Source organism: Trachemys scripta, chromosome 1 (genome assembly GCF_013100865.1).
Source record: "Trachemys scripta elegans isolate TJP31775 chromosome 1, CAS_Tse_1.0, whole genome shotgun sequence".
Classification (NCBI taxonomy): Eukaryota; Metazoa; Chordata; order Testudines; family Emydidae; genus Trachemys; species Trachemys scripta.
The window spans coordinates 215,890,431-215,951,609 of NC_048298.1; the positions used below are offsets into that span (position 1 = coordinate 215,890,431).

The 61,179-nt window shown below is 41.9% G+C and overlaps 1 protein-coding gene across 5 annotated transcripts; it reads right to left on the reverse strand.

Moving 5' to 3' along the window:
* Positions 1 to 22,942: 22,942 nt before the first annotated feature.
* On the reverse strand, positions 22,943 to 60,292 carry MSL3 (MSL complex subunit 3). 5 transcript variants are annotated; one of them, XM_034757037.1, is made up of 14 exons: positions 60,126 to 60,292; positions 57,004 to 57,086; positions 54,393 to 54,488; positions 53,839 to 53,939; positions 52,267 to 52,355; positions 51,260 to 51,382; positions 50,638 to 50,798; positions 49,370 to 49,507; positions 47,756 to 47,914; positions 47,143 to 47,222; positions 43,644 to 43,753; positions 42,781 to 42,880; positions 42,084 to 42,168; positions 22,943 to 25,523 (listed from the first exon to the last, which is right to left on the reverse strand). In XM_034757037.1, the coding sequence occupies exons 1-14, from the start codon at positions 60,222 to 60,224 to the stop codon at positions 25,424 to 25,426; spliced, it is 1,524 nt and encodes a 507-aa protein (XP_034612928.1). In that variant the 5' UTR covers positions 60,225 to 60,292; the 3' UTR covers positions 22,943 to 25,423. The 5 variants fall into 5 exon arrangements, with proteins under 5 accessions (XP_034612928.1, XP_034612916.1, XP_034612934.1 ...); XM_034757025.1 differs by having other exon boundaries at positions 46,960 to 47,222; XM_034757043.1 differs by lacking the exon at positions 60,126 to 60,292 and adding an exon at positions 59,292 to 59,581 and having other exon boundaries at positions 46,960 to 47,222.
* Between the last annotated feature and the right edge of the window lie 887 nt (positions 60,293 to 61,179).

The window sequence follows — 61,179 nt, forward strand, 5'->3', positions numbered from 1 at the left end:
CTGCAGGGCTCTGCTCTGGCCCTTTCCATCAGCTTCTCTGCTGGCTACTTGCCATGCCTCTCCACAAGCTGTCTACTCACCAAGATGTCTTCAGGGCCTCCCCACACACTTAACACAGCTCTCAGTGATTTCAGCTGTTAGTGGGAGAGCCTTACTACTAGTGCACATTCTCTTGCAGTAGAAACACTATCCTAAAGTAGGTCTAATACTTAGACAGAAGCATCAGTGATTGCAGCTCCACAGCATGTAACAAGACTCTTAACTAAGTCTAAATTAACTCTTTTATTAGACCATGAAAATGGGAAGAGTCAAATAGCATCTAGCACAAATACCTGTCCTCACCCTCTCTCCACTCATTGGGATTTGGAACCCATGTCCCCTGCCTAGAGAGTGCTATTCAGTTGAGGGAGAATACCTCTATTGGGGTATGACAGTACAGTTCTGCTGGCCTCGGTTCACACAACAAGGATAACAATCCTTTATTACTCTTGCCCCAATAACAAGGAGACTGGGGATCCAACACCAGCCACAAGTGATCATTTGGGCAAGCAATCCCATCATGCTGAGCACCTAGGCAGGGTGGGTGTGCCCATGCAAACAAGATCAGCCTCTGAAGTCTTTTTCCACAGCTCACCATTAGATGTCAGGGGAGAACTCATTCAGACTCTGCTTACATCAGGTATCTATGGGAAGCTCACAACTTGTCAAGATGCATAATCATTGTAAGATGCATGTATGGGTAGCATTTAAGGAATAATGTGTTTATACTGAAAGTATGTTTTATGGATGAGGAGTAAAGATTAGTCACTAGGGGATAATGTGTCTTGGTAATAGCTCATTGAGGCAGGAGCAAGTTGTCCTCTCACCCTGTTTAGCAAGTGATACAATGCAGGGCTCAATTGTTTAGCCTTGCACAATACTAAGATTTCCAATGGAAACTGCAAACAAATGAAACCACTTCAAGGGAAGAAAGGAACATAGACAGGTTTCCCTGCTATATAAATAGGCACAAAAGACTCTTTCAGTATAACACAGAGAAGAGGTCCTCTGAATCCATTCACTGAGGAATCCCTTGTGGAGCAGAGATCTTTTCATAAAGATTTGGATCCTGTTTTTTGTGAAGCCAGACAACCATGTAACAGACTGAACTGGGGGACCTACTTTATTAGCTAGGAAAGGCAATTATTCATAAGCGAAGACCCAGGTTTGTGTTTTGTAATTTTGGTTTGTATTGTAACTCTTTATTTCCACCAGTTTCTCTCATTTCTAGTTATACCTTTAACTTTTCTTAAATGAATCTATTTTTGTTTTATTATAAGTGCTCGCAGGTACTGTGCGATTTACAGGTGTGGTGATTTAACATAAAACTGGTAAACTGGGTCACACTGCTTCTTTGGGAGCAGAGGATCTGGGATTTCTGAGAAGCCAGTGTCAGGGGCTGGGCTGGCATAGCCCAGAGGAGAGTACTTGAGTGTCTGAAAGGCTGGTGGTGTGAGGGAGCTGACACCCTCCAGGCACAGGCAAGACTCCCTCATATTGGAGGCAGGTGGTAACAAGGTGTCTCACGATTCTGGGAACCCTGAGAGCCATCACCTAGGCCTGTGAGGCTGCCACTACACTGACATACTCCAGGAAATCTCCCACCATTGCATTACCACTTATACAGCTCCACTAGCAGCAGCAAGAGCAGGCGCATTAGTGTGGACAGGAGTCAGATATTATTACTGTATTGTCTGACCCTAATCAAAGCCAGACTCATAGATCCAGTGGCAAGAATGCCCAAACCCTATCTACAATAGTGTTCCCAACATTCTAATCACCGGGGTAGCTGCACTGATATAGGGCAACAATGGGAGATTTCACCAAAATAGTCAATGTATACACAGCCCAAGACTTGGAGTCAGATCACAAAGGAAATAAAAATGTGGTGATAAAGCTTGTTCCTGGTTGTTGTTTTTTTAATAAAGGCAGGCAAGAGAGCTTCAAACCACTTTGTAGGTCACACACACAAATACAACAGGATGAAACAAAACACAACATTTAAAATTAAAATCTGAAGCTCTCAACTTGTCATGAATTTAATTGCAAAACACAGGCCTTGGAAATGTATGACCAAGCAAAGGAAACAGACAGAAGGATCAGAGAAGGATCTTGCTGTGATGCTGAGATAATTTCTTTCTAGCTTATCTTTCATGATGTGGCATTTTCTGAGGTGCAAATATTACATAAATAAAAATGGAATGACAACAGGATGCAACAATACATAGAATATTATTGTGATGGTTCACTCCATATGCTTTATGAAAATATGCTTATGAATGTGAATATGATGTAACTGGAATATGCTTTATGCAAAAGGTCTCTTGTCAGGTATCATTACAAAGTTTATAATCTAATGAGTTTGTTCATCCTATTGGTTTTGCATGTATTATTTCTATGTCTGGAGTTAGGAGAATAAGATATAAACTTGTATCTCTGATGTAAACATATTAAGTGGAGGCTATTAAGGGTGCTCCAGAAACAATCAGTTGTAAATGGCCTTAGTTACTTGAAAGCCTTCCTGTGTACATGTGGGCCAGTCCATGGGGAATGGAGACTAGGGGTCTTACAGTGACATGTGACCATGCCACCTGATAATGAAATCCATCTTAAATCTGGTACTTTTCCATTTAGAAGGAGGGGTGGAGACCCAGAGAGACAAAAGATTCCCGCCTTGTGCCAAAGCTAGAAAAGGTGGGGGGGGGGAGCACGACAAAAGGGGCTGCCAGTCATGAGAAAATCCCTGCTTACCAGCTGAGATGTCTGCTGAGACTAACAAGGACTGTACCAGGAGAAAGGATTGGACCCAAACTAGGAAGGAGTTTAGTCTGTGAAAGAAGCTTATTGGAACATCTCTGAAGGTGAGACATTACCTCTAATCAGTTTCTTAATGTATTAGGCTTATTTGTATTGCATGTTTTGTTTTATTTTGCTTTGTGACTTACTTCGTTCTGTCTGTTATTACTTGAAACCACTTAAATCCTACTTTTTATACTTAATAAAATCATTTGTTTATTAATAAACCCAGAGTAAGTGATTAATATGTGGGGAAGCAAACAACTGTGCATATCTCTCTATCAGTGTTATAGAGGGCAGACAATTTCTGAATTTACCCTATATAAGTTTTATACAGAGTAAAACAAATTTATTAGGGGTTCTGGCTTCCAGAAAGGCTGAACACTGGGCGCTGGGAAAGTCCCTGTTAACTGAGAAGCCCCTGGGCTGAGTGAATTTCAGTTTCAGTGAACTGCAGAGAGGTGTGGCCCAACCTCTGGGTCTATGCTGGAGCTGACTGGAGTGTCTAACTCAGCAAAACAGGAGTGGAGGGACACCTGTTCTGGCAGGAGGGGTGTTCTCAGTGGTATCCCAGCTCACTGAGTGACAGCCTTGAGGGGAGTCTCCGTGACCAAACCCATCACAATTATATTATGCAAATGTGGGTCTAAAATAAAAGCTTTTTCTTGCAGTAAAGATGTCTGAGAGAACGTAGATAAACTCTCACAAATACAACTCCCCTTTCTTGTAGCTAAACTAAACTCTGACCCTGCATAACTTCCTTTTGCAAAACCATGTATGTACAAAATGATTTCCCAGGGACACAAGTGTGTAAGCCAAGTTCTGCAAACAAGACAAATTCTTTTCACTTCTTAGGAGTCACCATAGCATCTGGGGAAAGCACTTAACATGTGGTATTAAACACTTTAAAATTATGGGGAAGTGAAAAGCAAAGCTACTGCCCACAGGACTTAAAAAAACAGAGGTAAAGTGGGCATTAAATATCTGGTTGCTCACTCTCTGTTTTGAGTGGCAGTTCTTATTCATTATGGCACTTTACAGAACAGTTCTGCCAATTCCCATCTTTCAAATCAATTTCTTCCTGTCTTATGTATCTTGTTCTTATAAATAAGTATTTATGGATTTAAATTTAGCAGCACATCTTTGCGTATGACTGCATTGTTTGGGATTATCTTTTTGTTCAGCATTTGCAGTTACTGGAAGCTGGAAATCTGTGCCTACAGTTCCATCAAAAGAGAAAATGTTTACTGTGCCTCCATGGTATGGAAGTTTGTTAAAAACTTGTTGGTTTTGTGCCAAAGATACCACTTGGGCACCATCCCATTTTCCCACACATTTTAATGGCAAACTATTCTACTACAAGAAAGAGACAATGTCAACCCACTGTGTTCTTCTGGCCAACCTTTTATATCTCTCTGTAATAGATCATCTCGCAGTCTCAGATGAGCTGGTGGCATCTACAGATCGTTAGGCTGTTCATCTTTAAATATAATAAGTCATAGAACTAAAATTCCCAGTTAAACACATACAGGATCAAAAAGGGGCATGTGTTTAGATTAAAAGTGAGGTACCCAATAAGGCTATTTTCCCTACATGAGTCTAATGGTTATGATCTTAATGTGCAACTATATTCAGCACAATTGCAGTAGCATTAAAGGAGACACTAATGCCTTAAGAGCTGAGTCCTCTCTCATGAAAATGTACATAGAGGCTGGATCTTTAATCGCTCTCTGACCTTATGACAAAACACATTGTACAAGGTTAGTTTATGCAGCAATACAATTGTATTTACATTTGTTTTAGTCACCTCTATGATGCCCTCAATATAGTATCCAAGTGAAGTTTATTGTTTGAATTGTTACTGTGCTATTACCATCCAGTCAAATCTTGACACATGCAATACCATCCGAACATCAAAACTCCCAAACATACTAACACACTTTACAGCTCCGAAACAAACACACTGTCACTTCTGAAGTAGAACTGTTTCCAAACATGTGCATTTTTTTTTAATCACACTAAGACACATTTCCTTATGGCTGAGAACCTGAAGTACCAAAATATTGGACACCACCTCGTATACATATTTTCAGCCCAACTAAAACGAGGAAGTATTTGAAAGAAACCTGATCATGTGAGATTTCCAGACCAAAGAGACATATACATTTGGATAAGTAGCCAAATCTTTGGATGCTGAAACAGACAGAACCTCCAAGCCTTCTGAGGTTCGCCCCTCACTCCCAAAAGCCAGCAAGAATGCGACATAGGAAGGTATAAAACTGGTCTTCACTGCAAAGTTAACAAGTTATAATTCAAGTGTTGCCACTAAGTCAACTCCCATCCACACACAAAATCCCTTAACTCAAGTGCACTAGTGCTTTTAGCTAAAGTTGACTAGCCCGTCAGGGGGCATAGGCTAAAACTTTAATGAGCACAACTTGTTGCTCGTTAGCTGCTAAACTAGCTGCTAACACGACCATTCTGTAGTGTGGATGTAGGCTAGCACCATTAAAGTGCTGGTAGTACTTTCATCCCTTCCCACAACTTCCTCCACCCCTGCCCAATAGAAGTTCTTCCACAATACACAGCAAGAGAATTCGTAGAGTAGCTCAGTTTCTGCAGAATATGCCTCCAGAAGTCTTAGCAATGCACAAACGACTGAAAACAGAGCCAGAGTGGACACACCAACAAGTGTTGTTTCACAGTGTGGCTGTGGCTGCTCTGTGCTCTCACTCATGCTAGGCTAATTCAAGAAGAGTAACCTGAGTGTAGATAACTAGAGTTAAGTCTACAGTAAAGACATATCCATATACTCGATCTTTCAAGGAGAGAGAAAAACAAATATATGGCATCTTGATGACTTTAAGGAAGATGAAGAGTCAATGTGCTATCAGTATAGCAAAAGAAGAAGAAAGGCCAATAACCACCATAGAATAGAAAACAATGGTGATTAACAAATCTTATTGTGTTTGTTATGAAAGCAAACAGACGAAGCAGGGTGTCTTGACAGGACATCTGTGACTGTGTTTAGTCCAAGAGAATGATGCTAACAGTGCTGTTGTGTAACTTTCATCTTGCTGGGGCTAAAAGGATGAAGATGAGATAGGACAGACTACATTGGCTTGTATTTTTTATGGCACGCTATTGGTGTTTCATTTCTGATCATAGATTCTTGTTAGTAGTTTTTGTGAGATAATTCAAAAGTGGAAGAATTTTTCTGAAATGGAAGGGGGCTTGTACTTGGGAAATCGTGACTGTAAGGCCTTGCCTACACTACATAGTTTTGTCGACAAAAGTCAGGTTTCATCGACAAAACAGTGGAAGTGTACATACAACAATGCTCCTCCTGCCATTTTAACACTCCTGCTCAGCCGACATAATAAAACTACCTTGATGAACAGCATAGAGCTTTTTGCAACGAAGTTAGAGCAACGCAGTGTCAGCATAAACAGTGTGATTGCTTTATGTCGTCCTAAGTGGCCTCCAGAATGTGCCCCACAATGCCCATTTTGACCGCTCTGGTCAGCAGTTTCTACTCCGCTGTCCTGCAGCCAGGTACACAGATATGAGCCCTTCCCACTTTAAAGCCCCAGAATTTTTGAAATTCCACTTCCCGTTTGCTTGGCATGGACAGTTCACATCGTATCTTCCCAGGTGACCATGCCGGCTTTCCACAGCAAACATGTTCCACCTGGAGTACACTGGAGTTGATAGATCTCTGGGGAGAGGAGGCAGATTGCATGTGTCATCAATCAGAAGGAGCACAAAAGAGATACACAGCAGTGCTGTGCTAAGATCAAGGAGCCGAGGCAGGCAGCCATACCAGAAGGCAAGGGAGGCCAACTGTCACTCTGGTGCGGTGCTGAAAACATACTGCTTGCCATCCTTGGTGGCGACTCCACCTCCACTGTCAAGAGCCCCATGAGTCAACCCAGAGGATGAAATGGTGGACACAGAGGTAGAGTTGGAGGAGGATATGGGACAGGCGAGAGGCTCATCCAGTGGCGCGGTGAGCCAGGGCCTCTTTTGGACCCCAGAGTGGTTTAGCAAGTCCCAGCATTGTGGCTATAGTGTGCCTAAAGCAGAAGCAGGGGGCTCTGATAAGTACTTTTTTTGCTTTGATCCTGAACTGCTATGTGAGGTAGAGGTGTCCTTTATTTGGTTACATGGTGCACATGGGAAAAGGGACTGAAACATTAGGTAATGTTTGCATTGGTTTCTCATTCCCCTGTGCAGCTATGCAGTGAAGGCCTAGGAAACTTTCCTGGAGATACTCTGCAATTCTTTGCTGAAGGTTCCCTGGCAAAGCTACTTTGTTTCTTCCCCCAATGTAGGAAACTTTGCTGCGTCAATTGGCAATTACTTCTGCATGTCTCAAACAAGCACACAGGCCAGCAGCATATGCACCCAGTCTGAAACCACACACATGCAGGAGATGCACCCTTGCATCCTCGGTTACCCTCAGTAGTGCGATATCAGCTTAGATCACCCCCTCCTGTAGAAAACCATGCCAGGATTCAGAATAGTGCCCCTAAGCGCTTGTACTGATGCTCTTCTGAAGTCACCCAGACCCTTTGTCCCATCTTGCACCTCTCTCCCACAACCCTCGGGCCAAACTCACCATGTTTAGTGCTCCGGATGTGCTCCATGCTTGCCAAGGGAAAGTGAGAAAGAGGTGTATGTAACTTATGATTCAAGACTGTGAATGCACACACAATACTGACTTTGTCTATTATTTTTTTTGCCTCTCTAGATGAGCCCTTGAGGACCAGCTCCTACACACCAGCGGAGCACCTCTGGCAGAGAAGGAGGCGAATGAGGAGGAGCAAGGAGGACATGTTTTGAGAAGTGCAGCAACCGTCTAATCATCACTTCAGCGTGGAGAGAGACAATAAATGAAAAACTAGAAATGGATAGCCAGGGGAGGAGACAGGGGCAGGAGTGAATAATAGAGGGTCAGAAGCGGATGATAAAGCTCATGAAAGACCAATCAGAGATGCTCTGGTCGGAACACATCCGTGCTCAACTCCTCCTGCATTCCATGCCCTCGCTAAACTCCCCACAGACATTCCCCGAACGTTCCCAGCCCATCACAGTACCCCAGAGACATTTTCCATAACGACAGTTGATCTCACAGCTGTGTGTAAATCCCTCATTTCAGAGAGTGCTGCTCAAAGTCATAGCCCTTGTAAGAAATGTTACTCTGTGTATTGCTGTTTAATAAAAATTTAGTCTTACAAAGATGATGATTCTTTATTTGTGACCTATATACAGTGGTTGCAGCAAAAATTCACACACAATGGCAATCAGCACATTTGCATACTACAATTAACATTCAGGCAGGAATCATTACAAGTGTCATTCAAAGTGGCAACACACTTGCCTGAATGCATTACAGAAAGACATTACAGTGGCTCATTGTCAACATGCTGTTTCAAAGCCTCCCTGATTCAAATAGCGCCCTAATAGCCCTGGTATCTGCCTTCTCAAAATCAGCTGCCAGGCGAGCCACCTCAGTGCTCCACCCCTGGGGAAACTTTTCCTGCTTGGCTTCACAAATGTTATGCAGAGCACAGCGGGCTGCTACAACCATGGGAATCCTTTCCTCATTGAGGTCTAACCTGTCAAAAAGGCAGCACCACCAATCCTTTAATCTGTCAAATGCATATTCTATGGTCATTCTGCACCTGCTGAGCCTGTGGTTGAAGTGCTCCTTGCTGCTGTCAAGGTTTCTGGTACAAGGCTTCATGAGCCATGGGAGTAAGCGGTAGGCTGGGTCTCCCAGGATCACTACGGGCATTTACACATCCCCTATTGGAATTTTCTGGTCTGGAAAGAAAGTCCCTGCAGGCTGCTTTCTATACAGGCCAGTGTTCCTAAAGATGTGTGCCTCATGCACCTTCCCTGACACCCCGCATTGATGTCAGTGAAATGATCCCAGTGATCCACCAGCTCCTGCAATACCATAGAGAAATAGTTAGGGAATCCCATTGCCTGCACTTTGCCCAGAGTCACAGTCCTTCATAGCAGGAAGCGATTAATGGCCCTGCACACTTACATCACTGCAACCCCCACAATGGACTTCCCAACTCCAAACTGATTCACAATTGACCGGTAGCAGTCTGGAGTTGCGAGCATTCACACAGCAATGACCACTTGCTTTTCCACTGTGAGGGTAGCTCTCATGTTGGTGTCCTTGCACCGCAGGACAGGGGTGAGTTCCACACACAGTTCAAGGAAGGTGGCTTCGTGCATATGAAAGTTCTGTAGCTATTGCTCATCATCCTATACCTGCATCACAATCCAGTCCCATCACTCAGTGCTTGTTTTCTGAGCCCAATAGCAATGGTCCACCATGTGCAGCTGCGAATGCCAACATCAATCTTGAATTGTTTCTTTCCATGGTGCACAGCAGGGCAGGCACCATGGATTCCTGTTCAGATTCCCAGCTCATGAAATACTGCAGGATCATCCACATTGTATTCATAACGCTTATCGCAAGGCTGGTGAGCAGTGCAGGATCCATGCTTTCAGACAGAGATGGCGTGCGCAATCAGGAGCAGTTAAAAAATGTAGTTGGAAGCCCTTGGAATTATAGGACGGAGAAAACTGCATCCTGGGGTTGTGATCCCACCCCTATGATACACTGCAATCCATTCCCAGAACTCCTAGCAGGAGAAGGTGGCAATTTGCACAGTGGGATAGCTACCCACAGTGCACTGGTCTCTCTATCAGTGCTAGAGCACCAACTGTGGATGCGCTCTGCGACACAAGGAGCAGGAGCAGCGCCAGGGTTTTTGGCGCCCTAGGCGGGGGTCCTTCCGCGCTCCCGGTCATCAGCAGCAATTCTGCAGCGGAGGGGTCTTTGGGGCACTTCGGTGGTGGGTCTTCCTGGTCTTTGGGGCACTTCGGTGGCGGGTCCCGGAGTGAGTGAAGGACCCGCCGCAGAATTGCCGCTTAAGACCCGGAGCGCGGAAGGACCCCCTGCCACCGAATTGCCGCCCCCCCCCCCAACTCCTGGTGCCCTAGGCGACCGCCTAGATCGCCTAAATGGAAGTGCCGGCCCTGACAAGGAGTGTTGTGTAGACATGCATAAGCAATGTAATTACAGCAGTTTATGATCGTCAACATAACTTACATCAACTTAACTCTGTAGTGTAGACATGGCCTATGTCTAAATTATACATAGTTTTTGGTTACAAGTGGTTTAATGCAGCAATGTAATTAGAAACTAAAACACCAATGCCGTCTATGTGAAAAATCGAAGGCCCACTTTCACAATCTGGATCAAGAGTTATGGCAAGATGGGAGGGCTTGGAATGGAAGGATGTGGTTGTCTGAAGATTAAGCCACAATTTATAATTTAAAAAAATATAACATTGTAGTTCTTTTGAAGAATACAGATCATATTAACTAAAATATATTAAGCATTCATCTGGTCATCATCCCATTTTAACTGCTATTTTAGATGAAAATCCAATAAGTTAGCAAAATGATTTACAAAATGTGAAGTACATTTCACAGTGCTGATAAAGTAATTGGACACTTATAGTTTCCTTATTCACACAATAAACTTTTAAGTCAGCCATTTAAAACGTGTCTTAAATGTGAAAAGCCTGTCATTTCAGCTTAAAGAAATCTGATTTTTCACAGCAAGTGTATGAATTAAGCTTCTTTGTTGTATTGTAAGACTCCTATAGGTTAGGAAACCATGTTGCCCTGCCAAACCCAGACACTTAATTAAATTTAAAGCAGACTTAGATTTGATACGATCAGTACAGAGAAGCGAAATATGAAAAATGAAACTGCAATAAAAATGGCTCAAGGCTGAATTATTTATCAAACTGGTGATCTTGAAGTCCATTAACAGCTGCAGGCCTTAAAAGCACGTGAAATTACTCAAACTGACAGTCCCAGCAGCAATCTTTTATAACTAGAGATGAAACTGCAATTCAAGCAAGAAACCAGAAGTTGCGTTAAAAGACCCTTATTGACTGCAGTTAGTCAGCATCAAAGCTTTTCTATAACATTAACAAGATATCTTAAACATAGTTCACTCAACCCTAAATATTAAAAAACAAAAAACAAACAAACAAAAAACCCACCACCAAACAAACCAGCTTTGTTCTGAGAGGTTTGTGAAAACAATATACATGGTCCTGTTGCACATACTTTTAAGAAATATATAGATGGGGTGCAAACTGTTAATATATTTTGTGGCAGGCGAAAAATACAGTGATTACTTTGGATTCCTCTTTTAAACAGGCTGTAAAACAATACACACCACATAGAACCAGTGGTGTAGCGAGGAATGGAACCTTGGGTGGGCCCTAACATATGGTGGATGGTAAATGACAGACTCGCACTAACCCTGCTCAAACTAGCACACTAAAAATAGTGGTGTGGATGCGGCAGCACAGACTAGCCACCTGATCCAAGCCCACCCAACTCCCTGGGTCTAAGGTAGGGAAGAAGCAAGAGAAACTTATCTGACTGGAGGAGATACCTGCCCCTGGTGCATACAGCTATGGCCTTTGGGAGTGCAAAATAAGGCGTGGGCCCCATGAGGCGGAGGAGCTGCCCCAACACCCGCACAGGGAGGGGGGGGGTCTGTGTTGGCTCTCTATGAGGGTGGTTCTGTAGCTCTCTGGCTCCGGTGTGCTGGATGTGGGGCTTCACTTGCCAAACGAGGCACATGCACAAGGTGGCTCAAAATGACACGGCAGAGCTGCTGAAGCATAGCTTTCTGATGTGCCAAAAAGTGTCAATGCATCCTGGATTTCAGGTGCCTGAGTAATGCTCAGGAGTACCTGGCAGTACTACAGCAGCAGCATATTCACGTGGCTACAACGTAGCCGGGGTGGCATGTAGAATTGACTATCAGTTTGAACAATCCCTTGAAAGTTTTCTTCCTTCAGCAAGAGTCAGTATGGGAGGATTTAGGCTTCTTAAATCCCTCAAAATTGCATCTTCCAACCTCATTTGAGGTTGGCTCGTACTCTACTTCCGTTAATTTCAGCTCTATAAGCCTTCTGTCAAAGCGTACCTTCTTCTGCACATTGGACATGACCCCATCCTCGCAGTCATCTTATTCTCAGCTGATGCAAGACTGCAACTTGCTGGAAGTGTCTAAGAAGCTCTTCATTTGTGAGGAAATCAAACCAATGGATGTTAAAAAATACACTGTAACTTTGGACAGTGAAAACTGTTTAGTTTTTTCTCCTCAGCTATTTTTAACAGCTACGTTTCTGCTCCATGTAACAGAGCTGTCATTACTACCATGTTGAATACTTATATCTTAGTTGTCACACAGATATCCCACCATCTAAACAGAGGCCTTTGAAGATGCTGAAATGCCACTGATGCAAGACCAATCTGACATGATTACTTCCGTTGCAGAACCTCCTGCTGTCAACTGACTACCCAGATAGATACACCTATTCACCCATTCAATGTCATTACCATCCATATGCAGTGCTGGCAGGTCATTGATTTCTGTTTTATGGAAGACGGGTTTTATCACCACTGATTTTAAGACCCATAGATTCTGCAATTTTTCACTGCTCTTTCAGCATTAGCTGTAGTTGGTCAGTAGCCTCTCAGAATCGGGTAATATCATCCACATACTTGAGATCCTCTATGACAAATCTCAAAATTTCATACCTCCTACTTTGGCCTCAATCAGCCTTGTCATCAGATAGTCTATTAGAATATTAAATAAGGTAGGTGAGAGAAACATCCCTGGCACACTCCTGCTTATACTGAAAACCAGCCTAATTCATCCATTGGCCTGCCTACAACTAAATGCACTGTGGTACCTTTCCTGCACTAGGCACACTAAGTGCTCAGACACCCCATACTGGTGTAGAAGTATCCATGGTACTGTTTGACGCACTGAGTAAAAAGTAGCTGCAAAGTCTATAAACAAAGTCTATTAACTCCCTTTTGTTACTATACTTGTGTTTCAGTAACATTCCACACAGCATAAGATCAACTTGTGCAGAAACCACACTGGTTGTCTCTAATTTTTGGATTGAGACAATATTTCAGTTGGCTCAATGGTATGATCATAAACACCTTCCCTGGGATTGTCATCAAAAAAGGGAAGACGCAGCCCCCACTTTCCCAATCTTCTAAAATGTGACCAGTTTCTCAAACTTTTAAGACAACTCTATGAAGCCATTGAACTAAGTCCAGATCTACACTCTTAAGCAGTTCAGATGAAATACTGTCAAGACCGGGTGGGTTATCATTTCAGAAAATGTTTTAGAGGAAGTGATGCTGTGGACAGTGACACTAAACGGCTTTCTGCAGGGTTCATTTTGGATGAAGCTGTAGTTTACATTCTGGTGGGTATCCATTCATTACTTTACAAAAATGCTTACACCAATGCCTAAGTTGTGCATCAATATCCTGGCAGTGTTCTCCATTTTTGTCCTTAACTGGCAGAAGCCATGAGAACGGATGTCCAATTAAGGCCTTCAAAGTCTCATTTCTGGTCATGTCTTTCAGAGGTTTCCTCAATGCACTGTGCCATATTATTTCACCATTGATTATGATCATTTTAACAAGCCTTCTTGACTCTTTTTCAAGAAGCTTCTTTTCCTCTACTACCCATTTCCTCCTCCCCTCACTGACTTGCCTCTGATCTTCCCATCAGCACTGCACCTTTTTTTTCTCCCCCATAATTTGAAGTTATCATCTGTAATCCAGCATTGGTTTTTTACTCTCTTTAGTCCCAGTTGTTCTCCAGGAATCTCTATGATAGAATCCCAAAATAAAGTCCACTCTTTCTCTATGGTAGCCAGCTGGCCATCCACTTTGTTGAAAATCACTCCTGCTTAACGATTAGCAATAGCTTTAGGACTATACCTAGCAGTACTACACCCTGCTCTGATTTAGGTAGTCGTGAGTGCTCACAGCCAACCCAGGCCCACCCATGGCTATGCTCCTGCATAGAACAAAGAGAACAATTACAACCGCACACGCCAATGTAACATTTTCCATCTAACATTTTTCTTTAATTTTTACAGGCTATTGATTAAAGAGTATTCTACCATTATATTGTGGGTTGTGCATTCAATCATAAACAAAACTACATATAAGTTTATTGGCAGATATTTTCAAAAATGGGAAGGGGAGCTAGCTAAATTTGGCATCTAACTCTGCATTTAGAAACCTTAAATAAAGAGCCTGATTTTCAGAAGTTTTGCGTACCCAGCAAACTGCTCCTTCCCCAGGGATCCTGACTGTACAAGTCACTTCCCCACCCCAGGTGCAGCATGGCTCATTTGCATGCCACATTCACCAATAGTCTTAAACAGAAAACAGCTCAATCATTTTGAAAACTTACAGGGACTTCTAAAGTGATGTAGCTTTCTTCTAATCCTAATGATTTGAAAGCCATGGGGAAAACATGTAAAAAATGGCCATAACATACAAACAGGAAGTGGAAAAGAAAATATTGTGCTAATGAGAGACAGACTAAAATCTCCCCAAAACAGTGCTTTGCATAAAAATAAAGAGAGATCATGTTTTAATAGTTTGGGTTGAAGGTGTTTAAGGAGAACCTTTTGAATTTGTGTCCATGCCACATTACGTAAAAGCACCCCAACCCACATAATGCAACTGCTGTGTCAGCTAGAGCAGCAGTGTGTGCACTCACCTTTTTCCGCCTCCAAAAACAGAAGTGTGTGTTGCAGGAACAATTTTTATTTCGTATTATTACACCTTCTATTTCTTTAAAGAAAAATACTGCAAGCTCCCTTGTCTCATCCATCCATATGCTCCCACCCCTGCACTGAAAGGGATCGCTTTTAGGGTGTAACTCATTCTGTGCCAATTCAGTTCTTGGCCTCCATGCTTGTCAAGTAGGGTTGGGGGGTGCTTTTTCTTTTTTGTCTTAATGCCTTGCCACACTTTTGTACATGCACTTCAGTTCTTTCACTGCTTGCCTCCCATTTCATTTGGAAAAGTATCTAAATATCTATTGTATCCATGTCTCCCAACACACACCCACATCATAGTGACCAAGCACTTCAGAATCTTTAGAAATACCCCTGTGGGGTAGGGAAGTGTAGTTATCTGCATTTTACAGATGGACTGAGGCCCAGAAAGATTAAGTGACTTGCCCAAGGTCACAAATAATGGTCAGTGGTTTCCCCGTCAGCTGGTTTCTTGTAAAGTAATATTTCATGGATCACAATAATCTCAAAAGCTTTGGATGGCTTTGTTTAGCAGCCTGGTCTACTCTTTGTGCACAATCTATTGTACATTCCTAAGCCCCTAACATCTGCCACATACATCAATGTGGAGGATTTCTTCTTCTCATATTTATCTGTAATATCACTTGTTTTCAGAAAATTTGGAAGCACAGCAACCTTCTCCTCCAGTTTTGTGCAAAGTCCTTTTCCACAATGAGGGATTCAGGTTGTTCCATCTTTTTGCCGGACTTGCATCAAGTTGGATGAAGTTTTCAATGGGAAGGTTTGAGGTACAGGGTGGACTCCTTGGTCACTTCCAGGGAGAGACAGAGGAACGCCAAGACACAAATTGAAAACCTGCCCTGACCATATGAAAATGGACATTTCAACACAATTCTGTTTTGTGAAAATATTGAAAAGATTTGTCTTTTACTCCAATGTAGCATGGAAACAAATTACAAAAGTTGTTGCTTACTTTAATTGTTGTCCTCCAGCAAGCTCTATTTCTGAGCAAAAGAGCGTGACACACAAGATTGCTGTTAAAGCCTGAGCTGAATTGCCTGGCCTATTACATGACATGAGGCAGAGTTATAGAAAACTTATTCTTGTCAGTTGGCAAAAGCAGTACTCTATTGACTCCAGCGGCTACTAACATTAGTGTTACCTTAGCTTACAAAATTGCCTTGCATTTCTCAAAAATCTCTGTGTTTCTCATTTCTCTAAATTGGATTAACACATTCCGCAGTTTGTCTCTAACAAGCACTTTCTTTGAAAGCACTTGTTATATGGTAGCATCTGTGAATCTGATTTTTACTTCTGTTATTATTCCAGATCACTTAAGAAATGTAACAATACTAGTTCCAATCTGCTGCTCCTGCTGAGTCCCACTTTACTATTTTACCATTTATAATTGTTCTCTATTGATTGTTGTTCAGCCAATTTTGTATTAACACCAAAATTATTATGTTTATTCAAACAATATCATTTCAACTTAATTAGACTCCCATGTGGTAACCCATTGAACCTTTACAGAAATCTAGCTAGGTTATATCCTTTATCTATTGAAATTATAATTGAATCAAAGAAAGCAATTAAGTTTGGCACATACTGTTTATGAACTCATGTTGCCTACAACTCATCAACTTACGTGCCTCCAAGTACCTATACCATGACTACCTTACTACTTATTTAAGCATTTTAAATTAAATTAAATTAAATTAAATTAATGGAGATGTCCTATCTCCTAGAACTGGAAGGGACCTTGAAAGATCATTGAGTCCAGCCCCCTGCCTTCACTAGCAGGACCAAGTACTGGTTTTGCCCCAGATCCCTAAGTGGCCCCCTCATGGATTGAACTCACAACCCTGGGTTTAGCAGGCCAATGCTCAAACCACTGAGCTATCCCTCCCCCCTATACATTGTAATGAGAGTCTCATTGGTTGGAAATATTTTTGAGCTCCTAAATTAGTCTTCTAAATAAATGTTTTAATTAAAAACAATGACACAGAACTCAGGTACAGCATGACATGTGTTAATTATTGAGTCACTATAATGACAACTGCATGCTTTTACATATTTAAACAGATATGCACACAGATCAATTTTACTAACAGGAGAAATCTTGTACTTCATTTCTCATCTTATCTGTTTCCAAATTAGGAAGGAGAGAGAAATGTCAACACCTGCGTGTTCATGTTATATTATAAAAGCTTGAAACAGAAGTAGTAACTTATCAACAGCTCTTAAGAGTAAGTAATAAAAAATAAATTCACTTCACCTCAAAGCTTCTGGCCACACATCCGCCCTCAGTTATTCTAAACATAAAAAGTATTCCTATCATAGCATTGAAAGACATCAAGATATCAACATTAAGCTATACACCATAGGTTGACCAGATATATCTTTTTTCCATTTGAATATTATTATACCAAAATAGAACTTTGGTCTCTGTCGAGGTGCAGGGATGCTGTATAATTATTAATGCATGACTGCACAAATCAATTAGACAATATCTTACAATACAACTAGTTGATTGGTGTCCCGTTTGCATCACCATTATGCTGTTATTTCTTAGTAACCACACAGTATGTCAAGTGTCAGGGGGGTAGCCGTGTTAGTCTGGATCTGTAAAAGCAGCAGAGTCCTGTGGCACCTTCTAGACTTACAGACGTATTGGAGCATGAGCTTTCGTGGGTGAATACCCACTTCGTCGGTATTCACAAAAGCTCATGCTCCAATACGTCTGTTAGTCTATAAGGTGCCACAGGACTCTTTGCTGCTCACACAGTATGTAAATCTCTGTACTGTAACTGGATAACCATAACAGCCAGAATACTTGGATTTGCACATTTTGCAAGTCTTTCTATTCTGATTGGCTACTGCATTTTCTCTTGTCCAAATTACTCCTGTACTCATAACTGTCAAGCTACTTGCCAGCAACAAAAACACTGCCAGCTGTAGTGCTTCAGTACAGACTCTCCCTACAGCGCAGGGAGAGGTTCTCCCATCACTGTCATTAAAGTACTTCCCTAGCAGGTGGTAGCTAGGCTGACAGAATTCTTCTGTCGACGTACACCAGGGGTTAGATCAGCTTAACTATGTCAGTCAGCGGTGTGGATATAGCACAGCCCTCAGCGACACAGCTAAGCCAACCTATGTTTTTAATGTGGGCTTGGCCTAATCAACTTCATATTATCATAGAAGATCAGGGTTAGAAGAGACCTCAGGAGGTCATCTAGTCCAATCCCCTGCTCAAAGCAGGACCAACACCAACTAAATCAGCCCATCCAGGGCTTTGTCAAACCGGTCCTTAAAAATCTCTATGGATGGAGATTCCACCACCTCCCTAAGTAATGCATTCCAGTGCTTCACCACCCTCCTAGTGAAATAGTGTTTCCTAATATCCAACCTAGACCTCCCCCACTGCAACTTGAGACCATTGCTTCTTGTTCTGTCATCTGCCACCACTGAGAACAGCCTAGATCCATCTTCTTTGGAACCCCCTTCAGGTAGTTGAAGGCTGCTATAAAAAAACCCTCACTCTTCTCTTCTGCAGACTAAATAACCCCAGTTCCCTCAGCCTCTTCTCGTAAGTCATGTGCTCCAGCCCCCTGATCATTTTTGTTGCCCTCTGCTGGACTCTCTCCAATTTGTCCACATCCTTTCTGTACTGGATGGCCCAAAACTGGATGCAATACTCCAGATGTGGCCTCACCAGGGTCGAACAGAGGGGAATAATCACTTCCCTTGATCTGCAGGTAAGGCTCCTACTAATGCAGCCCAATATGCCATTAGTCTTCTTGTCAACAAGGGCACACTTTTGATTCATATCCAGCTTCTTGTCCACTGTAATCCCCAGGTCCTTTTCTGCAGAACTGCCGCTTAGACAGTCTGTCCCCAACCTGTAGCGATGCATGAGATTCTTCCGTCCTAAATGCAGGACTCTGCACTTATCCTTGTTGAACCTCATCAGATTTCTTTTGGCTCAATCCTCCAATTTGTCTAAGTCACTCTGGACCCTATCCCTACCATCCAGCGTATCTACCTCTCCCCCCAGCTTAGAGTCATCTGCAAATTTGCTGAGGATGCAATCCATCCCAACATCCAGATCATTAATAAAGATGTTGACCAAAACCGGCCCCAGGAGCGACCCTTGGGGTAATCCACTTGATACCAGCTGCCAACTAGACATTGAGCAGTTGATCACTACACACTTACATTCTTCAACTAAAGCAGAAAAAAAAAACACTCCCTGCTATGTGACTTGAAAAAAAACCCTATCCTAAAATTCATGAAAATGGGGTTCTCACACTGATGAGAGGGAAATTGTTTTATAACCTTGACCAGATTTCCAGCCTCTCTCTCATGCTTTCCATTCTAGAAATTATCAAGGCTTGTGGCGTTGCAATACATATGGAGAATCTGAGCTGCCTCCCACTTCTGCCATAAAACAAGGACAAGGAAATAAGAGAGGTCCAAAAGTTGTTTTGGTTTTCAGATCTTTTTACGCAGTGGTTCTCAAACAGTGGGTCACAACCCCATTTTAATGGGGTCGCCAGGGCCAGCACTAGACTTGCTGAGACCTGGGGCTGAAGCTGAAGCCTGAGCTTCACCCCCACCTGGGGCTCGGGCTCCAGCCCCCTTTCCCCCAACCCGGGCTCATGTGGTAATTTTGTCACAAGGGGGTTGCGATGCCAGGAAGTTTGAGAATCCCGATGTTAAACTATTATTGTTTAAAAAACTAGGTTAAACCATTTCCTTTTCAGCACTTGAACAGCCCCTTTGGAAACAAGCTTCCTCCATTTACAGTTTGAATCCTTCATCTCCATTTTCACAGCAATAAAAACATCCATCAGTTTGAGGGGACTTGGAATTCACTTTCCTTTACTGAACCTCAAACTGATTATTACCTATGAAAGAGGAAGCACTCTTTAATTATTGACACAAGCACACATTGCACACAGATTGCACACTATTTGGTGTTCAATTTAATCCTCTACTGAGGAGCCCAAATCTCAGGTGGAAACTCTAATCTCCCTTTGCACTTTGGTTAGAATAACAGCAGTTTTCCCATCCCAGAAAAATATCTTGTTCTAATGGGTGATTCTTACATTTTGTCAGAAGCAGCAGGGATGCCTCCAGCATCTCCACATGGAAATCATCTTTTACGTGTGGGGTTTGCAGATGCGGTCACTGCATTTCTGAACAGTGAAGGGCCCCTTCCCCAGCATTTTCACAGGCATAGTTAGTGAAGTCTTCATCAATCTTTCTTCCCCCGCACATGTAGATATAATTTACACTTCCTTTTGACTCACTTGTTCAGTTTCCTCATCCTGGCTGCCATCATTTCCTCATCTTCTCCAGCTGACACACAAGCCCTGAATGAAACTGGCCTCTAAGGGAATGTCTATACTGCATCCAGAAGGAAGCCCCCCCAGCCCAGATTTGTGCTAGCACTCTAAAAATAGCTGTGTAAATGGTGCTTCAATGTTGCAGCTCGAGCCAGAGTTTGGGCTCCCAAGCCCACCTCTTCCACAGGCTTCAGAGCCCAAGCCATAATGTCCACATTGCTATTTTTAAGCATGCCAGCTTGAACTCTGCTCGTGCAAGTCAACCTCCCTGGGCTGGGAGGCTTCTCCCAGCTGCAGTGTAGACATACCCTGAGAAAGCTGTACTGGAGTTTTGACATTTGCTCGCACTGACTACTTCTTACTGTTACTTGTAACAGTTTCAAACCCAATTTAAAAACAGCTTTAAACAGTTGGAAAGCATTATTTAGCCAGCAACCAGGGACCATCTTAAAAAAAGGGGGAGTGAAGATCTTTGGTACAAGTGTGAATTTCAGCACAATATGTATGTGGTGATGAGTCCCTTTTCACCTTCATAAAGACTGGAACTACATTTGCCCTTCCCCAAATCACTGCTGTTATTATAGTTAATAATAAAAATGCCCCATTAGTTGTACAGCAGTCTTCAATAGTTTTTGAATCATACGAACCCTTGGCTTTATCTTCTATCCCAGATGATAATAAAATAGTAGTCTTGGTATTTTTCTTTCACTAGCATCTTAACCCTTTCCACTACACACTGATTAGCATTTAATACATTATTTGTTTGAAGTTGGGTGCTGTTGGCCATATGGGGTCCAAGAGTTGGCTTTCATCCCTTTTGTGCTAAAATTAGGGCCACTCTATTATTGATGCATAGGGGCATGTGAGTAAAAAGAGACAGCAGAGTAGCCCCTTTCCCATCCTCCACTGTTTTTGTGTAGAAGGCAATGTGGCTGTGTGAGCTCCCTAAGCACAAGGGGATACCACTGCCACTGTTTAGCAGTGCCACCGAAAGTGGATCTTGATAGGCTGGAGATATATAATCTCCCGCATTGGCAAGAACAATGAAACTGGTTCTGGGGACAGAACCACCATCTACATCTTTCCTAATGGTTTGGAAGGAGCTGCCATACAGCATGCTCCTCAACCCAGCATCTTTGAAGACATTTATACTCCAGTCACCATCATCTGCATCTTACACCTCATTGTCAGGAATTGCAGTTGAATCTGTAGGACTGTTCTTATTCCCCCCGCCCCAGCCCCAAGTTTTCCTTTACAGTCCTTCTAAATATTTATGTACATTTACAATAAATTACCTAGAGATAAGGTGGGCAAGGTAATCTTTAATTTGACCAACTTCCGTTGGTGAAAGAGACAAGCTTTCAAGCTACACAGAGCTGCTTCTTCCTGTGAACAATAAATTACCCAGTTATTTGCATAGACAAAATTGGCAAATAATAATGCTTCTTCCATCTTCTGGGCATTTTTTTGTTTTAGCCTTTGTTCTCTATTTAGAGACACAGTCTTTTTAGTTCTTGTTTAATAATATGGTGATGCAAATGGACATCTGTAATAACAAGTTTGGTGCAAGGCCAGAGGAGGGATTTATGAGTAATGGGGCTCTGTAACTAACAGGATCCAAATACCATTAGCCACAAGCAACTACAGGGCCTCAAGTCAGCCTGAACTGTTGATATACATAGTGTGTGCTTGGTCAGTGATAGAAAGAACAAGTTTGTTCCTGTCTCTTCTGGGTTCAGTAATAAGAGGATTAAGATAATACCACTAGGTAACTTATTTCCCCCTTACTCTTATGATAAGCAAAAGAAATTGAAATATTCAGGAGGGGGTAAGGAGCAATATGAACAACAATATCACCACTATATCAGTGATTCAAGAGTGTCAAGTCATCTTGTTTCCTTCTTTCTAAAGAAGTGTAATTTTGTGCTGATACAGTATTTACCTATACATTTTCCTCTAGATATTAATATTCACTGCAAGCAACTTTAAATCATAAAAATGTATTATTTGCTCCATAAACTACAGCTATATCCTTTTGGCATAGGTAGACCAGTTTATACAGTATAATTTTGTTTAAGCAACTACTTCTTACCTGAAAAACACTCCTATTGAAAGCTGAGTTATGTCTCACATCTGTTTGCATCAGAAAAACTGCAAAGTGTGTTTGTTGAATTTAATGGCATCCTGCAACAATGCAGTGTTGACAACTCACAATTTTATTGCCAATCTTGTGATACTTTCCTAAAGTCCCAGCTCTTGGAGGCCTGTGATTAGCTGAAAATCTCAGCTATTTAAAAAACAAAAAAGGTTCTAACACTCATAGTTACAGAGAAAAGCATGAAAACTTGACCCATGTATGCCTCAGAGACTCCAAAAACCAGAAGGTAAACATCATGATTTGTAAGCCAATTTCACGCCTTTTTGGGGAATAACTCATGATTTCAGAATGATTGGGGTTGGCAATACTGCATATATATTGTGTGTGTCATATCATCCATCTGTCACTGAGTAAAATCCTTATGAAATATCCAATTAGTTGCTGTTTATATCAATTGTACATTTCAAAAATTATTTTTTTTATTAAAAACAGCAGATATCTAATTACTCTGGCATTAAATAACTGTGCACTAGTCACTTACCCACAGTAAAAAGTATAAAATCCATATTAAACTTTGATTAAAAAACAAACAATTAGTAAAACTACCTCCTACTCAGCCACACATGTGAGATCTAAACATAACCAAAGTGTTTCTGTTGGGAGGATTTTCTTTTTAAAAACAAGCAGCCTACAAAACATATCATAAGTAACCAAAATGCTCACTAACCTTCACCTATAGCAGCTTCTTCAGTACCAGTATAATTAAACCATAGGTATAAAAAGATAGCCTGCAAGTCTCTCTGCTCCACTTGAGGAATCTGGTAATGTGGCAAATAGTCCTCATAAATGGACAAGTCATATATTGCTCCAGATGAAGAAATTTTGTAGGAAGATTTGCAGGTTGCCTTTAGTGTTATACTCAAGACAAATCAATGAATACTTCGACCAGGCTCACACATGTTGCAGCAGATTTATAGGATGCAAGAGTCTATTTTTATACCTAATGGTGTAGAGATAGAAAGACGGGGGGAAATTGGTTACTCATGAAAATGAGTTCATACAACTGGTTTGAACCAGGCACAATGCATGCAGGTATTACCTAAACTGCTTCTCAAATCACTGAGCAAACTGAATACAGACATTAATAAATAATTATGGCATGCACAAAATGTCACTGTTACAGTTAAAACATAACCATGCAATAAGGTTTAAATTCTACTCTCAACCTGCCCTCTTATTCTTAGGCATTGATAGGGGAAAAAGATTTGACCTACCATATGCACTGCAACACTCTGCCACAATGGAGAGGATTAAGGATGGAGTTTCAGCGATATTCTAAGTTTAATATCTTGTTAGACATTCATTAATATTCAAATGTTTTTTTTTACCTGCTGTATCAAGTTTATGTCAGGAGTGTCCCATATTAAAGAGGATTGTGAACTACTCAACTTGTACTGTAGATTCAGAAGCTCTACAGTTTTGGAATGGAGACTATAGCCTCGGAAACTTGGTACTACAGGAATACAATTTAAAAAATAGCACCACTAAATGAATCTTTAGAAATAAGGGTCTCCAAATCTCACTTTGGTATGGATCCAAAATGAGTGTAGCTACCCTGACGTTAAGACTCTGTAGAAGCTTTTCCTTTTGCAGAGTCTCATTCACTAAAACCAAGGTCATTTCATCTCTACCTTTTCAGTTCAAGGCTCGAACATGCCATTCCACTCGACAAGTGACATTAACTGGTAAAAAGAACAGGAGTACTTGTGGCACCTTAGAGACTAACAAATTTATTAGAGCATTAACTGGTAATGCAGTGCTGTTGTAGCTGTGTTCATCCCAGGATATTAGAGACACGAGGTGGGGGAGGTAATATCTTTCTCACCCTAACAGAAGTTGGGCCAATTAAAGAAGTTTTCAAGCTTACACCGAGCTCTTTCTTCAGATCTGGGTTACTTCTTACAGAATATATTTGTGATTTACATAGAAAGAGATGGTTTTACTAACTCCAAGACCTGCAAGCTCAAGTGGGTTCTTTTTGGCTCCAGAATCACAGGCAATCGTTCTATAATTGGAGTGCTTCAAGGGAATAAGGACTGACCAGTGATTGGGACACTAGCCCAGGACTTGGGAGACCTAGGTTCAATTTTCTGCTCAGGTTTCTTATGTTTTTGGGCAAGTCACTTTCCTCTCTGTGCTTCAGATTCCCCATCTGCAAATGGGGATAACAGCACTTCTCTACCTCACAGGAGTGTTGTAAGGATAAATACATTAATGATTGCGAGGCACTCACAGTAATGGAAGTACCCAAGATAAACAGTTAATTCTGCCAAGTAGGTATTGTCAGAGGGATGAGGGATAACAGAATCCAGCTCATTCTCACACAGCTGCATGAGTTTTACAGTGCTAAAGAGAGTAAAATTTGCCAGTGTAAATCTAAGAGATGTGCCTCTGCTTTCGGACAGAAATTGAACAATAAAAAGGTGCCATTTTTACAGTCACTACTCCCACTCCCCATTCTCTACATAGTAATATTTAGTGAAAATATACAATGAAAGTCCAAACAAAACCCCATTTTTGAGATCATCCACCCAAATATCACACCTTCAATTACCAACCAGTTTCTTTATTAAGAAAAAAGTTTGCCAAAGTAAATGCTGTCACTTTATTCACTCTATGCTTACTCTGAGAACCTGTTAGAACATCCTGTTCTTTAATGCCTTTAGGAATCATTCACAGACATGGATAAGATGAATCACTGGTGAGGTCTGCACTTGTAACTGTGGCAACCTACTATGGGAAAGACAGATGCCTTTTAAAAAGAAAAAGCAAGCAACATTTTTCATTTAAGCCACAGAAAACTACTTCCTTGAGTCAGAGACCATGACAATAAAATTGCTATGCAATTCTTCCTCTACATGCAGCACTCTTTCCTGCCATGACCGTTTCACAAAATGAAGTGTGCGTTCTGTGTGTGAAACGAAATCCACAGGATGCCAGTGATGCATTCTCCTTACACGAGAGTGAAGCCAGTTTAACTTTTCATGCTGAAAACAGTTCATGTTAAAATGAAAGACAGCATGAGGTATCTGTTTTCATGAAAGCGTCCCACTGCTAATGCACCTGCTTCCCCCCCACACACACTTCTTAATAAGAACTATATGCAGTCCTATGCATTAGAAGTCAGTGCAGGGCTTCTTCTAGAAGTGCAGCTTACATGCAACACTTGGAGAAAATTCAGAATGCAATCTTTGCATGGCTCTAAAACAAGAAGTGGTCCATCTCTGCTAACGAATCCAGTAGTCATAGAAGCGACTCCCTTTTTCCTATCTGAAAAAGGCCATACAAATTCCAGTTCATCTTCATCTCGTAGCTATGTGGCAAAGCAGCAACAACCACGGGCTATGTACAGCAAGATTTATTGTTCACTAAAAGCTTCAGTAGATTGCCCGAGGATTCTTGGTGCTATAGTAAGCCTCACATGCAGCTACATAAGCAGACTCTGGGAAGAAGTCATCATGGTATTCTGCTAGAAACCTGAGAAGAAAGCACACGATAGATTAAAATCAGACAAAGAACAAACAGACTGAGGTTTAAAGATGCAGTAAAATAGGCCGTGCAATTCTCAAAGCGTTTAAGATTAGCAAAGCATATGCTGATGTACATAGTCCTTCATGCACAACTTTCAGAGTTTAAAAGGTGCTAAAGTCTTACACACACAGTGAAGAACATAGCCTTTCCTTTCAAATCTAAAGGAGATGGAAGGAGTTTGCTCAAGCATCACCAGAAAAAAAGCTGGGATAGAGGCTATGTATGGAAAATTTCAGTGCAAAACAAAAGTTTGAGGAAATAAGCATATGAAAACAAGGGGATACTATAGAAATGTTTTCACAACTTTACCTGTAGCAGACACCACCTGTGCCAACTATGTACTTCACCCATATTTATTTTAAATGGAATCTGTAGCTCTACACAGATAGCTTTTATTGGATATCCAATAAAAGCTGTCGGCTTATACCCTTGAAAGTAAGCATAATCCCATTTTCTGTCGTCCTGCGAGCATTCAGTGCCCTCCTTCTTTCATGGATTCTTAATTCACACACACACTGCCTCACCACTCCCACACAGGAATGGATTTAGGGCCAGGAAAGCCAGGCAATCCCTGGGTGCTGGGCTCAGGGTGCTCTTTTTGCTGTTAGCGACAAAAGGGAAAAGAGAATTTTTGAAGTAAAATGTTTCAGGTATTCCATATGTGGATTCATTTTTCACTAATCTTCTACAATATTCTGGACCTTTGTAGAATCTCATGGAAGCTTCCAGACATTCTGAGAACTACATTTTCCTTAAACCTCCTACAGTCATCACCCATCCCCTTATGAGTATATAAGGGTTGGGGATTCGCCAGTCAGTCAGCGAGATATAAAGAATGAACTGAAGTGAAGTGAGAGCCCAACTGCAATATTGTGAACCTTATTTTGTTGTGTAATTGTGAAAGTATACTTGTGTTTTAAGACTGTAAAGAGTGTAAGTAGCGATTAATAAAGAACATATTTAATGAGATGACAGATATCTATCAAACCCCTATCTATGCAACAATATAACAGAAATACTGTTACTTCTTTTGCCATGCTTAACACAATGTTTGATGACTTTCTAAGACTGAGGAACATAGACTTTTGCTCACCCTAACATTGTCTCTTTTCCCTTGTAAAAAATAAAAGATGCCTCCCGACGAAGCCTTGAGGAGCTCAGTATAGGAAATGAAAAGCTCAACTGCAATCCAGTTTGCAGCAAGGGGCAAATTTGATGGGAAAACATCTGAAGTAGAACATAGACCAGGCTTTAGGCAATACCAATTGTCCCAGTGCAGAAGAAATTAAGGAGCGAAGTGTGGAAGTCCTATTACTACGGAATTAACAGATTTACCTGAAGATAAGTAATGAAATGTGAGGAAAGTGATGGAGAATCATCCAGTTTTCCTAGCATTGTAAAGGAGAGTGATGACAAAGAAGAATCTGGTTTACATGAAAAGGAGAGAAGCAATAAAGAATTAGCCCCATATGATGACAAACAGCAGTGAGAAAAACCTGCACACCACAAATCAATATATTAGATTCTGCTTTATGGCCAGTGATCCTAAACTCTGCTGATAATCGAGAATATAACATTTCCAGCAAATGAGTAGAAGCGACACTTCTCTAAGTCGCACTGCAAAAGAGTGCTTGAGAATGGTGAGAAACTGAATTGGTGTTAGCTACTCAATATCAATGGACAAAACGTTCAGGTTTTGTTATAAAATAATTGACAAAAATGACAAGTCACTGCTTGCACTTTCCGGTTACAATCACTGGCATAATTTAGCTGATTCTCTGAAGCAACATGAAAAGTCACCCGACCATTTTACAGCTTACTCCAAATGGATGTTGGTCGAGTCCAGACTCAAGCTGAATAAATGCACAGATGCAGAAAACCAGCGCAACATTAATGCAGAAACCCAGCATTGGAGGAATGTGCCCGAGTGTCTGATCTCAATTATCCTTTTCCTGGCAAAGAATAATTTGGCTTTCCAGGGCTCGCCAGATAAGTTGTTCACGGAGTATAATGGTAATTTCCTCAGTTTGGTAGAGCTCCTGGGGAAATACGATGATGTCATGCGTGAGCACCTACGTAGAGTAGTTTGTAAAGAAGCTATGGACCATTACTGCAGCAAAATTATTCAAAACAAATTGATTGACCTTATGGCAAGGAAGATGTTTGATAACATATTGATGCAGCTCAGCAAAATGAAGTACTACGCCGAAATAATGGACTGCATTCCTGATATTAGACACAATGAAAAGATGTTTACAGTAACATTTGTTGATGATGAGGAAGGCTGTAGCCAAGTAAACGAATGCTTTATCAGTTTCCGGTCTGTGGATGACTACTGGAAAAGACCTAGCAGAACTGTTTATGAATGTTTTGAATGAGAATAAAATAAAGCTTCAGGACTGCTGTGGCCAAGGCTACAACAATGGCATGAACATGAAGGGAAGAAACAGTGGTGTCCAGGCAAAGGTCCTTGTGCTGAATCCAAGAGCTTTCGTGCCTTGTTGCTGCCATTCTCTCAACCTGGTTGTGTCAGATGCAGCGTTGTCATCTTTAGATTCAGTATCTCTCTTCAGAATACTGCAAAGGATAAACATCCTGTTTTCAGCATCAACTATCAGGTGAAAGAACCTCACAGACAATGTTACAAATCTGACCATGAAGCTGATAAGTGGCTGTTGCTGGGAAAGACACATTGACAGCGTAAGACCAATGAGGTACCAAGTGACTGAGGTTTACAATGCCTAGATGGAACTGGTGCAGTCGAGTAAAGCAGAGGCCAGAATTCAACAAGGCACAAAGCTAGCCAAACCAGATCACTGACTTCAAATTTCTGGTCTCAATTGTGGTTTGGATGATATCCTGTTCCAAGTAAACGTTCTAAGCAAGGCATTACAAACTCAGTCAATGGACATGACAACCGCTACTATTTTGGTGAGAAGTTGCCTTGATTTTGTTGTGGCCTACAGAGACAATGGATTTGAAGATGCCATCACTGCTGCCAAAGAAATGGTGGAAAAAACTTAGAGGAGTTCAGCCGGTCTTCAAGAAAACTCATTCATTGAAAGAAGAGACTGTTTGGTTACGAGGGAAAAGATGAGGTAATGGGAAACTCAGAAGAAAAATTCAAGAGGGAGTTTTTTTGCTTGCTCATTGACACTGCTCAAGTGTCCACTGAAGAAAGGTTCAGATAAATGAAGCACCACAAAAAGACCTGGGAGGTTTTGTATGACCTTAGTAAGCTCCAGTAGACTGTAAAACACTCTTGAACAATTGTATGGACCTTCACCAGACGCTGACACATGGGGAATATTCGGATGTCAATGATAAAGACCTCTATGTCAAACTGGACAACATCCGTCACATTTTGCCACACAGGAAGCACTCTCCACTCCAAGTTCTCCAATTCATTCAAGACGCAGAGCTGAAGAAAACTATTCCTAATGTGTGAATAGCTTTGAGGATTCTGCTCATGCTGCCAGTCAGAGTCGCAAGTGGTGAGCGCAGCTTTTCAAAACTCATGCTCATTAAAACATATCTTTGACTGACGATTGCCGACGAGAGACTGACATCGCTTGCTATTTTACCGCTTGAAAATGCCACTGGCAAATCTTTGGGTCTCTCTAATGCTGTGATTCAGTTTGCGAGGGCATAGGCGAGAAAACGACCTTCTGAACTAAAGGACTAGGGTTAACATTCTAAGGCCCACTGTAACATTATTTAATATTGGGGTCCACCCAAAGTTGGTGCACTGTTCAATTTCTTGATGTTAGTACATTTCAGTTATTCTTAAAATTAAAAAGTTTCTATAAGCTTAGAGGAAATTAAATTTTTTTATTTGCTTGTACATTGCATGATAAATACAGATTTACAGATCCTAGAGTGCAAATTTATCATCTTATATGATAGGGATAAATCATGCATGCAAATAGTGCATCAAAGTCATGAAATGGACTACAACTGCAATAACAAATAAGATACTCAAAAGTTTAACGGGGGGAAGGGGGGCACCGAAGACATTCCTTGCCTGGGGTGCCATTTGGTCTAGGGCTGGCCCTGATTCCACACACACTTGAACTGCAGTGTCTACAAAGGAACCACAGCCACATAATTTGGCATTTTTCCAAGATGCCACAAAATGCATCATTTTGTTGCAGCAGAGTGATATTTTGTTGTCTTCTTGTTCTGCTGCGACCTGCCTCTTGTTCTCCAGCTTTCCCCATAAGGGGAAGTTAACTGGCTTAACAGTGCACATTCCCTTCACTCTTCCATGAAGCCATGCAAAAAAGGGGGTTGGAAGCCACATCTAGACCCCAGCTTTGATACAGAAACATGAGGGAAGCCCAAGCAGTGTAGCCTGAAGAGCTGAGCCCAAGAAGCAATGGTGCAGCCACCAATGCTTGGGGAGAAGCCTACTAAAACTGACAAGCTCTCCCTTCTCTGGGACACAGGCACATGAAACCAGGGTTTGGGAATGGAGAAGTTTAGTAAAAAAAACAAAACAAAAACCCTCCTCAAAAATAATCCCTGTAGAAAATAAACAAGTTTTATATCACTTAGTATTTCCAACTATTAGCCATACTTTGCACATTTGTACATGAGTAGGGAAGCAATGGAAATCTGGTCCCATTGTGCTTGGCTGTTGGACAGGAGTTATCGGTTAGAAGCCAGAACTCCAGTCAGTAAATTTAGTATAATAAATATTTGGGTATACACGATCTAAAGATGCAAGTGCTACCAATGATGTTCAGCATATAATGTATAAAAAAACCTGTACATTTCTCCAACCTTATTCCTCACTAAGCTCCCCTTAAATAAGTAATTTATTTTGATTTTGTATATTAAGAAATCTGAAGCAGCAAAGAATACCGAAAAAGAAGATTCTTCACATAAGGCAATCAAAATTTAAACAGAAATACATTAATCACTAAAAGCTCAGAAGCGTATCTTTCATTTTAAATAGAAACAGACTACAGCAACCATGGAAAGGTGTTCTCTACAACACTTGCCTTTACTTAAAACTTTATTCAGAACAGGGTATCAAACATGTTATTTCTCTGGTTTTGCTTAAGAAAGACCACTACCTCAATATTTATACAAAATAAGATAACATAATGTAAGCAATAAAAGACAGACATTTTATCTAGTGAACATCTCTTTGATTCATCATAATTGTTGAATTTCATCTCTGCCATCCTATGAAATTTCATTCATTCTCACGGGTGTTAATTACAGAAAGTCAACGGTGTAGGCTAGCAGAGCTGTATACTGGGCATAAAAGGTCCCAATTTTAAATCTTGTGGATGGGCCAAGACAGGGGGCAGGGGCAGACAATATGTTTCCATGTGATAGAATTGTGCCTTTTGGGCAGATAGAGGGGAGAATGAGTTGCTTAGGAAGCTACATACAGAAAACTACATTAGAAGAACTCTAAAACTACCAAGTTACATAATGCCAGAATTAAGGTATTTGAGCAAGAGGGTTGCAGGGGGTGGAGGGAGGATGTTCCTTTGTGTTTAAAGCAAGGATTCCAGAGGCTCTGTTACAGATTGATGCTGGGCAAAACTATCATAATGCATGTGTATAAGGGCCAAATTGAAGGGCAATCTTCATTCTGGCATTTCCTAACTTATGAATACTTTACTGTGCAAGCTATGTTCTTAACTTAGTTTTCTATATGCAATATAATATGCACAGTCTACTGGTTTCACACTGGTTCCTGCAAAAGCTATCAGGAGTTTTCGCTCAGTACTTAACAGGCTAGCACGAAGTTCTCAAACTGGGGGTTGGGACCCCTCAGGGGGTCACGAGGTTATTACATGGGCAGTCGTGAGCTGTCTGCCTCCACCCCAAATCCCGCTTTGCCTCTAGCATTTATAATGGTGTTAAATATATAAAGAAGTGTTTATAGTTTATAAGGGAGGGTCTCACTCTGAGGATTGCTATGTGAAAGGGGTCACCAATACAAAAGTTTAAGAACCACTGGGCTAGCACAAAGCAGGAAGGGGGAGGGGTAGTTCAGTGGTATGAGCATTGACCTGCTAAACTCAGGGTTGTGAGTTCAATCCTTGAGGGTGCCACTTAGGGATCTGGGGCAAAAATCAGTACTTGGTCCTGCTAGTGAAGGCAGAGGGCTGGACTCGATGACCTTTCAGGGTCCCTTCCAGTTCTATGAGATAGATATATCTCCATATATTATGATTAGGGCGCAGATAGACAGAATTAAAGACTTCTATGAAAATTACCCTCAACTGAGGTTAAGAAATTATATCAAGTGGTTCAGCAGAGTTACAGATGTATTATTACAGCTTTCCGTTCACAGAAATGATGACGGTTCCTTATGTATCTGGTCCTTAAACAATAAAAGGCTGCTCTTCACAATCAAAGAAACTGAAGATACTTTATAGTGAATATAAATGGGTTTTATAGGACAGTATTTTGGCAGTTGCCAAGATTAATAAAAAGAGTAGGAACACTTTTATTGCTGAATAAAAACTAATATAGAACCAGAACTCAAAGCAGTAATCAAGATTTGAGTAATCTATGTCTCCACCACACCACCTTAGTTGATCACTAGACAATTAGGTGCCACTCTGCTAAGTTTACCAGGCTGCACAACCAGTCAAAGACTTTATGCAACACTTAACACAGGATATATGATGGCAACCCTAAAAATAAATAAATAAATAAATAAATCTATTTGAAGAGTCAATGAAAAACTCTCCCTGCTCCCACAGAAATGGTTTGTCAGATGTACTATGCACCTGTTTTACAGTAGGAAAACACTACAAAAAGCCTACCATAAATATAGTAGTTTTCTTAAAACAAGGGATGCTGAATGATAAAATACTACTGGACTTGAATAAGCTTTGTCTCTGTCCCTGGGATAGGTGGGTTGAATAAAGAGTTGGAATGAAGCACTTAAGCAGAACTGAGTTATTGAAGAGTCCCTCATTAACTCTAATTCTAAATTTATGAAAGAGCAATTAAGTTTGCAGTCCACAAACAAAACAGGTGAACAAATTTCTAATGTAAGTGACATTCTCTTTGATCCCAGCACCAACAGGTGGATCCTAGGGTGAAGTAATTTTAAATTACATTAATAAAATGGGAGCATCTGTGAGGGGTATCAGCTTGGTTGAAATATTCCAGAGGGTAAACTTAGGCTATGTCTACACTACCGCGGTAAGTCGACCTACACTACGCAACTCCAGCTATGTGTTGAAGTTGGAGTCGACATACCTTAGGTCAAGTTACCATGGGGGATCGACGGTAGAAATTCTCCCGTCGACTTATCTTACTCTTCTCGTCAGGGGTAGAGTACAGGGGTCGATTGGAAAATGATCGGCTGTCGATTTGGTGGGTCTTCACTAGACATGCTAAATCAACCTCCGGTGGATCGATCTCAGAGTGTCGATCCCAGCTGTAGTGTAGACTTGCCCTTAGAGATTTTACTACATGGTCTATCCCCTCCTACCAATACCGTGACTTCTGCTTAATTAGAATTCTAATCTTCATTTAAATTCTGATTCTGCCACATTTAGGCCCTGATTCAGGAAAGCTCTTAAGCAGGTGATTAATTACTGTCCTAAATAGGTATACTTTCCTGAATCAGAGTTTTTACACTGAAATTAGAAAGATTATTCACGAGAATAAAGCACTACTCAACATGAGAAACAGCCACAGAACCAGGATCCTGACAGAGTTCACTTTTGTTAGATAACCACTTTTAACCAGCTCTTATCTCAGAATATTTCAATGCACCTTGTCTTCCCAGCTCAGTAGCAAACATCTTTTCTTAAAATATATAAAATATTCCATTAAACATTTATCAAATGAATATCTGAAATCTGTAATCTTATCACACTCGCATGAAGCTTCTAGTAGCATAACTGCTTAACATTAATTGCACATTAGCACAGACTAGTGGACATAACTGACTACTACAATGAGTAACAAAATTACTTATTACTCCCAGAAATAGCATGGCTGCAGAATCCAGTGGACATTTTTTTCGTAAAGTCACATCTTCTGCAACAACTTTTATTTTCAACAGAAAATAATCACACACAAGACTTCTCTCATTGGTCTCATAAGATTAAACTCCTGTATACTTTTGTCAAATATTGATCTGACTCCCTACTTGGAAAATATTCAAAGTATGAAAAGAAATAAAATTCTTTACAGACATAATGCAAAAGGTTTGAGACCGGCAGTACAGGAGGTAAGCTGCTTTAAAATATTTTTAAAAGAAAGCTTTAAGGGATGCAATGAAATAGCCGCCTACAGGATTTACTAAGTTTTAATAAGATTATTAGCTTCTAACAGAAAAAGCTATTGACTACTAGGAAAGCACTTTCCTATAATCTGAAAAGCCACATGTTGGACTTGCAAAGATAAATTTATTGGAACTTTTTAGAAGTGTCATTTTAGGAACTAACATACTTTTCTCTAAATCCTAATGATTAAATAGACGAAAAGTAGTGAATAAGAGAAATGGTGAATAGCTGTAGTCTTCTGAAAGCTGTTCAAGGACCTACATGAAACAAATAGATTTGACTGAAAGACCATTTCCAGTAGAGACGGGTCCACAACATGGAAGACTAATTACAACTGGTACCCTTGGCTGACAGATACCAAGGATATAGGAGGAAAGAATGTGAACTTAACCTTTTCATCGAGAGGTGGCTGCTCTAGATCAGAATTATGGCAAATGGGTGCGGCAGCTCACACTAATACTATCTTTTAGTATTTAAACAGCATATCAAGGTATGCTAGGTGCCTCACACGACAGACAGAAATCTGCGACATCTACTCCAAATAGTTTACAGCCCAATAGCACATTTTATTAAAAATAGACTGAAATTACATAGTTGGGGGAAAACAAATTCTTACACTATACCCATGGTATCTGGCAGGAAGGTTTGAGGTAGCTGTCATAGGTGGTGTGTGCTACTGTACATTGTGAGTAAAAGGAGTTCTTGCACCAGCATCCACTATCTTAAATTCACTAGGTCAGAAAAGCTTTGAGCTAGGGGGGTTACACCCAGTGCCATTCCAGAACTACGAAGTCCCAAGGTTGAGAATTCCTGGACACATGGATCTACTAGAGAAATTAAAATTTCCCCTCATTAATTGTGTTTATGTGGCAACAGCTTCCATATGTCAGAACAATGTTAAGTAAAATAATCCCAGAATATCTGCCTTTCATAGGTTATACTATTCATCAGATGGTTATGGAAAAATAAAGTCTTATATTAAATCTCATCTCTCTCAAGTCACCTCTTCTCCTGGTTCTGTGTAGGACATGACCAATCTTACATACCTAATTTCAGTGTCACCAAATATGCACATACCTCTATGAACCTAGTGATAAAATCATACAAGTATAGGACTCAATGGGACCTCAACAGGTCATCTAGTCCAGTCCTCTGCACTTAAGGCAGAACTAAGTAATAACTAGACCATTCCTTACAGGTGTTTGTCTAACCTGTTCTTAAAAACCTCCAATGATGGAAATTCCACAGCCTCCCTAGACAATTTGTTCCAATGCTTAACTACCCTGACAGTTAGCAAGTTTTTCCTAATATACAATCTCAGCCTCAACTGCTGCAATTTAAGCCCATTGTTTCTTGTCCTATCCCTAGAGGTTAACGAGATCAATTTTTCACCCTCCTCCTTGTAACAACCTTTAATGTACTTGAAAACTTGTCCCTCCCCCTCAGTCTTCTCTTCTCAAGACTAAACAAACCCATCTTTTTCAGTCTTTCCTCACAGGTCATGTTTTCTAGACCTTTAATCATTTTTGTTGTTCTCTGGATTTTCACCAATTTGTCTACATTTTTCCTGAAATGTGGTGCCGAGACCTGGACATGATACTCCAACTGAGGCCTTATCAGCACAGAGTACAGTGGAAGAATTATTTCTTGCGTCTTGCTTACAACACTCCTGCAGATACATCCCAGACTGATATTTGCTTTTTTTTTTTTTTTTTGCACAACAGTGTTACAATGTTGACTCATATTTAGTTTGTGATCCACTATGACCTCCAGATACCTTTCTGCAGTACTCCATCCCAGGCAGTCATTTCCCATTTTGTGTGTGTACAACTGACTGCTCCTAAGTGGAATACTTTGTATTTGTCCTTATTGAATTTCATCCTATTTACTCCAGACCATTTCTCCAGTTTGTCCAGATTATTCTGAATTACAATCCTATCCTTCACAGCACTTGCAACCCCTCCTAGCTTGGTATCGTTCTCAAACTTTATAACGGTACTCTCTATGCTATCATCTAAATCATTTATGAAAATATTGAACAGAACCGGACCTAGGACAGATCTCTGCAGGACCCCACTCTATACGCCCTTCTACCTTAACTGATAACCACTGATGATTACTCTCTGGGAATGATTTTCCAACCAGTCATGCATCCACCTTATAGTAGCTGTAGCTAAGCTACATTTCCCTAGTTTGTTCGTGAGGTCATGTGAGACAGTATCAAAAAACTTAGTAAAGTCAAAATATAGCACATCTACCACTTCCCCCCATCCACAAGGCTTCTTACCCTGTCAAAGAAAGCTATTAGGCTGGTCTGACACAGTTTGTTCTTGACAAATCCAGACTTACTTCTCTTATCTTCTAGGTGTCTGGAAACTGATTGCTTAATTATTTGCTCCATTATCTTTCCAGGTACTGAAGTTAAGCTGACTGATCTGTAATTCCCTGGGTTTTCCTTATTCCCCTTTTTATAGCTTGGCACTTTATTTGCCCTCTTCCAATCCTCTGGAATCTCCCCCATCCACCATGATTTTTCTAAGATAACCGTTAATGGGTCAGATATCTCCTCAATGAGCTCCTTGAGTATTCTAGGATGTAATTCATCAGGCCCAGGTGACTTCAAAACATCTAACTTGTCTAAGTAATTTTTAACTTGTTTTTGCCTATTTTAACCTCAGATCCTACTTAATTTTCACTGGCATTCACTGTTAGATATCCAATTGCTACTAACAACAAAAAGGTACTTAGCACTTCCACCATTTCCAAATTTTCTGTTATTGTCTTTCCCCCCTCATTGAGTAATGGGTCTACCCTGCCTTTGGTCTTCCTCTTGCTTCTAATGTATATGTAAAATGTTTTCTTGTTAGCCTTTATGTCTCTAGCTAGTATAATCTCATTTTTGGCCTAATTTTGTCCCGACATGCTTGCGTTGTTTTTTTCCATATTCATTCTTCATAATTTGACCTAGTTTACGCTTTTTGAAGGGCTTGTTTTTGAGTTTCAGATGACTGAAGATCTCCTTGTTAAGCCAGGAGGGTCTCTAACCATACTTCCTATCTTTCCTATGCAGTGGGATAGTTTGCTCATCTCTTTGAAAAACTGCCAACTCTCTCAAACTGTTTTTCCCCTTAGACTTGCTTCCCATGGGATCTGACCTACCAAATCCCTGAGTTTGCTGAAGTCTGCCTTCTTGAAATCTATTATCTTTGTTGTGCTCTATCATTTCATGATCACTTTAACCCAAGCTGCCTAGAATCACCGAAGTGTAGCACTGGAAGGGATTACTGATACATTACTCTATTATCACAACCAAGAAATGGGAAGTTAGGCACTAGCCTCAATTGCAACCCAGTTTTACCTTCTTAAAGCAAGTGTTTTGAACTGTTTAGGACTCAAGGTCAGTGTTCTCTCAAGTGCCAGTTTTAATTTTAACATTTTCAAAAAAAGTATTGTACTTAAAACTCATTTTTCAACAGTACATTAAGAAATGCTCACTACAGTCTGTAAGACTGCTCTACTGAGCAGAATGGGTACACTGATCATTTAATGAAAAAACAGTGTATGTTTTCTATATTTCTTATTTCTTACTACAATATATTTATTATGGAAAACTGAAATCAATCACGCCCAGAAGCAATCTGACGTTTGACTGAGAAGTATTACAGAGCAGTATCTCATTTATAACATCCACCAGGCTGTGAGTAAATGTAGTGTAAAATAAGCTTCCAGACAAAAGTGGTATATCAAAGAAAGTTTCTCAATTCAGGATAGACTGCAATAGCCCAAAGACTTAAGTGAAACTATACATTTAAACACTAAACTCATCTCTCTAAAATTCAGAGATTAAATCCCTGTCTACACTAGGGATCAAAATGTTTAACTGATTTTTTTCTTAAATAAAATTTAAACATGGTTCATGCCAACAGTACAATGGTAAACTACTTATGCCTGATCTACACTGGTTAGTTATACTATATAGACAGCGTAGATCTCCTCCCTTCAATCAGCCACAATTTAAAGAAAAAAGGAGAGAACTTCAGCCTGCCATTCTGAACTGTGCAACTTCTCATCAAGATGTTCACTGAACTGTCCTCAGATGAGTAGGCTACTTGTCTCTAACAAACTCAGCTCCTATTTATTAAAGGGGAAATAAATCTCACTCAAAGTGCAGGGGAGAGGGAAAAGAAACTCCTTACTGTACAGTCACAAGTCATTTAGAGGACTGCGGAGAAAGCCAACCTAAAGAGTTAAGTTCTCTTCACTCAATTTCTCCTTTGTTAAGGACTAATTTGACAATTTTAAAAATAGTTATTTTTACTTTTAAAATTAAGGTTCTGAAGTTCTGAGTTTTTGCAAATTATATTCTCTAGGGCAGTGGTCTCCAGCCTTTTTACACCCAAGATCACTTTTTGACTTTAAAAGCAATTCAGGATCTACCCCACCCCTTCCCCGAGGCCCTGCCCCTTCCCCAAAGCCCCACCCCGCTTACTCCATCCCCCCCTCTGCTGCTCACTCTCCCCCACCCTCGCTCACTTTCACCGGGCTGGGGTAAGGGGTTGGGGTTTGGGAGGGAGTGCTGGGGCTGAGGAGTTCGCAGTGTGGGAAGGAGCTCTGGGGTGAGCCTGGGGCAGGGGGCTGGGGTGCAGGAGAGGGTGAAGGGTGCAAGCTCTGGGAGAGAGCTTGGGTGCAGGAGGGGGCTCCTGGCTGGAGCAGAGTGTTGGGGTGCAGGAGGGGGTACAAGGTGCTGGCTCTGTGAGGGGAGTCAGGGCTGATGCTTAGAGAGCAGGAGGGGATATGGGATAATGGCTCTGGGAGGCGGATGAGGGCTGGGGTGCAGCCTCCCACCGGACTGCACTTACTTCCGATGGCTCCTGATTGGCAGTGCAGCGTGGCTGCTGCTAAAGCAAGCTCTCTGCCTACCCTGGCCCCACGCCACTCCCAGAAGGGGCCAACATGCCCCGGGACCCCTGGGGGAGGGGGCATGTGGCTCCGCACGCTTCTCCTCTCTGCAAGCACTGCCCCCACAGCTCCCATTGGCCACAGTTCCCAGTACCTGGCCAATGGAAGCTGCAGGCAGCAGCCCCACTGCACCACCGGAGATTGCAACCGACTGGGAGATCCTCTAGGATCGACCGATCGATCATGATCGACTGGTTGGTGACCACTGCTCTAGGGAGAAAAATCCATTGAATTACTTTGGAGTATAAATATCCTTGCTGAATAGATGCTAGCATACATGCTAAGAAAAGCAGTTTAGTGTCTAGCTAATAAAGATAACGGTCCTTCCTGCTGGGACAATTACAGCACAAATTCAGAATCTATTTTACAGAAATTGTCAGAAATTCACATAAAATAGGAGTAAGACCTTCCTATAGCAAGAGCTACATTTAAGAAACTCTCCTTTAGAGGGGCGCACAAATTAAAAACCAATACTTCCAAGAGTCTACAGCAGGGGGGGAGGGGGGGGCGCAAACTTTTTGGGCCAAGGGCCACATCTGGGTGGGAAAATGGTATGCAGGGCCGGGGGCTGGGGTGCGTGAGGGAGTGCGGGGTGTGGGAGGGGATGCGGTGTGCAGGAAGGGGCTCAGGGCAGGGGGTTGGGGTGCAGGAGAGGTGCGGAGTGCACAAGGGGGCTCAGGGCAGGGAGTTGGGGGGCAGGAGGGGTTCGGGCTCCGGGGTGGGAGCGGCGCGCACTGGGGCCAGGGCAGGCTCCCTGCATACCTGCCCTGTCCCCGGCCCTGTGCCGCTCCAAGAAGTACTGGATCTGTAGTTTGCCCACCCCTGGTCTACAGATTATAAAAATAGTAATTCAGTATAAGAGAGGGATAGAATTAAAAAAGCATCAGTCTCCTTGGTTTGGAAAGCACGTCACAAAAATTATTTAGGAAGCACCATGAAACAATTAGGTTTCTTTAAAAACTTGTAACAGTGTACTGACTATAGTAATAAAAGTTTCATAATCAAGAAAGATAGTTGGAGGCCTTTTTCTAAGATTTTGAGTTACAATTTGAATGTGCCAGCAGCTTGCTGATTCTAACCTCAACAGGTAGGCTAAGATACATTGTGATAAAAGCTCCATCACATATGAAGGCCATAATCATTTAATGCCTTAAAATGTAATAAAACAAGTTAAAATGGATTGAAAACCAAATGAAAGGATTTTCAGGAGCAATGTATTTAGTCAATTGAATAGCTTTAAAAATATAGGCTACTGCACTCTCAATATAAAATTGGGAGTGTCTTTAAAAGCAGAAAGAACAGGAGTACTTGTGGCACCTTAGAGACAAACAATTCAGAGTAGCAGCCGTGTTAGTCTGTAGCCGCAAGGACTCCTGTTCTTTTTGCGGATATAGACTAACACGGCTGCTACTTTAAAAGCAGAATGACAGTATATAAGCCTTGAAAAATGAAAGCACTTTTCAGCGATGCCACGTTTGTTAAGCAAAGGTTTCAGACTACCAGTAGTCTAGGGATGGCAGAAAGAAGCTCTCACTACAAGACACAAATACACACTTGATATCAATATAGTACCCAAACTTTTCAAATAAGGGTATAGGGTCAAGGACATTAATTTTATCTTTAAAAACAGTCAGGAAGTGCTTAGACACTTCGATGACTGAGCCCATATACGGAAGACTGAACGGGACAGAGCAACAGAAACTATGCAATATGAGTGAGAGATCAAAGAAACACTAAGCAAGAAGTTCTGCTCAACCATCACTACGAACCAACAAGAAGAGTTTATTTTTATAAGTTAAAACTTGAAATAATTCAGCAACATCTATACTTAGGTATCACGTAAGTGATTAAGAGTAGAAATTTCAGCATGATAATTTGATGGAAGTCTAAGAGAGATATGGACTAAAGGATTCTGGCAAAAATTCTAGTTAGCCACTTGTGAAAAGCAATTTTTTCCCCTCTCCATAACTTGTGTGTAAAATACCTTTAAATTTTTTGCCCAATGGCAAGGATATGCAAAGAGATATTGTGCCTTGCCTGATAAGTGTATGTGATAATCTTTCAAGGCTACTATCTAACAAAATGCAGATATGTACATACTATGGAAATGAGGAGTTGTCATCCAGACATGGGTCTCTGAGGTACAGCAAGGCGATAAACTAACAAACTAACACCTTGCGTCTGTTAAGCATCAAATAATATTCAACCCAAACAAAAACAATATCCAGCTACTGAATAATGGTGATCCTGTTACAAGCATATTATGGTAAGTAAATGTTGATTACTGTTGGAAAGTCTTATCAAATAAAAATAAGTGGTCAAAAACCTGACTCGCCAGAACTGTAGTTATACGCTTTAAAGTTATACTGTGGTAAACTGTAACAATTAGGATTTGTTTTATTTTCAATAAACAATCAACACAGCAAAAGTAATTTCATATGTTCATAAACTATATAGACATGATAATCTTACACACCTTCTGATACATTAGTTCCATATAACCACTTTTCAATGTGTGACTACTTTGAAGACACACACAATGTGACATTAAAAGAGGTTTATTCATGTTCTTTCAATGCCTTCCTGACCAAGTACATTCAGTTTACAAGATTTTTATAGCTTCAACCTTGGCAAACTTGTGTTGGGACCTAAAATACAAGTTGGTTCTTTCCTTTTAATAAGTTAACAACTTTAACAAAGGTTCTGGGGACCAAATTTCTTCCCTCAGCTGTATCTGTGTAACTTCACTATCTTCAGGTTATGACCTCAGTGCAAGCTGTGCAGATGTAAGTTAATGTTCATTTATAAAATTTATTTCCAGGCCAAGACAGATGCGATATTATATGTCTGGTGCTCAACAATAAAAGTTTTATGTGCTATAATTCTGAACCACTGTATGCCCATCACAGACTACAGATGAAAGTTCTGCTTCCCCCTCGAGTCTATCAATTACAGAAGCACCTTAACAAAAGTTATGACAAAGTTTAAGGACGATAATTTGCTCTGGCAGTTGCACCAGATGGAGTCAATGACCTAAATTGTCAAGAATGACTAGTGATTTTTGCATTCCCAATCGCACGCCTGAAAGGAGTCTGATTTTCAATGGCACTCAGAGCTTCTTGGAAGAAATAAAGAAAAAAAAAAATCAGGCCTTTTAGGATATTGCATCAGGCACCCAAAAATCAAGGCATCCAAAATCACTAGTTACCCTTGAAAGCTTAGGCCAATATTACCTCATCATTTTTGCATGTAATATAGGATGTCAAATTACCTCAAGAACAGTTCAAAATGCTTTACCAAAGCTTTTAGATTTTTGTCAGGAAAGCACATCTTCCCCAGTATCTCTGGAAGTTTAACTGTAAATAAACAGAGAAATAAACAGTTTAACTGCTTTTACCCAATATTTGACTTAATACTCATAGAAGAGGAATATAAAAATCTCTCCCCTAGCAGCTTCTGTTCGCTTTCAAAAGTATTTATAATCACCATCACAAAACACTTACTGTACATTAGAAATATCATGAGGAAGTTAATACTATTACTTCTGTTTCTTGACATACACTGGAGATTATATATCTTCAGTGTAACTGCTACAGAGCCAGCAAAGTCAGCTCAGAACTCTGTGGCTTCAGCACCCAACAGGCAGATTTTAAATGCTCATATAAAGAACAATTTTTTTTTAATGCATTTAAAATCTAATGCACATTTTTCAAAATATTTTACTGCAACTAGACAACTGCATTAAACATAAAAATTTCCATTTTGCAATGCTGTGATACCAGTGTGAGATATACCAAGTTTTTTTAAATGGCTGTTCTGTAAGTGCACATGGGACCTAATAGTTTTAAATTATGAGCCAAATTTACCCGAGGCCACTATTGGAAAAAAATTAAAACAGGAATGTAAAACCATCAATTTAGATGTACAGCATACAGATTGTGTTTCATAAAACAAGGGTTATGTTTTACCAAACATCCGTAGCAAATGCTGAGATCCATAGATGTAAGAGGGAGGAGGTGGTTGATCGCTTTGGGGATAGTTCTCTGGCATCAGTTTCCAAGACAACACCTAAATACAACATGCTGGTTAGAAAAATATATCAAGATGTGATCACAAATAGTATAGCCTATAGCCTGACTTAATTCACACAGAAAACTGGATTAGAGGACAATCAGATTTTTTAAAATATTTTCTTACATTCCTCCTTTTATTTAACTTTCTTGTTTGATGTTAAAAAGGCTGTTTAACACCATTCGAAGCTTTGCTGTACACACTACAATACCATAGAGTCCAGGCCTCCTAAACACAAATGCACTCCTGACTGTCTTGTAAATTAGCTTATCCAACCAATGCCAGCACAGTTCTAGGAATAAGCATTTTCTTATGTAACTAGTGCTACAGAGTTAACAGCGGAAACGCAGAATGCTGTTTTTTCATCAGCACCTAGGGAAAAAAGTACAGTAGCTCCATTTTTCCCAGTCACACTAATTTCTCAGGGTAGTAATTTTAAACGAACTATTTTGCTTAAAGGTTTTATTGTGTTTATACACACACATTTCAAAGTGACTTCATTTTTAAAGTAAATGTTGGACAGACAAAAAGCCAACTTGGCCACAGAATTGAAAAGAAGTCTTCAGGGTGATGGGTGGACTGGAAACTAAGCATATTAACCAATAAGTAATGAAACTACTATTTTACTCTGAACTATAGAGATGCTACTGCCCTGCTAAAAAAAAATGTTGCGTTTTACAGGGTCCTAAGTTTTTTCACATAAATCTAACATCAGTTTGGGGCACCAATTGTGGAGATGATTCTTCAGCATAGCTATTACCTCATTGAATTCATTATTTCTTCTACCTTCAAAGCCAGCAAATACTGCACTCCCTTCTTTGCTAGGAGTCAGAGTGATAGGTGATGATGACCCACTATGGACGGGCGTTTCTTCAAAAAGTAAACAGAAAAATACTTTACACAAAGATCCATTAAATATGGCGTTTATTTCATTCAGCTAGAAAGGTCAGTTTCTTATGCAGCTATTAAACAGAGTCAAAGCCTGCTGCTAAAACCTTTAAAATTTTAAACATAGGAACAAACTGAATATCCAAAGCACCTGTCACGAGTTTATCAAGTCTGCCCACAAAAAAACAAAAACAAAACACCACTGCCCCTTCAGTTCTGACCTGCACCAATCAGTAACGTTGGCAGCTTTTGTGTAAAGGTATCAAGGGGGAGGGCAAGTGGGGCAGATGGGTTTAAGCGACAAGAGTTCCAGGGGTTGGTCCAATCCCCCAGCCCACCCATTGGCTTTTCAGCCTTCAGCCCTGAAACACTCTTGCAATACTTTAGAAGAGGGTCAATGCTAGAAAAACAAATTACTTCGTAAAACTGATATTGTAGTTGTGAAAGCGTTGTGTCCAAATAAATTTCCAGATCAAATTTGTTCAGGTTTACAAATGTTTTCTAACAGACAGCACTGCAAACTCAATCGAGATGTTAAAGTCCAGCTGTTTTCTTTCTGGTTCACACATTATCACTGCTAAAAGACTAAAAAGCTCTCTTTAGTTGCCTTTACTGGAGAGGCAGTGGTCTAACAGGAGAAATAATTAGAAGACAACGAGTTTTGCACAGATCATCCTACCACTGGAACTATTAATAATTCTGGTTATTTAACAACCAGAAAACTATCCATTTCACTCCCGCAGCTGTGTTGATTCACCAATGATAAAAATAAAGTATACCTATATGTAGGGCCCTACCAAATTCAGGGTCCATTTTGGTCTATTTCACAGTCATAGAATTTTTAAAAATAGTAAATTTCATGATTTCACCTATATAAATCTGAAATTTTACAGTGTGATCGTAGGAGTTCTGACCCAAAAAGAAGTTGGGGGGGGTCGTAAGGTCATTGTGTGTGGTGAGGGTTTGCGGTGCTGCTACCCTTACTTCTGCACTGCTACAGGTGGCGGCGCTGCCTTCAGAGCTGGGTGGCCAGAGAGCAGTAACTGCTGGACAGGAGCCCTGCTCTGAAGGCAGTCTGCTGCCAGCAGCAGCGCAGAAGTAAGGATGGCATGGTATGGTATCGCCACCCTTACTTCTGCGCTGCTTCCTGCAGAGCCGGGCCCTCAGTCAGCCGCCACTCTCTGAAGACAGCTGTGCAGCAGTAAGGAGGCATGGTATGGCTTTGCCACTCTTACTTCTGCGCAGCTGCTGGCAGGGCGCTGCCCTCAGAGCAGAGCGCCCAGCCGATAGCTGCAGCTATCCAGCCACCCAACTCTGAAGGCAGTGCAGAAATAAGGATGGCAATACCATGATCCCCCACTAAAATAACCTTGTGACCCCTCTGCAACTCCCTTTTGGGTCAGGACGCCCAATTTAAGAAACTTTGGTCTCCCCCATGAAATTGGTATAATATAGGGTAAAAGAACACAAAAGACCAGATTTCATTGGGGGGGGGGGGGCGGGGGAGGAGAGAGACGACACCAGATTTCATGGTCTGTAACGTGTTTTTCATGGCTGTGAATATGGTAGGGCCCTACCTATATGACTGAATAGATATAAGAACTCTGCAGATCTGCTCCTTTTATTTTTTTTTTAAAAACGACATTTTTATTCTGAAAAACTATGACTTTATGACCCTGTTCCCTGATTTTGCTTTGGGACAGACAACAACATGGAATCCATTTTTAGAGTAATTTTTCCAGATGATCAAATCTCACTTAAATGTCTGAATTAAATGAATTACAAGGTCAGAAAAGTCACACATGCTTGTGGACAATGTGAATGAGACAATTTGTGCAGACTTGAACTAAAAAGAGCTGTTCCTGTGAATGCCACTCAACCATCACAAAGCTCAATTGAAAACCTTTGGCCTGATTTTCAAAGCTGCTGAACATCATGTGAAAGCCACGCAACCAGTTTTTAATCCAACCACTTCAGACAAATTCTTGTAAACCTATTCATCCAGAGTGTCTTATAGAACAATCCTAGTAGCCTCCCATCTGGTGGGCACAGAGCCATTTGTGGCTGCCTATTACAGACCCTCAGAGCACCTCACCCTACAGCCAGCCAGCAAAACCCCCAAAACACTGGGAAAGCACTGGTCTGCAACTCCCCCCACAAGTCCCCAGACTAGTCAAAATCTGCCAAGAATACTGAGTCCCAGTGGACACCGCCCTCCCCACCCCCGGCCCACATCAGTGGGATGAGCAATCACCTGGGACAGCCTACAAGAACAGTAATACATCTATCAAGTGTAATGAGCTATGAGATGCCCTCTACTAGTGCAAGTGTGAATAAGTAAAAAGTTTCATTTGTTGCCCACAAAGTGGCATAAAATGAAGTGTACCTACTATTAGTTTAGAAGCCATATAGAAGGTTTTCACTAATTACTTTGGTCCTTTTTAGCTAACAGGACAGAGAAAGGGGAATACAAAGTTTTTCTTCCAACTCAATTTACAGTTCCTATTTCTGACACCAAAGCATCATGGATATTATTTTTTTATTTTTAAAGGGGAGGCTGGGAGGGACAAGAGTAAGGTAGGATCCTTCATACTGGGCAATGGATTCTTTATAGTGTGTTGGAAATGTAAGAAGTTTCAGAACAGAAACTATTCTGTGCATAAAACAGTTATACTGGAAAGAGTACGTATAATTCAGCACACTGGAAACAGCTGGCCAACAAAAACATTCCAGTACTTCAGAAGTGCTTTGCCCCTTAACAAATGGAACATCCTGACCAGCTCTTCTCAACTCCCTAAAAAGTTACCTCTTCACAACCCCAGCATGCAGCTCCATCTCCTCTTCTCTGCCACGTGTCACAGCTGCAGCTTCTGTGTGACAGTAGGCCAGTCACCACTCAGGGTCCTCTCACTTAGCTGGCTCTCCCTTTACTACAATCTCACCTCTCCACTACCGGTCCTACCTACTTCCAAGTCTTTACCATTGATTCTTACAGAAGCCATCCTCTGCCCACTTTCCATTACTTGCTTAAAACTCCCCCCCAGTCGCTACAGATTTCCCATTTGTACATAAAAAATTAGAGGCAAAAGGTTAATATGACAATAAGGAACTACTCAAGACAAACATATTTGTTCTGCAGCCCACAAAGGTGTTGTGATCTACAGTAATATCATAAAACTGCAACCTACTCTTTTCCAGATGCAAAAACAGTTTTGGCATTGAAGCAGGCGTATCGAGATGCCGTCGTTTAGGTTGTGGAGATGCACTACTTTCTGACAACCTGTCACAGTTCGATGTATGACGTGTAGAACGCCTCAGAGACTGTAGTATTTCAGGCTCAGCTTTTCGCCTCTTGGGTGTTGCTGGCTCACCTGTTGTAGGCTGACTGTCTGTGGATTGAGGAGTTGGTGGATTCAGCAGAGGTGGACTCGGGGATAGCTCCTCCTGATTTCTAGGAAATGAGGAGAAAGCCTCTCATATAATTATAAAAGAGAACAGCTTTCCAGATTTAAAAATAAAAAATCCCGTCTTCTCTGATCTAGCTAAACAATGGTCCAAATTAGGGTTAAAGTCTCCTTTCTAAAATTGGGGAACAATGTGGCTTATTATTTAAAAAACTGCATTCCCCAAATAGAAGTATTTATTTTTCAAATGCTGAAGCCCTTTACACCAATTAAACAGAAATGTAAACCTTAATCTAGTCCCAAAATTTCAGTTTCCTTCTATACCACTGAGTTCTACCTTAATTTCTTTCCAAGATTAAGTTAATCTTCTGGTTGCAAGAAAAATTCCAAACCAGGACAAAAAAAACCCACAAAAACAATTCTTGGAAGAAAAGAGTTCAAGATTTTATAAAAGCAATTCTGAAATACAAAAGCAACATGTTATGATTAATCACCCTATCTATTTCAAAATGTATTTCAGTGCTCAACAAAATAATGTGTTTGCTGCCTCATGACACAATTCAGAGTCTATCCAACTTACCTGTTAGTGTTTGCTGCATTTTCTTTGATTGGAAGAAAGAATTTGGATGAAGTCACCTTCTTAAACTGTGCTTGCTCATAGGGATAGAGCAAGATCAATGGAAGAATGAAGTCAAAGGTTATCCTCAGTCCATCCACCATTTCTTTACATAACTCAACACTAGAGAAAAGGTTGAAAAGGAGGAAGAGGAGAATTCAGTTCTAGATTAGGGAACCGCGGCCAATGGGAGCTTCGGGGGAGGTACCCGCAGGCGAGGACAGCGCGTGGAGCCCTCTGACCCCCTCTCCCCAGGGCCACAGGGACATGGTGCTGGCCGCTTCCGGTAGTGGCGCGGCACGGGGCCAGGGCAGGCAGGGAGCCTGTCTTAGCCCTGCTGCGGGCTGCCGCCACCCTGGAGCCGCTCCAGGTAAGGGGCGCTGGGCCAGAGCCCGCACCCAGAACCCCTCTTGCACCCTGCACCTCAACTCCCTGCCACACCCCTCCTGCACCCCTGCCCTGAGCCCCCTGCCACACCCTGCACCTCCTCCTGCACCCCAACCCCCTGCCCTGAGCCCCTTCTTGCACACCACATCCCCTCCCACACCCTGCACTCCCTTCCGCACCCCAACCCCCTGCCCCAGCCCTACATTCATGTCCCTGCATGCAATTTCCCCATCCAGATGTGGCCCTCAGGCCAAAAAGTTTGCTCACCCCGGATCTACAAAATAGGGCAACTCTTATCTCACATGGGTGTTGTTAATATGTGTGAAAAACTGGGATACTCCCATTAATAAAGACACCAAAGGAAATACCTGTAAGTTCACATAAACAGACCACAGAATGGTGTGCAAAAGTATGGGAGAGAAAGGACAAAGGACTACAGCTTTTGGGAAAGCATTGTTTTTCAAAGAGTGGATACCATTTCATTATTTAGTTGACTCTTTGTGAACAGTAAGGAGGACGAAGTTTCTCTAATTTAGGTGGCAGATAATCCCTTGACCTTAATTTGCTTGTAAGTGACAAAGAGTCCTGGAATTGTTACTACTTACAGCAGTGGCGGGCAACCAGCGGGCCACGGGCCGCATGCGGCCCATCAGGATAATCTGATTGCAAGCTGAGACACATTTTGTTGACGTTGACCGTCAGCAGGCACGGCCCCCCGCAGCTCCCAGTGGTTTAAATTAACACAAAATTACATTTAGTTCTCTATTCCTATTTCTGATGTCTCATGATAAGCACTGGTTTGGGATATTGTACTGCAAAAAGAACTTAAGTATCATTATCCTATCAAAACAGTGAATGATACATGATAGTACAAACTGAAGCACTGCAAGGAATAAGCAATTCTGAATTGCTAAAACAGAATGTGACCAAAAAAAATTAAAGTTTTTTTTTTTTTTTTTTAAAAGGATTAAAGACTACACCCCAACATTAACCTGAAATAGGACAGCCCATCCATTCGGACTGTTACTTTAAGAGGAGTTAACCTCTGAGGAGGAGGGATCATATGCTTCAAAAAATCACAAACATGCCACGTATGGATGGTTTTATCTCTACACACATTTATCTTCACTGCATAGTGATGCTTGAGGTCAAGAGCATTCGGCAGCCTAATCACACAAGAAAGTGACTTGCCTGTAACTGGTGTCCTCTGAAGGCATTTTGTGATACACCTGCACTTTTGGAGTTTGTGCTTCTATAACTTGACCAGGTGTCAACTCATAAAGCTCAAAGTTTAACTTTGCTTCAGCAGGGGGTGTCTCACACCAGCCCCTGCAGTGGAAGATAGGTACCTCTTAGTGCTCAAAATTAAATTCCTGTCATGCAGAGGTGAAAATGCCCCATATATACAGAAATTCTTAACAAAATGGCTAAAATAGAAGCCTCAACTTATGTGACAGAAGGGGAGAGTGATGCTTTATTGTAATGTAAGTGTAGAATAAATACACTTAAAGAATTAGTTAGCTTAAATTCAGTTAAGGAAATGTATGTGCTATAATGAAAGGCCCTAACTAGCAAGTAGAAAGGAGGTCTTGAAAGTAATAATCTAAGGCCAGAAGAAATTAACTAGGGAGGATGTTGGTTCAAAGAATAACTAATAAGGTAAGGTGAAGTCTCTAAAAAGAGGGCCTCTGACCAAAAGGGGTGACTGCAGATGGTTTTAAATAAGAGAGAATCTGTCCAAGAAGGAGCCAGGATGGAGCGTCCCATCCCACAGACCAGTATTATTTTAAAAAGTAAAGCCCCATGTGAACCAGGTGCAACAAAAAAAGCTATTGGTCAGCAAGAAGGAGGAGAAGCCTTGGGGAGAAAGGAGGCTGTAAATCTTGTCTGGATTAAGACTGGAAATAAGGGTGAACTGTCTCAAATTGTTTGGTAGCTAAAGTAGTAATAGCTATGACATTATTTGTTTGTTGAAGGGTATAAAAAGTTATGAATTTGAGGGTTCTTTGTCAGACCCTACCTGATCATGCTGAAGAATACCAGGATGTGAATGCCAAATGTAGGGGAAACTATTTGTAAGTATACTGATCACATGCTTATGAATGCTTTGTTACTGTATTGGTGTAGAGACTGCTCATCCTTTGGGCTATCAGGCATGTTTAGAGCAATTGTATAAAATACCATTTGGCCTTTGGACTTAATAAAGGAATTTATGGTTAAATTAGTATTGTGGTAATATCCCTGTATTATTATTAGCAATTCCAACATCAACTCTTTGGATAATAGTAATTTTCTCATCTCTAAACAAAGTTTTCCTGATATTGTTGTGCTGTCTTACACACTGGGGTATGAGTCCACTGTATATGGATTGGCACAAAAGCACACATTGTCTAAAACCTGGGCTTGAAATTCAAATCCACTCTTCCTCTACACCCAAACAAATGGTAGACATTACTTACTTCTTTTCTGGTGGGATATAATGAAGGTTCATGTTGACATGTGAAGTCATTTGATGGTGCCGAGATCTTTCATTAGCTGAAAACGCTGCATTAATAGCAAAATTCTTCACATACGACTCCAAGATAGTTATTATATTTCTCTGACAAGGCAGTTTCACTAGCTGAAGAGACAATTTGATGACTGTCAAATAATACAATTATGGATTTAAGAAATGAGCCACAACATTAACTTGTGACCCACTGCCTAGCCTAATTAACTAGCCTATTCAACAAAACTTTATACATATATTTCAAATTTGCTCCTTAAATTATACTTTTGCTCAATCCCTTGTGTGTCCAGTTTTGGGGAACATATAAATATAATAGCAGAACGGGATTAGCTCAATGTTCTATTCCAAATTTCCTAAAACAAAACCAAATAAAGATGTGAACCCCAATTTTACAGATTAATATATTGGTAATTCAGTACTCTAGTCATTTAGAAGCATTACCCCCTGAAATCTTAGAAGTTTTGGTGTAAAAGCAAGTTAGCTAAAATAATGGAAATCACTACGTGCAAGTGCATCTTTTGACTGCCTTCAGGTATTTTTTCATATACTCTCCCTCATTTAACCAATCATACCCGTTTTCTCCTGTTAATATAATAACAGTCTTCTTCAAGCTTTTTTTTCAAAACTTCAGGAATTTCTATGCTTATTGCTCTTTCTTCCATATCCCTTTTAGTGTGAATCTCTTGTTCTTCTTTCTGCAACAGCACAAATCAGTGTAAGAAAAAATGATTAGTGTTACTAGTTAATTACTATAGTATTTTAGGCAAAACTAGATCAAATATTAAAATTTCTGCAAAATAGAAACTGAATCTAATTACTTGTATGGTAAAATACATGTAAGAGTACAAAATGTAGTTTCTTACAGTAACACCTTCAATTTATTTGAAAGTCCTGTTTTAAAAATTCTATTCATTTTTTCAATGTTTTCCTGTTTGCTTTTCGCTCTTTCACATTACATTTAATTTAATAATAATTTAATTATCAATTGGGTCACTTTCTATTTGTTTATAATCAATTTCACTTTCAAATGATCTCTCCTGCCGTGTTTAGATTACAAACAGCTTTTGCACACCTGTTTCCACTGACGTTTTTGTACAGTGGAAATATTTCTACTGGTCTTAGATTCTTACAAATAGATCTAAATTTTAGCCTAATTTGAGTTGGCAGACCCTCTTTAAAGAAACCGTGTACATCAGCCATTAAAATCCTGATGGCATTAGAATCTGCTTCACCTGAAGAGACTAGTAACATTTTACACTAACTATAAATCCAGGTAGCGCTGTTTGCTGGCAGACCTTACGAGTGGAAATAGAATGAGAGGAACAAGTCTAAGTTAATACATTTTGTATTGAGCTCAATGCCATCTAAGGGAGTAAAATGTCATCTATGAGTTTGAATAGCTCCACTACAATAAGACCTCTATTAAGAGTCAATAATCATGAGTTCTAGTCCTGGCCCTATGACTACATGCTGCATGGCCTTGAGCAATTAATTCACTTAACCTGTCTCAACTTTCCCAGTTTTCAATCATGTAAAGTACTAAGTATTATTAAAATTAAGGGAGCTCATAGGAATATACCATGTCTGTCCTCTCTTCAATGTCACTTTCTTCACTTTTTATTTCTTCATCGGTTCCTTCATCACTGTCATCAGAAGAACTACTTATAGCTGTTTAAGAGAGAAATGAGTTATCTTTGATATTTAGCAAATTTATTCTGCATATTACATTGGACATAGATTCATACCCAACAATTTTTCACTTTGTAACGTTTAATTCAAGGCTGTTTGGTTTGGTTTTTGTAATGAGGTATAAACTAGAAATGCTGAAGGAATATTTTAAGTATTTTAGCGTGCAATAGTTCGGAAGCTCAAACAAACAGAATGTTCATATATCAACTTTAAATGATGAACATTCCCCAATATATGCAAATTCACAAAATTTTTCAACAACCGGTAGCTCTTTTTAATTTTCACTGGACTCTAGTTGTAAGCAAAAGGTTTTAAATAAATATCATTTCATATGCCCAAATGCAAGTTGTGAGCAAGTTATAACAAATGTTGAAATGAAAAAGTTGTAAATAATAATGGTGTAAAGATGTCTGAATCAGAGGAATGACAATGGCCAGCATACTAATGAAGTGTTCACACTGCAAAACAATACAAACAGACCTTAAAGTTACTAGAAAAATGCCCTGGGCTAGATGGCTGATAGAAGAAAGAGGCCAGGAACAACCACCAGCATGCTGGGGGCAAGAAACACACCTCTTTATCATGCAGGTAGGGAAAAATCCTGTTGCCCAGAAGATCAGGACAAGCCAAAATGGTAACTGCACAAGCATCAGAGTCCTTGCACACCAGGCAAGGCCAACAGGAGAGGCTGGGGCCAGACAGAGCAACACTACTCTCAGATCAAAGGTAGAGGCCAGATTTTTAAAGCTATTTAGGTGTTGCTGTTCTCAGCATCGCAACAACTACATGCTTAAATCCCTTTCTGAATATGAAATTTAAGCTCCTAAATCAGTTAGGTGTTGACATGCTGAGAGCAACAACACATAAATAGCTTTAAAAATCTGGGCCAGAGTGCCCAGAAGAGCTGAATGAGGGTGAAGCAAAGAGTACTGTCTGCCTCAAGGGTAGGGAGAGGAGAAGGATATCTTGGTGTAACAGCTGCTCATTTTTTATACAAAACATATTCATATATTTCATATGGTTATATTAACATTCTAGCCAGTGCTATTACATGCCTATAATACCAAACCCAGTAGCAAATCAGACTGTTCAATATGCACAATTACAGGAAAACTTGTTTTATGAATGGAGGATCGAGTTCATAAAACTGAATATCTCAATTTACAGTAGATATAGGATATATTGCAGTATGGTGCCCTGCATTGTTTTCTTGTCCTTCAAATCACTGCAAAGTGATTACCAACACAATGAAGGCACCAGAATATGAAGGGATGTCAACTTGTTCGTCATCAACATCGCTTTCGTTATGTATCCCCCTCCCATCTACTCGGGAAAAATTGTTCATATAACTGGTTGTTCAGAAGTTTGTAAAATTGAGATGCTACAGTAGTTTAATAAGTTAACAATTTTGTAAATAGCATTATGCAAGTGTAGTCATCAAAACAAAGAGAAGACAACTCACAATTTTCACTGCTCTCATCGTTTTCCTCAGCAGGAAGGCTTTTTAACACAGAGTCAACACCAGGCAGCCGACAACGTCTCTTCTTTCTTCCCTTTCTTCTCCTAAAGAAGAATTTGAGTGAATTGTTCAATCTGTCATTACTTCACTTGTTTACTACTGCTGCCAAAGCATAAGAAGCAATGCTATATGCAAAAGCAAGAATAAACTATGCACAGGCAATAAGTGTTTTTGATTGTATTTATTATTTCAAAAATAATTTACTTGAGGGACAATATTCGGTGGTGGACACATCAATGTTTTACATTTTACTATACTCCTGCCACTCTGTTCATCTCTGCGGCCATAAAAGGCTAGCAAGTATTACAGACAGATATTTGTTTTTGGGGAAAAAAGCCCTGCTTCAAGTCTCCCCCAGGTACTTGTCAGTGATGTTTCTTCCGAAGGATGTGGATCCAGTACACAGGAATTTTATATCAAGTCTTCTCTTTAAGAACTGGTATACAGTTATTTTGAATGAAAGCCATTTGAAGTCAAGAGATAAACATATTCCTTACATGCGAGCTACAGCTTTTCTTGCCAATTTACGTTGTAATCTGCGGTTTTCGTCTGTATCACGAAGAACATGATCTTCAGCTGCCCATCTATCCCAGCTAAATATGGGGCAAAAGAAAAAAAATGTTAATAAATAGAAACTGACTTTACGAATAAATACTGAATGACAAATGTACATTTACAGTCATCTACAAAGTAATATTTTAGTGCTCTTTAGAAGCAAAATCTGGAATTAAGGGGTACTATGATGTAGACTTGCATCTTTTTGCACCATCCTTTGGCTTTATTTTTCCAGAGACAGACAGAAAGATACTTTCTCCTTACCTTTACAAGTTGAAGTACTTGAAGCAACAAGATAACGTTAAGGAATATTCTGTCAACATCAGAATGTTTCCAGACTTCACCATCAAGCAACTCAGATTATGACAGAGAGAGAGTTTGAGTTTCCAACCACACAGGGGCCACAAACCAACATGTCAACATAAACCAATTAGTCCCATAGAAAGCATTTATTAAAGGCATTCACAAAATAAAGATTACTGAAGTCCTCCTTTTTCATTATAGCATTATTTCTTCCTACGAAGGTATAGTAATCTTTATATTGAAATGTTCCCAATTAATATAAATACTACAATTATAATTACACTCAAATTATCAATGGGTAATCAGTGCAACAACAGAGAGATATACAACTTTATAATCCTGGAACCTAACAGTACCCTTTTTATGTTAATTGGAGATCTCCTGAAATTTAGCAAGGCTACTCCTTTTATACTCAATTATAATACTAAGTAACTTTAAACTGCCCTTTTCCATAATTATATTCCCACCACCTTCTTACTGGCTCTTTATATTACACATCATTTAAATTAACATCTGCATCAACGTCTTTCCCATACTATCAATATAGATAGCATTTTAATAAAACATTCACAACTTTTAAAAATACTCATTAAAAACCTTGCTCAAACCAGTTATAACCAAAACATAATGGTATTATAACCCTGAGCCATATCCTTCCTAACTCTTACTTTCCGATAACTAGGGTCTGATAACTTTCACACCCGCAGGGTCTTAAAATTGGTCAATTTCACAATTTCAGATGTTTGCATCTGAAATTTCACTGTGTTGTAACTGTGGGGGTCCTGATCCAAAAGGGGATCATGAGGAGGCGCAAAGCTGTTGTAGGGGGGTTGCAGGATTCCCAGACTCACTTCTGTGTTGCCTTCAGAGACCATCTTTGAAGGCAGCAGCTGCGGAGTTTCCCGCAGCTGGAGGAGGTTCCTGGAGGTGGAAGTAGGTGCGATCTCCCCAGTGCTGCTGGGAGTGCTCCAAGCAGGGGCTCCTAGCTACTATCAGGGCCAGTGGTGGATTAAGGCATAGGCTCATGGGGCCCATGCCTAGATGCCCCAGACAATTTCAAAAATGGGTGCCCTGGCCCTGGCAGAAGCCACGGGGTGGAAGCCCCGAGCCCCAGAAAGCGCTGTGGGGGCTGAAGCCCCGAACTTGGGTGCCCTGAGCCCCGCAGAAGCCGAAGGGGCTGAAGCCCCAAGCCCGGGCAGGAGCCACGAAGGGAGGGGCAGAATCCCTGAGCCTGGGTGGCCAGAAGCCCACGAAGGAGCCTTGGGGGGCAGCAGCTCTGAGCCAGGGCACCCCAAGCCCCAGTTGGAGACATGGGGGGGGGGGAGGAACGGCAGCCTTGAGCCTGGGCAGGAGCCGGGGAGGGAAGGGGGGGATGGAAGCCAGGAGCTGTGGGGGGTGAAAGCCCTGAGTCCGGACTGGAGCTGCAGGGGGAGCAGCCCCCAACCTAGGTCCCTGAGCCTGGGCAGGAGTCATGGCAGGGGGGCAGCCCTGAGTCTGGCAGGAACTGCGAGGGATGGAGCTGTGGGCTCCCAGGCCAGGAACTACTAGGAGTGAAAGCCACAAGGCCCGGCTGGAGCCGTGGAGGGGGGTGGGTGGGATGAGGAGGTAGGGCAAGCTGGGCAGGAGCTGGAGCAGCAGGGTGTGGCAGCCCCCAGCCTAAGTCTCTGAGCTCCAGATGAAGCCTGGACAGCCCCCAGCCCCAGCAGGAGCTGCCAGGGGGCGGAGAGGGAAGAAGCCCAGAGCCATGGCAGGAGTTGGGGGCAGCGACAGCAGCCCCCAGCCCAGGTGCCCCGAGCACTGGCAAGAGCCGCGGGAGGCAGACGCCTGGTGCCCAGCACTGGGGCTGCTGCAGCACAGAAGTGAGGGTGGTACACCTCACTTTTGCGCTGCCTGTGGAGGTGGGTCTGATCTCCCTCCGATAACAGCTGTGCAGGGGAAAGTCCTGTCCCTCCCCAGGCCAGCTGATTTTGGGGAGATCAGATTTCACAGGGAAGGGCTTATTTCTCGGTCTGTGATGTGTTTTTCACAGCCGTGAAACTGGTAGGGCCCGGCCCATAACACTATTTCCAACTTTCTTACACTAGCAACTTCCATTTCCCATACTCCTCTACCCTTACGCTAATTTAGGCCCAAAGCCTAACTTCTACTTATTTCTTACCCTACACCATCCTGTAGGCTATGGCATGCCACTGAAAAGATTTTGTAAACACAAAAACTTTTTAAATAAAATGGTGCTCTGTATATTCTCACCTTCTGTTCCAACCATTAAAATGGATCAGATATTCTGGAATCTTTCTGCCCTTCTCATCTTTTCCAACAACAATATCAACAATCTGAAAAAGAAAACAAAGCATGTGGCATAATACAAAGATTACAATACACTTTCTATAGAAATGAGTGTCTAGGGAATGAGTTTGTGGGCGCAAGAAAGGAATGGATACTTATGAGTAAATGGAAACCTAATAAATTGCCTTTGAACATCCATACTGCAGGAAATCATGCACCTTCTCCTTAGCCCATGGAACTACTAAGAGCAGCAAAGATGATAGACAATGTTTGTGTACTGACTTGAGATCTAAACATTGAAGAGACTACCAATAAGCCCTGCCTTGTCCTCATTTCCTATCCATCTCAAAGCATCCCAAAAAGTGCTCCGAAGAAGAGGGATGGAACAGTGTGGATTCGCACATTTGGACAAGTAGCTTTCTTATCTCCTTCATGAGTTGCTTCTGCAGACCCTTAATACAGGAGACTAACCAGTAACGTCATGGTACAGAAGGAAAATCAAATGCTTAGTTAAAACTATTGAACGCTCTTCTCGTGAACAGCATGTAGGGCCAAACTGCAGAATTAAGAAAACAATGCTTTGCGAATTTCTGAACTGAACTCCAAGTGAAATAATACGATAGATTTTGAGAATGGAGATATTCTTGATACTAAAAGCTAATACAGCCATAGCCCCTCACAGTGTGCGCTTTTATTTCATCTAGTACCGCAATTCTACCTACTCATATAAACAGACTTGAATTCAAAGTACTTTCACTTTGATATCTCCCAAAAAACTAAACAATCTAGAAGATTGAAGGATTGCCTTAAATCTTACCAAATAACTTAAAATCTAGTCTGGACAACTGTGCCTCACATAAGAATTAAATACACACTCAACATACACACCACACATATCAGGAGTGTTATATAGTGCTTCTTAGGAAAATCCCTTTAGAAACCTCATCTCTTCCACAATGTTCACATTAATCAAGTCAATCATATTAACTAGAGATGGCCTGGAATTTTCTGTTTGGATTTTTTGGGGCACAAAATGCAGCTTCCACAATTTCAGTGTTGCTGAATTTTTTCTGTTTTCCACTGGAAAATCAAAACTAAATATTCAGTTTAATTGAAATATTTTGGTTTGCGGAACTGAACCAAAAAATTTTGTTTGAGGTCAACATTAATTTGTATCCACCTGTGCTGTTGCAGTGCCTCGTGTAGTTCAGGTGCTTCATGCCCGCATTCTCGTCTATGGGCCTGGCTCCCTCACTAGACCTGTAACACATCTCCTGTGATGCACTGCAGTCTTCTCACCAGTTGAATCAATGCAGTCCATCATAGGAGTTGTAATCCAGCTATGGAGCCAGGGTCACAGAAGAGAATTGGTCTTTTTGTTTTTCTATATCTTTTGCAAATACATTTGGGAGCATTAACAAAATAATACACAACTCCGCCACACCCACTGTAAGGAGCTCCTACAGGCAACTATCCCAATGGAAATCTAAAGGGCGCAGGTCAGACATACAAGCCTGGATGTTCTTATAGCAACTAAGAGGGCAGTCTTCAAAGAGAGAAGCTGATAAGTCCTCTATCACAGAAATTAAAACTGGACTTAAAGGTTTCAGACTATCCTTTGGGTGTGATGGGGAAAAAAAAAAAAATCAAAGTTGCTGAAGTCCCTGAAACTGGAAAGACAACAATCTGCACCATTACACAGCCTGAGTTAGTTGTTAATTTAAAAGGTGTTTCAATGTTATTTAGTTAACACCCCAAACCAATATTACATTTCTTTTTTACACCTTTTCTTTTACGTCAGAATGCCTGGAAATCAACCACTTAGCCAACACTATGGGCTGGTCTACACTGGAGGGGGGGAATCGATCTAAGATATGCAACTTCAGCTACGCAAATAGCGTAGCTGAAGTCGAAGTATCTAAGATCGAGTTACCTGGAGTCCACACGGCTCGGGATCGATGGCCGCGGCTCCCCCATCAACTGCGCTACCGCTGCTCGCTCTGGTGGAGTTCCAGAGTTGACCGTGAGCGCGTTTGGGGATCGATATATCGCGTCTTAACAAGACGCCATATATCGATCCCGGATAAATCGATTGCTACCCGCCGATATGGCAGGTAGTGAAGACATACCCTATGTAATACATCACACTGCCACTTTACCCACTCTGCTTCTGCTTAATTCAACAGTAGCTTTGACCTGAAGTCCCAACTTAAGATGCTTTTACCAAGGAGGGCTCCCTAACACTACTGTACCTATTAAAGGCTCATAGGAGTGAACTCTAGCGTGGAGACTGTGTTGCAGGTGCACAAGGAATTGAGGGGTGGGCAGGTGTCTGGCCCAGGCCCGTTCACACGGCTCCTGTGTCTAGGATATGAAGAGTCCGGCTCTGATGGGCGGTCTCCTCGCTCACAGCTTTTATTACCACGAGCGAGCCCGTGACTGGCAGCCCCAGCACAGCTGCCACCGTCTCCCACGCCGAGCACATCCGCCCAGGAAAGGACGTTAACCAAGCCAGGGACGCAGCGCTTCGCTGGTGGCCTCAGGCCCGGATGCTCCAAGGTACCGAAGTGCCCGAGCCCGACTGATGCCCCGGGAACTGGGCGCCCGGACCGGGGCCGCTGACTCCCGCGCGGGTCCCAGGCGCTAAGCGCGGCGGGGAAAGGGGCCCAGCAGGACGCGGGGCTCAGCGCGGCGGCGGCCGCAAGGCAGCGAGCGCTGCTGCCCCCTGGCTGGGCCGGGCAGCGGCAGCAGCCAGGCCCCGGTGTGACGCTGCACCGCGCCGGGGGCGGGCGGGGCAGCGCTGGGGGCGGGGCGGAGGCGGCGGACTTGAAAGCGGAGCCTGCCCGGCGCGAGGCTCCGGCGGGAGAGACCGGGGCGCCCGGCTAGAGACAGCGGGCAATGGGGGGGAGGGACCAGGAGCCCCTTGGGCCAGGCCCCTGCGGGCGGGGCGGGGCCTGTCTCGCTGTGTCTCACACACACCCACACCCCCCGCGGCCGGGCGGAGCAACCGCTTCCGCCGACTGCGGGCCCGGCGCGAAGGGGGGGGGCGGGGCTGGGGAGCGGCGCGCGCGCGGCCGGGGGGTCACCTTGGCATCATAGAGCACTTGGGCCTTGGTGGGGTCGGGCTCGAAGCAGAGAACGCGCTCGCCTCGCTGGAACTTCAATCTCATTCCCCGCGCGGTCATTTGTTCGTCATGGCGAAGCGTGGAGAAGCCCCGCCCCCTCCGGGGATGGGGCCTGAGCTAGCCCCGCCCTACGGCCGGGGACCCTGATGCGGGGCGGGAACCCGAGCCGCGGAGACGCCCCGGAGGAGGGGCCCCGCCGTGGGCACAGAGACGGGGTGGGGGGCGAGGAACGGCTGTAGCTCCCTTGGGCTGCGGGATCGACGTGTGGTGCCAAGTGCATATGATGAGCCAGTCACCTCCCTTGGAGGTTATGGCCCAGTTGCGCTCCTCTTCCCTCTTCGGTCCCAGTCCCTCCTGGGCTGCCTTTCAGGCCCTGGCTCCTTCCCTGAGTCCCCTCATAGTCTCCAGCAGACCCCCCAGCTAACTCACTCTGCCTTTAGAGTGGTAGCCGTGTTAGTCTGTGTCAGCAAAAACAACGAGGAGTCCTTGTAGCATCTTAGAGACTAACACATTTATTTAGGCATAAGCTTTTGTGGGCTAGAACCCACTTCATCAGATGCTAGGGTTACCATACGGCCGGATTTCCCCGGACATGTCCGGCTTTTTGGTACTCAAATTCCCGTCCGGGGGGAATTGCCAATAAGCCAGACATGTCCGGGGAAATAGGGAGGCAGCATAAGCCAGGGTCTGCCTGGCCCCAACACGACCCGCCGGGTCCACAGTGCAGCCTAGCTGCTCGGCTACATTGTAGCGAGCTCGAGCGGGGGAAGGGAGGGGCGCAGCTGCAGAAGGCGGCGAAGGACCTGCTGCTGCCCCCGGAGGCCGGGCAGACCGTGCACCCCAGCCGAGCCCGGGGAGGCTGGGCCCAGCCAGCGGCTCCGGCTTCCCTCACGGGCGGGAACTCCCCGGCCACTGGGGGACCCTTCCTGCGGCCCCGTCACCCCGCGCAGCAGGAAGAAGTCTGCGGGGCAGGGAGTGTGGCATGTGCCGGGGCTGCAGGGACCCGCGCTGCCCC

What these genes read in the sequence shown, in the direction of transcription:
- MSL3 (XM_034757025.1), bottom strand. Translation starts at nt 60,224, where the DNA reads ATGACCGCGCGGGGAATGAGATTGAAGTTCCAGCGAGGCGAGCGCGTT. An exon ending in ATATTAACAGGAGAAAACGG is followed by an intron (nt 50,799 to 51,259) that starts GTATGATTGGTT and finishes TTGTCTCTTCAG; the next exon opens with CTAGTGAAACTGCCTTGTCA. An exon ending in GCATTTGCTACGGATGTTTG is followed by an intron (nt 42,169 to 42,780) that starts GTAAAACATAAC and finishes GTTTATTTACAG; the next exon opens with TTAAACTTCCAGAGATACTG.